Consider the following 71,317-nt stretch of genomic DNA (forward strand, 5'->3'; position numbering starts at 1 on the left):
AACAGAAGTCAAACAAAAACATGTTTATTTAAAGCACTGACAACATAGCTGGGGCACAGTTTGGAGGCAAAGCTTGCCCTGCATTCCCACTTGACATGCACTTAGACATCACTTTCAGGTACCTGGAGAAGGCTTTCCTTTCTTTAGTTTCCTTTGACAATACAATATTTGACTGCCCGTAAAGCTGAAATTACCTACAGGCACAAGCAGCTACAAGCAGAAGGCATTTAGTGCCTTCCCAAAATGCTGCAGCCTCAGCCCTCCCTGATAGCCCTGCATAACACAGTCAGCCCCCATCAGCTCTGTCACCTGCCCAGAGCACTGCGTGCTGCTGCCAGTTGAAACCATTTTCATCTCTGCTACATAAGAAATACTTGGGATTGAAACAAACTTCCGAAACCACAATGGTTTATCCTCAGTACAACTAGCAGGACTGTATTCCAAATGGTCACCTAGAGGGAACAACCAGTGGACAGATCTGCTCCTCACCAGGCAGCAAAAACACCAAAATGCAAACACAACCAAACGAGTGCAGAGATGCTCCCGACATCTGGAGCATCCTGATTCCCAATCCCGAGTTGTGTGTTTGATTATCACTTTCACCAGCTTTCCTTCCACTCCATCCCAGTCAAGCACAAATTTGTCCTTACAAAATAAAACTCGCTTCCAGAAACTCACACTGGATATTTTTAATGTGTTTTTGATACAAACTGCAGTTGCACCAGAAGGATTCATGTGCTGGATACATCATTCATTCCTTCTTTTCCTTCGAATGTTTTCCTCAGTTAGTAGCAAACATACATTTTAAATTCAGAACATTCATGACACACACCAAGGGCTTGAGATGAAGTATACCAAAAAGCTTGAGATGAAGTATGGCCCATCATTATATGCCTGGAAAAAGAAGTCAGCCATTCCCCAAGGCCCATTTTGTTCTCACTTACATGAGCAATCAGAAGAACTAACATTTAGATGAGGTAGTTACACAGGCAGTTCCTCACCAGCATAAATTAATGCGTACATAAAATTTAAGACAAGGTCTGAATGCTTAAGATACTCATATTCAAGGTTTCAGCTACCTGAAGGAGAAAAAAAGAAAGAACAACTGATAACAGAAAGAAAGTCACCTAATTCATAAGCTGGTCAAAGCTCCAAAGTGCACTGGAGTCACAGAATCTCACTGCTGAAGCCTGGCAAATAACAAGATTAAAAAAAAGACTGAATAAAACTGAATGATTTTTTGTTTTAAATATGATTTCTTCAAAATAGTTAATGTAATTCTACATCCTCTAAGTTCTTTGCTCAAAACAGAGCATGAAACATTCAGATTCAAAGAGTGTTTATGCTGAGATTTAATACATTAGAGTAAGGTGAGAAAATGTCAGGGACTCTAATGGAAAGATGCACAGGTATGTATTAAAAGATTAAATTTCTACATTGGGTTCACTTTGTTCCCTGAGGGCAGGAGGAGACTGCTAACAGAAAAGACCACTTGGTGTCTTAGGAAAATCCTGAACTATCAGACATATCAGCCAAGCTGAGAAAACTTTTCAACAGAGTTGGAATTTTAAGAGCCTGAGGACAACAAGCCTTGCCCGAGTCTTCCTGAAATGCAGTTGTCTTTTAAACTGCAAAGAAGCCTTTCTGAAGAAGGGCTTCAGTGTGAATGAAGCCAAAGCTGGAAAATGAGGGGACTGCCCCAGCCATTTATTAATGTCAAATATGCTGTCTCATGAATCAGGGCAGTTTGTCTGGTTTGGAAGCCTTACAGAAAGCCCAGTGCACCTGGCTTGTTGAGCTCAGCACCATGCTTTAGCCTGCTCCAAGAGGATAGCTGCATTCTGTGTTTTGAATAGTTCGTCCCGCAAACAATTTTTTTTTTTTTAAAGGCTTTTATTGAGGAGCCATCAGCAAACAGATCATGCAGAATTTGAACAATACACAGAATGGGGGGGAGGGAGGAACCCACACAAGGCACAGCCCCAATTATTTGTCACTTCGTAAGATCTACCCAGCACAAGTGTCACACTTGCTCTTCAAGAGAATGGCTTTGAAAGCATCCTGATTTGAAAAAAGCTAAGTGTGTGTGGGAGATACACACATATACACACACACAAAACACACCCAGAGTTTTCTTTGGCAACCATCATCACAGTGGCATTTCAGGAATAGGACAGATAGCAAAGGAAGAAATAAAAACACTGGTGCAGACTGCATTCTCAGCCAGTTATGAGCAAGAGTCTGGGTCCAGCCCTGACCATTCAGTGTAGAACAGAATGGAAAAGCCATTTTAGGCAGCTATGTTAATAAATTTCCAGAAAACTAGTTTTAAAAATAAGGATTTATTTCTTTCCCAGCATCAGTTCCAAAGGGTAGGGGCTGTTTAGTTTCCTTACAAACTTCACAGCCTGTTTCTGCCCATGCCTTCCCTCCCTCTCCAGTTGCAGTAAGATGTAATTTCTGTTCCCTCATTCTCTGTGCCCTTATCATGACAATTTACACCAGCTGAGGGCTGAGATGTCCAAAATTCAATCCCACTGAACACAGGGGGAGTTTGGCATCAACGTGAACAGCACTGCTCTTTAATCCATTGTATATACCAGCAGTAAGGACAGTCATCCAGCACAGCAAGGAAGGCATCAAGCCTAAAACAGAAACTCTACCCTAAGGTACAGCATTGGAGAAAAGCCAAAGGAGAAAGCAACACAGAGCAGGCAGCTCAATCCACTCACTTTGACTGAAGGTTATCTGTGTGCTGCCTACTTCTCTCCTGGGCATAAGCAACAGTGAGCGCTGCAACACAGATAAGGAAGCAGGAGGGGAACACTGAGAGCATGCACAACGAGGCCTGGCCCTGATCCCAGCAAAGCCAGCAGAGGTATAACGGCCACAGTTGTTACAGTACCACTTCAGTGCTGGTGCTTGGCCTTTGCAATCCACTGCTTCATGTAGTGGACTTCCAAAGCCCGAGCCTCTTGCACAGATTTGGGATCACAAGGGTTGCGGCTACGTAGGTCCAGGTGATGAGCTCCATCTGGGATTACAATTGCCACGAGGGAGTCTGTGATGTTCTGGGTCACTCCACCTGCAGACCATGGATCCAGGCCGCCATTGCTGTAAGGAATTAATGCTTCATTAGGGCACCGCAGCGAGGCTGCACTTCATATCAACGTATCCACATGGACTTTCAACCAGTCGGCAGATGTATGACAGAAACAGACTTCATGCCTGCCTCCATGCCCACCTCACAACAGAGGTGCCTTCTCAACAGTTATACAGCTATCAGTAGCTTAGACGAGGCTAGAGGGTCATCATAAACTATTTGCTGGTTCCTACAATAACATGTAGTGCCACAGAGATGGCAGCAGATTCATCTCAGAGGCTTTGCCATGAAAGGTTCATGTCCCCCTGAACCTGCCTCCAACAGCTCTTCCTCTGTGACAGGAAGAATTTAATATAATTTCCTCCTCCTCTCCAAGTCAATGAAAGCATTTCCTTGTGCTGCAAATCTGATTCCAAATAATGGCCCATATAGATCAAGCCAATGGTGGAAATGAAGTAAGTTTTGCATCTTTTATTCCTAGCTTTGGATTTCAGAGGTTGTAGGGATTACTGGGTTATTTTCCTTTACTGCATTGTTCTTCCCATAAGTGGTCCATTTCAATGCATAAAGAAAGCAATTTCTATATGCTTATGAAACTATGTGACTTTAGATTGGTTCCTCAGTTAACACACTGGATCCGCCCACAAGAAGAAACATTAGAAGTTGGCTTCTGTATTTCAGTGAAAGTTTCTAGAAATATCTAAGAAATGAGAACACGTTGGGACAGAGATGCATGCTAGAAAAAGAAAAAAACACATGGCAACACCAGAAATCACAGACAATAACAGGTGAAAAAGTGTAGAAATAACAGTAAAAAAAAGTGTGATGGAATCTATGATTTCATTTGTTTCTCCACTGGAGAGGAAAAAAAGAAAAAGAAATATCTTCAATCTCCACAGCTCTTGATTTTCAGTGTTTTTAAATATGATTGCAAGTGAAAGAAATGTTTTACACCTGGAAGAGAAAAAGCACACAAAGCTGCCCAATAAGCAAAAAGCATTTGATTTAAAAGGTCATCTGAATCAGCAGAGCACCTTGGCAACAGGGGGATGAGTTGCTGAGAGACTCAAGATGTACATGGACTTGGATCTTTTGCTTCCAGTCACATGGAAACTAAGCATGCCACAAGGAAATAACAATCCCTGGCTTTTCTGGGAGCTGCTGGCTGCATCCTCTGCAGCTCCTGCCAAACGACAGCAGCAGAAGCACTGACGCAGTTTGAGAAGTGAGAGCTCCCCAGGAGAGAGGAGACAGAGGGCTCACCATTAAGTCATCCCAAGGCTCACAGTCTTACAGAAGAAGGTAACTGAGTACCAACAGAAATGGATTATTTCTATGCTAAAGCTAAGCATGCACATGAATAATCATTGCCCAGCTCACAGAACAGAAGTTTGCAGGTGCAAGCAGAAGTAAAAAAAAAGTCAGCAATTCCCTTCCTGCAGTGGTCAGGCAAGTAGGGCTTCAAAGCAAGCAATCTCAATGTACAGTATCAGCACTAGTCCTGATTTTAATTCACCATACTTCCCTGACAGCATAAATAGGGTCCTGCCTATCTCACAAGAAGTTTCCTTCCCTACCACATCTTCAGAGCCTCTTCAGTCCTTGAGCTATACCCAGAACAAGAGCGACTTTTGCATAATCTCAGAATAACTGTTTGTGCATGCTTTTCTAATATGTACATCCTCACAGTTGCCCTGTCTGTTTTCTGAACTTCTCACCTTCCTCTTCAGCCTGGCATTGTTTTGCCTTTAATTCTTTTATTCCTTTTTTTTTTTCCCCTTCCAGTGATGCCTTCTTCTGCAGATAGCTCCAGTATTTCTCAAGATAGAACCTTCACTGTCAGCCTCCCCTTCCCATACAGACCTGGACAGATGGGTACCTCAGCTCAGAAGCTGAAACACCCAGATATGATCCACCCAGCTTAATTAGGTAATTCTTAGAAGGTGCCTGAGTGCTACAATATAACGTGGATCTGCAGAGTGATGTGCTGCTTATAGGGGGAGTACACCAGCCAAATCCCAGCATGGCTGGGTGAATCCACCCCGTGGTGGTTCTGTTCAGATGCAGCATTCTTCCCTTCCTGGGCAAAACTGTTGTAGTTCCTCAACACTAATGCAGTGCTTCTAAACCCACAGGGAGCCACATCCCCCAGCAGACACAGGGATATTTTCTGTAAAGTGCTCCAGTGCTTGAGAATAAAGAGCTCTTATATAAAATGTACAGTGTTGACAACGTGTTTGTTTGCAGAGAGGCAACCCAGCTTGACACACAAAGCTTTGTGTGCACAGCACTACTTCACTCGTTTGGTTGCTTTCAAGCTTTTCTCATTTCAATCTCCTTCAGTAGGCATAAATTCTGAAACACTTGTTTAGATTTGTTTGCTCATTTATCATTTACAAAGCCAGTTTCTACTCTACAGATCTTGTAGAGTGAAACACTGGAAATCAGCAACATAACAAGAATTAAGTTAGAGCAACTTTTTTTTTTTTAATTTAAAGTAAAAGTTTTCCAAAAAGGGTGAAATTTCTCACTCTGGAGCACGTATCCTGCTGGGACAGAAACAGCAAGAGACAAATGAAAGGAAATCAACAGGCTTTTGGAGCCAAACAGACTGAATTTAACAGCTGAACTCCCAGTTTAAGACAACTTTTACTTTAAAATAGACAACTGTTTACCAAGTCCAAGACATTAATTCCAACTTTTAAGCGTTGGGTTTTCTTTTTTCCCTGAAAAGATTTACAAAATGTTAACCACGAGATGCCTGCTGTTGGCAGTGAGTACAGAATCACAGCTCCTGAGGGCACAGGTTTCAGCTGGGTTTATTAAATGTCTCTCTACCACCTAAGACCCTAATGAACAGCCAAGTGTTAAGCTGTCCACAACTAGAATCCCTTCACAGCAGAAGTACAGTTAGAGGAACCTTCCCTTTATTGAAAGCTGAGCAGGGTTTAACCTTAGGAATAAGAAAAGACTGAATAGCAAGAAGCATGCACAATTTGTACTATACTGAAACATTTTTTACATTTTCTTCATGTACTAAGTTGTGTTAGACACTTCTGTTATGTTACTTGTATGCCTTACCACAACAGGAACAGCTTTTTGCTTTCAGACCTTGCAAGATTTTGTTGAAACTTGCTTATGTACCATTAAAAGACAGCAGCAACTAGAAGTGAAAGCTCCCTAATATGCTTTTTTTTTTGGAAATCAAAATTAAAGAGGAATGTCACACTAGCAGTCCACAAGCCTACCACCAAGAGTAACAATTCTAGTGATCAAGATCCTGTGTTACAGCTATAACTTGTTTAGACTTTCCTTTTATGTGGAAGAGACAGTACTCTGGCTTCTTAAAAGCTAAACAGATTTACCAGCATGAGAAACCTGGACTTTGGCCACGAGATAAGAAGGAATCCAGAGGGGAAGAAATCTACATTTGACAGAATCCAATTTATTCAGCTGGAATACTGCAGACAGATCACTACCAGACTAAACTGATAGAAGACAACCCAAACAAGGCTCACCTGAAGATGATGTTGCTGTGTGAACTGATGTTTTTCCCTCCATACATAGAAAGAATCCAAGAGGGACGAGGTCTCACTCCCCACAGCTTGAAACATTCATCTGAAAGTGCCTCAAAGTCCCATTTCTGAGGCTCAAACATGTCATGGACACCATCTGTGCACATGGGCATCACCATCTCAGTGCAGACCTGAGAGCAGAGCAACAAGATGTTAATGAGAGACTGCCCAGGAGCTATTTGTGCAGTATATAAATAAAGAGGCTCACACAGAATTTACAGATTACCATCAAGCTCTCACAATACACGTGTCAAGTAAAAGCTTCATCTTTCATGCAAAAACATTTCCTGACCTTAGGAAGAAGTTATAGCCTGGAAGCCAATGTAACTCCCCAATGTGACACTTAATCTAACTCCAAGTCCATTCCTGTTTACCTGTCTTTAGAAGTTTATAGGGTTTGTGATAAAAAATGTGCATAGGAAAGTGTTCAAGTTCTAAGCCAGACAGAAAAAGTGATATAGCTTGGGCTTTTTGTTTTTAGATGTTCTCCAAATATGAATGACATTGCCAAACATTGATGACACTGTCTGTGAAACATTGCTGTAATCCCTTTTATTTTCCCCGTTTTTGAAGAATGAGGTTCTTTTAAAGCAATGTACAAACAAGCAGGGTCTTTACTGGTGCTTACACAACCTCCTCAATTTATATCTGGTCCAATATCTTAACAGTAACATGAATTCCCATCTCCTCTAGCACCCCAAAAACTTACCAAGTTGCAATTTTAAGAGGACAGAACACACACCTGATAGTACCAACCCAACTGGCCCAGATTCTTTGTTGCAGTCTCAGACATGTCAAAGCAGGAGGCTTCTCCTGTATAATTGTAATAGATGTTTATTGCCTGGAAAACATTCTGCAGCAACAATTTGTCAGAGAGACTGGGGTCCTTTAAGAACTTGCAAACTTCCTGCAATGAAGAGAAGAGATAGGAGTCTAAATCTGCAAGAAATACGCAATATCTGATGAGATATCATTTTCTTTTCAAAGTACATTCAAAATACTATTAGAATATTTTTATGTTATTATATACCCTGAAATGTTTGTGCAGTCTATGCTATTACAAAGAACCTGAAACTTTACAATTCCTGATTAAAAAAATTCTTGGCTCTTGATGCAACCTGTGGCAGTCAGTCAAACCAAGAGAGAAGGAGAGTGGAACCAAGTGGAAAAGACTTCAAAAGCCCAGGCTTTAATCACTCCTCCAAGGGATCAGTTCTCAATTACCTGTATAGGCCAAGCTGGTAGAGGCTCTAAGAAGTCAGCTTTATAGGGATAGTCCACCATAGCCAAGTCTATCCATGTTTCACTCAGCCAACTTTTCAACATAAGAGCGTCCTGAAGATTTTTCAATGGGCTGCACAAATGAAATGTCCTGGAAAGCCACTGTAAACCTGCATCTTTAATAGAAAAAGAAAAAAATTACAGTTAAAATGTTTGTGTCGTTATCACATAGGTCAGTTGTGCTGCTACTAAATATTTCACTTAGTGTAGCTGACCTGGTGAAATTATCCCACATACAAGCATGTGGGATAGAAGAGCAGATGAAGACTTATTCAAAATTGCTAAATCAATGGAAAATGCAACCTCAATACTACAGCTTATGGATCTGCCACAGTTCAGGCAGCATTGCCTAAGAAGCAGAGATTGACAGGTTATTTGGTTTTTTTTTTTTTGATAGGAAGCAATTATCTACCAACAAATGAAAAACTTCAATCCAGCAAGCTCAAAATACAATGTATGAAATGGATCTCAATTCTTCTTGTCTTTGCTTTCTTTATTCTATCTGGTCTAGAATTTCTCCAGTTCAGCTTTCCTGATGTGAATTGGCTAATTCATCCTACCAGGTTTTAATTTATTCATTTTTAAGAGAAAAGACTGTCAGCTCATCCGATCTTGGATGTTTGGCTCTGGATTCCAAATCCTGTCATGTGTGAATAAAGCACATGCTTCAACAAAACAAACATTTACAAAAACAATGCTGAACACATCCAAGAATATAGCTTAAAAAAGAAAAAACTGACTACCAGCACCTGTACATCTCCAGGTTAAAGGCACGATGCAAATACACTAATATTAAGTCATAACATAATCCTAAACATAACAGCCATTTGAAGGCTAGTGGTAAAGTCTTACCTGTTGAGGAAAGGTGGTTAATGGCATTCCAGGAATTCCGGATGCTTTCTGAGCAGCCAGTTCCACTCTTCTTGAAATCATTAGTCACTATGGTAAAGTAAGCACCACAAGGAACCAAATCACCAAACTGCCAGATTGGGGCAGAGGCTGCCAGTGCTCTGCAAATGAATACAAAACCAAGACTGCTTGGAGAAATGCATGTATCCTGAATCCCTGCCATGTGATTACCTGCCCTCTGGGCAATACTTCTGCCACAACCACTATTTAAGCAGCATTTATAATTCAACTCAGACACTCACCCCTAGATGAACTAACCCATACTGCTGCAAAATTCCTCTATATCTATAGCAAAGGCTATTGAAAAGTACAAGTCTTGGAAGCTAGTGCAAAGACATCAGTAAATATATCAAGTGGAAATTCTGACAAATAGTGAAGTAAGCTAAGTGTCATCTAGCAACTAATTCTCTCATTAAGCATTTGCAAACTCAACTGAAGACAGCCTTTGCTCAGAATTACTCCCTAGCAGGCAACAGGAACAGAATTACTATTCTTGTATCCTTACAGAGGAAACAAGGCACTGAAGAGATCGAAAACCTGACTCAAGCCACCAGGAGGTATAAAGTCAATGTTCCAAGTTATTTCTTTTTTAAGTAAAAAAAAAAAATAAAAAAAAATCCCCAATAAGAAATCCCTGAAAGTGTAGGTTATCCAGTACCCACTGACCTACAATAATTTTTGAGGCAGACAATACCTTTTCCTAAATTCTAAGTGATTTAGTTTGTCCTCCCAACAGTGAAGCCAGCTTGAATTACAGTAATTCTCCCAGTACTGCAACAGTTATAGCATAGAGGTAACAAATGTCCTGCTCAAACAGAGCAGAGTAGTAAACTCACCCAACTACCACGTGGGGGTATTTCATCCGAAACCAGGCTGCCAGCATTCCCCCATACGAGCCTCCAATGGCTATGACAGGACTGTGACGGGCTCCTGCAATGGTCTCCTTTAAATACTCAATTAGTACTGCAAAGTCTGCCAGAGCTTGTTCTGAGGTCAGGTAATTCAGATGCTTGGAATCCTGAGACAAAGAACACAGGAGCATTTTATACAGCAATATCTGGCAGCAGTCTCTTTTCCCCAGACTACTTCTCTGGGTGAAACACTGGCTGGATGGTCGGGCCCAAAGAGTCATGGTCAGTGGAGTTAAATCCAGTTGGCAGCCGGTCACAAGTGGTCCCCAGGGCTCAGTGCTGGGGCTGCTTCTATTTAACATCTTTATTTATGATCTTGACGAGGGGATTGAGTGCACCCTCAGTAAGTTTGCAGACAACACCAAGTTGGGATGGAGCGTTGACCTGCCAGAGGGGAGAAGGGCACTACAGAGGAATCTGGATAGACTGGATTGATGAACCAAGGTTAACTGTTTCAATAGGGCCAAGTGCCGAGTCCTGCATTTTGGTCACAACCACCCCAGGCAACCTACAGACTTGGGGAGGAGGGGCTGGAAAGCTGCCTGATGGAAAGGGACCTTGGAGTTCTGATGGACAGTCGGCTGAACATGTGCCAGCAGTGTGCCCAGGTGGCCAAGAAGGGCAATGGCATCCTGGCTTGTATCAGGAAAGGTGTGGTGAGCAAGACTAGGAAAGTCATCTTGCCCCTGTATTGGCATTGGTGAGGCCTCACCTCAAGTACTGTGTTCAGTTTTGGGCACCTCAGTACAGAAAGGACATTGAGGTGCTGGAGCAGGTCCAAAGAAGGGCAACAAGGCTTTTGAAGGGCTTAGAGAATATGCTCTACAAGGAGAGATTGAAGGAATTGGGACTGTTTAGTCTGGGGAAAAGGAGGCTGAGGGAAGACCTTATTGCTCTCTTCTAATATCTGAAAATTGCTTACAACGAGAGCAGGGTTGGTCTCTTCTCACTGGTGACAGACAAGGGGAAATGGCCTCAAGTTGTGCCAGAGTAAGTTTAGGTTGGATATCAGGAAAAACTTCTTTACAGAAAGGGTTGTGAAGCACTGGAATAGGCTGCCCAGGGAGGTGGTTGAGTCACCATACCTGGATGAGTTTAAAAACCATTTGGATGTGGTGCTCAGGGACATGATTTAGCAGAGGGTTGTTAGAGTTAGGGTAGTACGGTTAGGTTGTGGTAGGACTCCATGATCTTTAAGGTCTTTTCCAAATTGAGCGATTCTATGATTCTATAGAAACAAATAAGAGGCATTACATTCTGAACAACCCATGTAAAACTTCTGAGTGGCCTCAAACATTCTATGATTCTACGATTCTATGCACATTGAGTTATAAAATTGTGACTGACAAGCTAAGTTTTTGCAGGTGTCCTTTGAGGTGCTATAAAATCTTAGATTTTATTAAAATGTGTAATCAGTAGTTACAAAAAAAGGATAGTTGTTTATTTCTAGCATATCTTACTCAGGCAAGAAGTTGCTGCACCAACAAGAATTACAGTAAGCAGATTTTTGTTTTTATAGAACACATCCAAAGAGAAAGCAAAGACAACACTTACACTGAAAGATTCATTTCCAAAGGGCAAGGATTCTCCATAATATCTATGTTCAGCAAATACTAACATGGCATTAAGTTCTTCAGCCACATCCCACATAAAACCCTGGTTGGAGAAGAAAAAAAAAAGACATTGAAAGTGATTGACTTGCTTAAAGTGACACCTTGCTTAAAAGTCTCTACTTCCAGTCTATTGCACCTTGAATTTGCTTTTTGATGAGGAAGATATCACTATCAAAATACAACCAGAAAGACAGACTGCAATTTGGTTTTAAAGTAACACTGAAGTAGCAAAATACAGAAGGTAGACAACTGCCCAGATAAATATAAATGCACACTGCTTAATGTTTTGCAGCATCTTTGTTTTGTAAGCGTGCTCAGGCAATCCTGCCACAGCTCCTACACAGCACGACACTAATTCCCAAGAAACCAAAAAGCAAAACAGCACGTGTGTTTGAATTAGGACTACAGTACAGAAAAAGAATTCCTTGGCAATGAGCAGTAATATAGATAATTGAAACACACTTATTGGCAAGTGATAAGTAATCACAAGTTGTTATTACTTGGTGACAGCAACATTTTACTATCCACCGGTTATGCAAAGGGACAGACAGATCACCAGCTGTCAGAACAAAGTGCATAGCAGTCCTTGGTTACTTCAGGCCTGCACATGCCAACTCCTGTTGCACCAGTGGATTTTATAGTGAAGTAGCAGAAAAATGCCTACACTCCCTTCTGTGTAAAAGGAAAGTGGTAGAATCACTGTCCCTGGAGGTGTGCAAGAAATGTTCAGACATTGTACTGAGGGATATGGCTTAGTGGGGAAACACAGGTGATAGGTGGACATTTGGACTGGATGATCTCAGAGGACTTTCCCAATTTTAGTGATTCTATTATTTGCATGTCGGGAAGTAATAACTTCCAAGGATTTTGTAAGGGAACAAGCATCTGTTCTTAATTCCTAGGCACCTTCATTTCACTTGATATTTTTCTTAGTTTTCTTAGATGTAAATAAAATAAAGCAAAACACCTCCTTTTACTCAGAAGTATTCTAAGCAGTGGGATTGATGCAGTTTGGTCCACACTCTTTCATCCTTAGCTTCAGGAACCACAGAGCATTTCCTCAAATTTTCTTCACAACCCAAGAAAGTTAAGGCAAGTGCTTCCCTTTGATTTCTGTGGACTTCAAACAGGACCTCAAATCCCCTAAAATCTTTCCTATATTTTTTTCAGCTTACTTTTTCTCCTGAAACTCTTAGAACCACAATTGTAAGTTCTCTTTAAATGATGCTGATGCCATCTTACTTGTTCTTTTTTTTCCAGTAGGTCACTGCTGGAAAGAAGGACTGTAATTTAAAAAAATCAGGGATCTAATTTGTACATACTGTGTTGTTGCAGAACCACGTGATGTCTCCTTCATTGCCTGTATAAAACAGTATTGGCCCATTGTCTTTCTGCCAGTGCTGATCTGCTATCAGATATCTCTGCTGGAACGTAAGATTTTCATCAAACCCAAAGTGATCAATCTGTCAAAACAGTGGATAACAACAATTTCAGAAAGAGAAAATTGATCATGAATCCACAGCACAAGTGCTGACAGTCACTTTGCAGAAGAAAAATAAAGAAAAGAAAGTTTCACTAGGATAAAAGACACTCATTTATATTCTCAGATTCCTAATGTATCAACGTTCTTCTGCCTTGCAAGGAAGCCAACAAAAGTTAAAGGTCTACGCAGTCAAGGAGAAACTTATCTTCAGATATAAAAGCCACATGCTCTTTTAATAGTATCATACCTAACCAGTAAAGTCTAATTTCAGTTTTATTAAGTGAAAATTGGTCATTGCCTGACAGTGCATAAAGTCTTAGAAAAATTCCTGATTTACCTTGTTATTTAAGACTTCCTTCACTCACTCTTTTGGCAAAACAACATATTCTATTGTAATTCTGCTTGAATTTTGATAACTTACCTTAGAATATGTTAACTGTTAGCAGGTCAGTTTTTCAGCCTTCACTCATATTGCTTTGTATGCACTATTCCCCTTCACCAAACATTCATAAAATTGCTTTTATAGTTAGTTCCTGCACGGACAGGATCTTATTCTGGAAGAAAGATACCCACCTAAGCTTTTAATAAACAGGAGAGCTATGCTGTCTAATTTGCATATATTCCCAAATCAACACCACTTTTGGTCATCAGCTGAAGATGATCTCTACTTTCCCAAATTTGACTTCCATCAGCAGAACGCATCATTTCTTCCCTTTCCTATTGCTGCTTGTGGTAGCAGTCTGACATCTGCTGGTTTGAGCACCTCTGCTCAGCCATCTGCCTTTGTATCGACAACTGTCAAACCTCAGATGCTCCCGGAACCACATCTCATTTGGAGAACACCCTCAAATTCAACCTCCTTATGTGTATAAGTACATGGCAATGTTATCATGCACACCCTTAAGGTTTATTCACTGAATTCCAGTATTAACAACATATGCTGAGCTTATTTTACACCAACTCACCTGCTTTTTTTTTGTTTGTTTGCACAGTTACTGTTAAATTTAAGTTCACTTTAAGTTCACAGCCATAATCAAGAGTGATTTGTAGATCAGACAAACAAGATCAGTAAGCAAAAATCTTTGATCCTAAGACCCTGGAGCAATTAAAGAGAGATTAAATAAGGCTGATCTAACAAATTAACAAAGTTTAATGAACTCCAAATACAAGTACTACAAATACAACTAGACGTGAGGAAGAAATTCTTTATTGTGAGGATGGTGAGACACTGGAACAGGTTGCCCAGTGAGGTTGTGGATGCTCCTTCCCTGGAAGCATTCATGGCCAGGCTGGATGGGGCTGTGAGCATGCTTGTCTAGATGGAGGGTCCCTGTCTATGGCAGGGGGTTGGAACTACATGATCTTAAAGGTCCCTTCCAACCCAAACCATTCTACAATTCTAGACAGTTAAAAACCACATCAGAAAAATAGGCTTGATGTACTATCTGCCTTTTATGGGATCATCTCAAACTGAACGTCTCGCCTTAAAGCTTGATTCTCCGTCCTTTCTGCCTGAAGCCGGAGTACAAACTATGATGCTACACAAAACATATTCAGTTCTCCTGACCTGCAAGATTATGAATAAAAATCTTCAGTGGAGGCAGCCTAGTGGAAAAAAAAAAAAAAACAGACAGAAACACACGAGAAAAAACAGCAGATGGAGCTGTTGTGTAGCCACAGCACACCACTGCATTGCTCAGGGCTGCCTGCTCTCATTCAGCCAGTGAGTTTCTTTCCCCATCCTGTATCCTCAAATACAAACATGTCAAACTCTGTGCAAAGAGTACGTGACACACAGGCTAAACACCTAAACTAAGTCAGATTTTATTAGAAAGTTGAACCAGAAAATTTCTTTTCCACTCCTATGCAAAATGAGTAAGCCATTCAAGCTCAGATAGAATAGAACATACAAGGAAAAGTGTAGTCAGCTGTTTTGTTTTCTTTTTCCCCGCAGTACAATACCCTAACTGGTTAACAATAACAGTGGTTAAGGTATATTACCACATGAGGGTTACTTTTAATTTCTGTGACAGCAAAAAGCTGTGCAATTGTCCTTGCTCCAGAAATCACGAGGCTCCTTCAACTGTAGCCTTCTTTTTAATTTTGGATTAATGGATCTCTTTGCTGTTTTGTTGCATCACTATCTTTGACACAGAACCAGATTCTGATAAAAGGATTCAAGTAGAGAAAGGAGGAGTACTGGAAGCAAGAAGTCACAAATAAATTTAAGGCAAGCTTCTGTCACCTGCAGTATGCAGGAGAATACTTTGGAGAGCAACAACTCTGAGGTAAAGAAAGCAAGAAGAGAATTTCATTTCCACACAGGAATGTCTTCAGTAATCTAGTTTAAGTTAAAAAAAAAAAGAAATCATCCTATTTCTTCCCAAAAGAAGAATTTCTTTGACCTGAAAGACTTGCAAAACATTTGGGGAAGATATATGTATAAACACACCACACTGTGAAATGGCTGCAACCTGGAGCCAGCTGCCTCCTGAGTACAGTCTGGCCACAGCTGCTGAGAACTGCACTCACTGAGGCTCATTAAAAACACAGGCAGGCTCACAGGCACGTGGGCCATTCTGTCCCAGAAGGCTTGAGCCAGCAGCTTTGATCTTTCAGCTCAAAAAACTTCCTCCAGCACATCTCATCTGCTCAGGATGAAGAGCCGTCTCCGGCTTGTTCCACCTCTCTGCCATCTGCTTGAAGGATGTGGCACAGTTCTCTGACCTTACCTTGGATGTGCACATGTCCTGTGCTTATGTGGACCACTCAAAGAGGACTTCTAAATAGTTTTTTTTTTTGTTGTTTTATTTTAAATGGACTTCCCAAAACAAGACACCCTGCTACGCAGATTTCCTCCAGGGAAGAAGAAAAAAGGCACAACAGATGTTCATCAGTTATTGCACAGATGTTTGCTTAATATACTCAAAGCCTGTGGTACTGAGTGAAGTGTAACAGCAAAACAGGACACGTGGGCTAAAACCCACTTCCTTCTCAGCAACACCTTAAGGTCATTAATAACTACAGAGAGGGGAGAGCAAAATCAGTGTGACTCGAGTTGGAAGGGAACACAATCAACATCCAGTTCCAACCCCCTGCTGTGGGCTGGGTGCCCCCACCAGCTCAGTCTGCCCAGAGCCCATCCAACCTGACCTTGAGCACCTCCAGGGATGGAGCACCCACAGCTTCTCAGGTAACCTGTGCCAGGGCCTCACTGCCCCCTGAGTAAATTTCTTCCTGACACATAACATAAATCTCCCCTCTTTCATTTTAAAGCCATTCCCCCTTGTCTTATTGCTGTCAGACCATGTAGAAGTGTGGCCAGCAGATTGAGGGAGGTCATCCTTCCTCTCTACTCTGCCCTGGCGAGGCCACATTTAGAATAGTGTGTCCAGTTCATGGCTCTCCAGTTCAAAAAAAGACAAGGGTCTCCTAGGAGGAGTCCATCAGAGGGCCTGGATCATCTCTCATATGAGTGAAGGCTGAGTAATCTGGGTCTGTTCAGCCTGGGGAAAAGAAGACTCAGGGGAGATCTGACTAATGTCTAAAGGGAGGTGGGAGGCAAATGGATGAGGCCAGGTTCTTGTTGGTAGTGTGTAGTGACAAGACAAGGAGCAATGACCTAGAACTTGAACATAGGAAGATTCACACATACATGCAAACTTCTTTACAGTAAAGGTGACAGAGCCCCCAGACTGGTGTGGAGTCTCCTTCTCTGGAGATATTCAAGACCCATCTGGATGCCTACCTGTATGACCCATTATAGGGAACTGCTTTGGCAAGGGAGTAGCATTTGATCTCCTGAGGTCCCTTCCAATCTCTGCAATTCTCTCATTCCCCCAACTTTTGCTTATAAGCTCCCTTCAAGTAGTAGAAGGCCATGACAAGGTCTCCCTGAAGCCTTCTCTTCTCTAGACTTAACAACCTCAGTTTCACCAACCTCCCATCATAAGAGAGGTGCTCCAGCCCTCCAATCATCTTTGTGGCTCTAAAAAGGCTGAGGCTTTTCCAGAAAGAGATCATAATTCATAGAGTAGCTACGTATCCAACATAGTATGTAGTATCAAACAAAATGTATTTAATGTCACCAGAGGTGGAAAATCTATACCTGATGGTTTTATACTTTTGAAACTCTGGCAAGTGCTCAAGCAAAGCCTTCCTGACATGCCTCATTTCAATTTTCTATGTGATAGCATTATTTCTCCAAATTTAGATGTCTCACCTGAAGCTGAGTCAGTTGTTTTACTGGTGAAAAGCCAGAGGATTAAGGATTAAGTGGTGATGGAGTTGTTTTGAGTGCTCATCCTGTCTGAATTATTTCCTGAGGACAGGAAGATGCAGGATAGGCTGAGGATATCCTCCTGTGTGAACAGCAGGCATCAGCCTCCCTGGGATTTCACCATCGCGTTGCTACGCCAAGCTTTACTCCCAGCAGGCTGGGGGACTCCTGGCCCTACTAGCTTTGTTTCCTCTTTGCTTCCTCCATCTAAATTGGAAGTTCAAGAAGACAGAGACTGCCCTGCCATGTTTGTACAGTTGTATTTAAGGAGGCCCAAAGTTTTGTTGGAAGTGCAGTGATGTGCATTTAAATATTCCAGCTTCTAAAAACCACTGCAATAGAGTACCACTAGAAATACATACACTATCTACCTCTTTAAGGAGACATGGCAACAGATATAAAAACTAAATAAAATATTAACATATTTGTCTTCAACACCATTCTTATTGCTTTACTTCCTCTTATTGTACATGTTTGTGTAATACAACCCTTGAGTTTCATCTCAGTCATGAGATTCATGATCTCAGGTTGCCCCAAGAGACTTAAGAAAAATAAAAAGACAAGATTAGCTTTGCTTTAATTTTTCCATTTTAAAAGTGTAGAATGAGATGTTCTACAAAGTACTCACCAATTGAAATCTGCATTCTTTGCTCACTAGGCTGCTGTTTGTGTAAGGGACACCTGAGACCGAATATCAGCACCAGTCTTGACATACTCGAACAACTGATGCTCTCTGGAAGAGCACAGTGATGCAAACTGCATTCTCTTGCATCAAGCTACACTGACCCACTAACTTCAAAATCCTACAAATAAATCAAATTGGAATTCAGTGACAATCTTGATGTCACTACAATCTCTCATGTTCCCTATAATTCAGAGGTTTTATAGCAGTTTAGGTTTTTGTCATTAGATCTAATTTTACCTGTTACATGTAATAAAGCACATGGATGTAATACACAAACTTTTTGTCTATAGATTCCAACTTATTTTATTTAGAAAAACAGCAATTTTCCTTTACTCAGCGAGGCCAGATTTGAGTTGGGAGGTTCAAAATCCTTGTAATGGAAGGATCTCCCCAATTGTGACTTTGTCCTTGTGAACACACACTGCCCTTTGACTCCAATCATGTTTTGTGTAATTTGCTGAAGGTCTTTTTGCCCTGCAGGAACCATGTCATCTGCTCTAGGGAGGCTGAAACTGCTTAAGGAAGTCTGGTTTTGGCACTCATTTATCACTGTGGTAATTAAAAAGCAGTGATGAGGAAAGCCTCAGACAGGAATTCTACCCCTGCCCAGTGACACACAGTTTGGACAAAGCACTTAGATGAAAAAAGACCAAGAAACACTTAAACAGCTACAGGATATGCTGTAGGAAAGCACCAGGCTGCTCAGGTCAGCCCTCGTTAGAAATAAACAGTTTCCAAACATGGTATGGATGAAAAGTTATTTTTATTTCAGGAATCAAAGCAACTATCAAGATCACAAACAAACCAATTCCTACTTCCATAAACTGTTAGCAGCATCCTACCACAGCTGATACCTCAGGTCCTCCTGACCTGAAAGAACTTCACAAACCATTCAGGCTTCAACTGAATGCTGCAGAACCTTCCAGCAATCACAGGATGTTATCCAGCTGGCAGGACAACCCAAGAGGTTTCACACCCTCACCATATTTTTGGTCCCAGACTCCAGGATGGGGAAGCTGCAGCAGAAGGGAGGCAATGTGTGGGCAAGGCAGCTGATGAAAACCACTGCAATCAGCTTTCCTGCCCACTCTCCTTAACCCTGCTCTCAGCTCAAAGCAGCAGAGAACTTGTGTTGCTGAGAGTTCATCAGCTACACAAATTTAGAACAAATAGGCAATCCACTCATCAGAAGCATCATCGATGCTTCTAGTCAAGGCATTATTATCCTGCCCAAATTCTTCAACAGGACAGGGTATGGAGTAAGGAGTACAGATGAACAGGTCTGTGCTCTATCACCCAAAACATAAAGCTGACATGCACCGAAATGCACAGTGCCAGCAGAGTCACTCTTGTGAAAGGTCTCTCAGATCCATCACACACAGAGACCTCCTGTAACTTTTTCCATCCACCTTCCAGACCAAATTACAAATCTCTTACATCATTAACATTAGGAGGAAAAATAAAATGTACATATCCTTTTGAGATGTCACAGATTAATCAGTATAAAACTTATGTTCCAGTTCTGCTCAGTTGATCTCTACCCCTCTCCAAAAAGCTGCTAAAAACCTGCCACTTTCTTAGAGGTTCAACTCAAGCTGCATCAGTCTTATTTCCCGTATTTTCAAAGCCATAAGGAAACAGCTATTACTCTCCCAGCTGCAGCTCAATCACTGCTGTTTTCTTGTCTACAGCAAATCCCACACTACTCAGGGGATCCATGGAAAAATTCAACTGAGGTGCACGTAAGCAGGAAAACTACCGTTATCCATCCAGCTCCTCTAATTAGACAAAGTACTGAAAAAAACCGGAGCTGCTGCCGTTCGCTGAATTAAAAGGCTCTGAATAGCTCCATCTGAGACCAACCAAGTGCTAGGGACTTTACAATTGCTACTGTGGATCATTTCTTTAATAACTACCAATTCTGTTGAGCATCTATGAGCAAGGGGAGGAAGAAACATTTTGGAAAACAAAGCATGAAGACTGAAGCTTGTCATAGAGCACTTCTGCAATAGCAACAGTATCAGACAGCAATTGCTCCTCTGAAAAGCTTGCAACACATTGAAGCACTGCAGAGCAACTGGATATGTGGGTCCCAGACACTGGGAGATGGAAAGACGAGGAGATCAGCTCAGATTTGGGGAATTAACACCTTCTGGTCTCTGCAGGTGAAAAGGCATTCTACCAATTGCTTTACTTTAAAAAGAGAACATCCAGGTCTGCTGTCCCAACTTCTGTTCCAGAAGTTCTTCAGTGGCTGAGAGGCACACTCACACACGGATACACAATGGGTCTTGATATCGGTGCAGTTATCTCCTAGAATCAAGCTGGAACAAGTTTTTCTTCTCATGACAAAGCCATTATTTTCCTTTCTAAATAGAGACTCTTAGATTTTAATTCATAGAGTTATAGAATGGCCTGGGTTGAAAAGGATGACAACGATCATCCGGTTCCAACCTCCTGCTATGTGCAGGTTGCCAACCACCAGACCAGGCTGCCCAGAGCCACATCCAGCCTGGCCTTGAATGCCTCCAGGGATGGAGCATCCACAGCCTCCTTGGGCAACCTGTTCCAGTGTGTCACCACCCTTTGTGTGAAAAACTTTCTCCTAGTATCTAAGCTAAACCTCCTCGTCTCTGTTTAAAACCATTCCCCCTTGTCCTATCACTATCCACCCTCATAAACAGCCGCTCCCCCTCCTTTTTATACACTCTCTTCAAATATTGGAAGGCCTCAATGAGGTCTCCTGGAGCCTTCTCTTTTCCAAGCCAAACAATCCCAGTTCCCTCAACCTCTCTTCATAGGAGAATTCAAGAACACTTCTCTATTTACATTTTTTCCCCCCCTCTTCCTACTTTAAACCAGGCAAGAGCATGGTTACAAACTGCCCTGTTTGGCACAGACAGAACCACTCCTCAGACATCTGCAAAAAACTAACTGCCATTAATTTGTAGGACAGGAGCCACTGCTTAGGAGCTACAGTAACTCCACATTTCACCCCTGGTGTGACTTGAAGGACTGAAAACTCTACATTTGTAGGTGGCCAGGCATTTGTCATTAATTTTCAGATCAGCCTGTCGTTTTTAACAGCTTTGTGGAAGAACTCATTTTCAGGAAGTCAGGCAGCAAGGAAAAACAAGCTGCTGGTTTGAGGCATAAATCAGAAGTTGTACTAGTGCTAGTTTTGCTTTCACCCACTTCCTTTAGTTCAGTCTGGCCTCAGTCCAAGTCCTAAGGAAGGCAGGGGGCTGAATACCCATCACTTTCTGTTCCTGTTGTCTTAAAGGGAAATTGCTGCATGGAAACTCCCGGCTACAACTACCTCTTCTGCAGACTTGGTCCCTTTGTGCATACTTTTAGAAAGTTGTCAGGTCCTCCTCTTGCTTCATAATGCAAGATTTACTCCCCTTGGAAGCAGAATAAGTTTACCAGAGATGAAAGGAGATGCACCAAGTGTGTCCTTATCAACAAGGAGAGGCAGAAGCTACAGCAGGAATCACACAGCAGCTCCCTGCACACTTGCATCCCACACATCCAGGCCTTTCAATGAACAGCCCTTGTCCAGAGATTCTTCCTAGGCCTTCCTCCACAAACACCTTCCCAGAAGGGCTGAACCAAGCCCAGAGGTCAGAGGCACTGACTAATTAAAGAAAATTAACCCCCTATCACAGAGCCAGGAGGACAGTGTCTACTAACCGTGCTGAAAAGTAACACTTCCCACTCTTCCATCCATGTTTAATTCTGACTTCCTGTGCCTAGGGGACAAAGTAACCTTTAGGAAAACATACAGAAGATCACTGAGTTCAGTTGGGTTTTCCTATTGATTTCCTTCTAAGTTTAGCTGCTTTAGATACAAAGCCTACATATTCCAGAACTTATGGAATAAAAAAAACATAGGTGTTTCTTCAGATATTGAAGACTTAAAGAAACAAACCAGTGCAACAGCTCAGGCGATTGGCATGGTAAGGTAACACAACAAGGAAACTTCAACCACATTAGCAGGATTGCTCTCTGCTAAGACCTCGTGCATACCTGGTTTATGAACTGCTTGCTACTTCAGCCATGTGTAGTTTTCTTTATTCTTTAGTCCCTTAGACCTTCTTTATTAAAAAAAGGAGTGATGGAAATCTTTCAGAGACCCACTACAGCTTTTTAATGGTTAAAGCTTGAGATAAAGATGCTTATTTTCAGAGAGAGGAGCAAGCAATGCTTTTTGTAGCCCTTCGTATGAACTGCTCACTTGACTGAAGAGACTGCAAGTTGTGAGGAAATTAAGTGTTTCCTGCCTAATTTGAGCAGATTATGTCTGCATTGTGACCCCCAGATAAGTAGTGCATAAAAATAAAAATTCACTGACAAGCTCTAACAAGTACTTCCCTGTTTTCCTGTGCATTGAATGACTGCTATTGTTTCTGCTTATAGGCCTGCTTTATAGCTTACAGCTCCTGTTTCTAATCACACTATGAAATCACAGAGTAAGAGCTGCCAAGTACTCCTGTACTGCTTGATGAGTAAAACATACACGCCAAGTAATGCACCTCAAAATACAATCATCAGCATCACTGTTCTGCACGCTGACACAGCCCCTTGGTACCAATTAAAATTATGTTAAAAAATCACTTGTTTTTTCCTTTACCAGAAGTTAAAAGTGCTATTGTATTGTGTTGCCAGACTTGCCTTTTTTTTTTTTAAAACCATTCCCGATGTTTGTTACTATTCTGAGACACCAACCTGAGTCACAAAAGGCTGCCAAATAACTGCTAGTCAGAATTAAGCGTTGATTTCAATCTGCTTGAATATCTTAAGAAAAGTTGTGCTTCACAGTCAAGAGCAGAACAACTCCAGGATTCACCGGCTTCTTCTGAATTGGCATTTCCCATAAAACATAGAATCATAGAATCACAAAGTTGGAAAGGACCTACAAGATCATCCAATTGTCCTCCCATTACCATTGCTATCACAAGCCTCTAAATCATATCTCATAGCTCCTCATCCAGATGCCTCTTGAACACTGTCAGGGACGGCGACTCCACCACCTCCCTGGGCAGCCATTCCAGTGCCTGACCACTCCGAGAGAAAAAGTTCTTATGTCTAACCTAAACCTCCTCTGGTACAACTTTCCTTATTTCCCCATTTCTTCAGGTCCTGTTTGTTGCCTGGGAGAAGAGGCCAAACCCCTCCTCATCACAGTCTCCCTTCAGGAAGTTGTAGAGTGCAATGAGGTCTTCTCTGAACAGGCTGCCCAAGGAGGTTATGGATGCCCCATCCCTGGAGGCATTCAAGGCCAGGCTGGATGTGGCTCTGGGCAGCCTGGTCTGCTGGTTGGAGACCCTGCACATAGCAGGGGGTTGAAACCTTTTTATTTTTCAACCAAGGCTATTCTATGATTCTATACTTTTATTTTCCATTCTTCAAAGCTTCAGCATGTAACACAGGATAGACATTAAAGAAATCTGGTGTAGCCAGAAGAGATCAAATCGCATTACTTCTGAAGCTTGAAGAGCTTCCTTTTACATATACACAATGTGAGCACAGACTTTAACATGCACTTACTAAGCTATGAAATCTAGAAGTGATTCAATGCAACCAAAACCAATCTTCTGGAAATGGCCACAAAACAGATGTGTCTTAGCTTGAAATAATCTGACAGGAGGAACAGATGCAGAAGCTTGCTGAACAGCAGTTTATTTGTACATGCTACGTTGGTTCTTCAGCCAATTCATAGCTGCTTACAGAATAAGTCATGTGCACACAAAGTGGGATTGTGGAGAAAGGCCCATCACCACATTAAGTCTTGCACAGTCATCAATTAGTAAATTGATGGAAGAGGCATCACATACACTCAGAACTCTCAATTCTTGGTGAAGTCAGAAGGGGAACAGCAGAACTGCTGCCTTGAACTTCTGGAGAGCAGGCTTTGAACTATTTAGGAGCCTGGTAGGGAGGGTCCCTTGGGGACCCCTTTATGGGGTCAAGGAAGACCGAATGCTCCTCAAGGAAGTCTTGTCCCCCTGTGCTGCAAGATGAGCCAGAGGGGAAGAAGGCAGGTATGAATGAACACAGAACCTTTCCTGAGGCTCCAGGAAAAACAAAACAAACAAAAAAAGCCTACCTCCTGTGGAAGAAGATGGAAGCAACTCAGGAAGACAACAAAGAAGTACAAAGGATATGCAGGGAGAAGATTAGAAAGGCAAAAGTCCAGCTTGAACTCTATTTGGCCACTGGGGTAAAAGACAACACTACTTTACTACAAATATTAACACTAAGAAGAGGGCCAAGGAGAATCTCCCTGAATGCAGCAGGGAACGTAGCCACTGAGGATAAGGAAAAGGCTGAGGTTTTAAATGCCTCTTCACATCTATCTCTTAAAGTCAGATCAATTACCTTCAGGGTACTCTACTCCTGACCTGAAAGTCTTGGATGGGGTGCAGAATAAACCCCCCAAAATTCAGATGGGAACAGTTAGAGACACCTACTACTCCACCTGGGCTGTCACAAGTCCATGGGCCTGTTGGAATCCACCTAAGGGTGCCAAGGGAGCTGATGGAGATAATTGCCAAGCCACTTTGCACTGTCTATCAACATTCCAGAGCAACTGGAGAGGTTCCAGAGGATTGGAGGCTCGCATCTACAAGAAGGGATGCAAGGAGGATCTGGGGAACTACAGGTGACCTCAGTGCCAAAGGAGGTTACAAAGCACATCACCTTGAGTGAGATCACACCATGTGCAGGACAACCAGGAGAACATGGCCCATCAGCAAGGGTTCACAAAAGGCAGGTCCTACTTAGCCAGCCTGATCTTCTGTGATTGAATGACGGAAAGGATCTTGGCATAGCCCAGCTAGATTTCAGCAAAGCCTTTGACACTGTCGCCCACACTATTCTGGTGGAGAAGCTGGCAGCCTGTGGCTCTTTGCTGGGTAAAGAACAGGATGGAGGGCTGGGTGGCGAGTGGAATTAAAGCCAGCTGGCCAACAGTCCTGAGTGATGTTCTTCAGGAGCCAGTATGGGGCCTGTCCTGTTTAGTATCTCCACTGAGAACTTGGATGAGGGCATTGAGTGCACCCTCAGTAAGTTTGCAGATGACACCAAGCTGGGAGGAAGTACCAATCTGCGTGGCGGTAGGAAGGCAATACAGAGGGATCTGGACAAGCCGGATAGCTGGGCTGAAGTTCAACAAGACCAAGTGCCAGGTCCTGCTCTTTGGCCGCAACAACCCCAGGCAATGCTACAGTTTGGGGCAGAGTGGCTGTAAGACTGTGTGGAAGAAATGGAGCTGGGGGTGATGGTCAACATTCACCTGAACACGAGTCAGTAGCACGCTAAGGTGGCCAAGAAGGAGCACCTTGTATCAGAAAGTGTTGCCAGCAGGAGCAGGGAGGTGATCATCTCTCTGTACTCACTCTGGAGAGGCTGCACCTTGAGTGCTGTGTTCAGTTCTGGGTGCCTCACTACAAGACATAGAGGCCCTGGAGTGTGTCCAGAAAAGGGCAATGCAGATGTGAGGGGCCTGGAGCACAAATCTTACAAGGATCAGGTGAGAGAACTGTGATTATTTAGTCTGGAGAAGAGGAGGCCTAGGGGAGTCCCTGTCACTCTCTACAACTGCCTTAAGGGAGGCTGTGGAAAGATGAGGGTCAGCCTCCTGCATAACCAGGAAATACTGGTGATAGGTGGATGGTTGGACTGGATGATCTTGGATGTCTTTTCCAACCTCTGTGATTCTATGATTCACTCTTTTCAAAAAGGCCAGCTTATCACAGAGAAGCCTTTAAGATTCACTAAATTCAAGTTGTTGTCCACTCAGTACCATCAAAAGTTTTCAGGCTTCAATTTTTATAATGTTGGTAGGTGCATTGAAAACAGGAATTCGGAAGTGCAAGAAAAGTCTCCCCAAAGGTTAGAAAAGCTGCCTGACTCCAAACCCTCCCCATCATGAGATTATCTCTACTTGGAGGAGACAGCTCTCAAACGCTTCAGTGTCTTTCCAGTGGCTCCTCATTGTGGTCACTGCCACAGCTGCCTACAAAAAGGCTATTCAGATTGGCCTTCTACTCACAGCTCCATGCACTTTACATATTTATGTTCATTTAAGAGAGGATTGATTTAATACACCAATACAGTTCGTGAGCAAAATATTAAAGCATAAGTAAGGCTAGTCTTACCAATAGAAGCCACACTAGCCTAACAGAACTAAAGTAAAGGAGATCAGCTTCCCCAGTACAGATAAGGCTGTTGACTAAAGATGAGGATGATGGCAGTTCCTCATCCAATGGCTGCGTATCTATTTGTGGCAGCATGAGGGATCTTTCTATCTGGGTAATGTCACTCATGCATTGGAGTAGTAGAGGCCTTAAAGGCATCAGCTACATACTAAGGGAAAAGTGTCCCCCCCAAGCCAAAATAATTAAGATCATTAGAGACACGGTCCAGGGCACATACAGGCTAAGATCCCAGTCACACTGACAGACACTGCTTGACTTATTTCTGAGTTCTAGACTTTAACCCTGCTATCAAGGGTGCCAGACACTTGGCATGGCAAACAGGAGGAAGTTCAATGCAAGTTAACTATGAATCCATTACTTCCCCATGTTTAAGAAAGCAGACAAATACCAGGCTTAATTCAGGCATCAGCATATGCTGTCACTAAACCTTCAGGCAATGCCAAAGGTCTCTATGCCAAAAAGTTCCACTTAGACTGTGATTCTATATTAAAGTTTTCAGCTTCTGAAACTCTATTCTCTAGAGTGCAACACTAATGAATGATTTACAGTGCTCAATGGGTGACTTTTTAAGCAACAAGATTCAAGCAAGCCACTATCTATACTTCACAAAGTTGTCCTGTGTGGAAGTACTAAATATTTAAATAGCATTCACAAAGTGTTTTTTTAAATACAAATGTGTAAGAAATGTTTCTTTTGTTACAGCATATTTTGCTGTACTGTCAAATTGTTTTTATAATGCACAAGTATAAGTACTTCCAACTGATAATAAACTCATCAACAGGAAAAACAAGAACAAACTTCAGCTACAAAAGCAGCAGCAGCATGGAACAGGGGCGGATGATTCAAGTCCTGAGCAACTTCACTGTAAACAATTAAACATCAACAAGAGGCAGCAAAGTATCATCACCCCTAGTTAATATCATAAACATAGTTACCATAATCATAGTGTTTATATTCCATTACAGAGCCATAATGCAATTATGGATTTCCAGACAGCAGCCTTCTGCTGTTCCCTGTTCTATATGTAGCATAGCTCCTGCATGTTGTGCTACCAATTAAAAAACAAACAAACAAACAGTTTTATATCCCACCCTGCAATTAAGTAGGAACCCTCTTTTGCATAGCAGGTACTCACAGACAGTATGATTCTGTTTGCAGTAAGAAAAAGAAACTTGAAAAAGACTGAAGGAAGTAAGATCTGCCAACATCTTTAAAACAAAGCCTCTGGGATTCTTCCTTCCCTTCTCTCAACATTTATCTACCCCTAAATCCACAGAACTCAAGCACACAGCAGCTCTATCATTTTGCTGTCAGCTACATGGCACCCAACAATAACCAAGTGACACCACAACTGAATAGGGGTGAAGACAGAAGTGCAGCAGCATGGTGACAAGAAGCAGTTCAGATCATTGCACAGAATGGTTATCATCAATATTAGGGCAGCAATAGGTAACAACCAGCATGCTACAGTTATGTGTCATGCTTTAAGTTACAACACTACTACTGGATTGATATCCTGGCCAATACAGACCGCAGGCTGCAGAAGGTATCTGTGGTATCCTATGGGGCAATGAGTTTAAGAAGTATTAAAAGAGGAACCCAAATCACTACCTGAACATCTAAAAAGCATCCAGTAAAGAAGTTCTCAACAGAAATACCACAGGTTATGCAGATAGACCCCTGGAAGAAGGCTATGCATACACCAGAAACAGACTACAGACAAATGAAATCCCAGTGCAAGTTTCCCCACTAATACACTGCCACTAACATGGCTTCCTGCCCACCTCTCAATGCTAACAACAAAGACCTAGTCACTACAGTTATTTCATTTTTATGTTCTTCTTACCTGTTTTCTCTGAAAGCACAGAATAGCTCGGAAGGGACTTCCAAGACCATCTAGTTCCAACCCTCCAGCAGCAGGTAGGGTTGCCATCCACTAAATCAAGCACCAGCTCAGGCTGCCCAGGGCCCCATCCAGCCTGGCCTAGAGCATCCCTGTTATGGGGCATCCACAGCTCCTCTGGGCAGCCTGTGCCTGACCAAACTCTTGGTTAAAGAAAAAAAAAAATCCCCTGACATCTAATCTAAACAACTCTCTTCTAGTTTAAAACTGATTCCCCTTGCCCTACCACTATTCACCCATGTAAAGAGTTGTTCAGCCTTCTATTTATAAGCTCCTCTCAAGTACTGTAAGGCCACAATGAGGTCTCTCCTAAGCCTTCACATCTCCAGGCTGAAGAAACCTCCATTATGAAGTCACCTCCTATAAATTTAATAAGAGATGTTTTATTCATCTAACTCTGTGCTTTGAACACCCACAGCTCCCCTGCTTAGTCCAGGGCATGAGATTCAAAGAGAGGCTACAATCTTGCCCCCAGACAAAGCCAGACACTACTACAAGGCATCCTTTCCTCTCATCATGCATCCCAGTTAATAAGAACCATTACCCACCATACAAGATGAGGCAGAAGATCAAGATGCAGACATTCCCTGACACGTCAGAAGGAGCTGCTTTGGGGAAGGAATAAAAACAAACTGGCTTCAAGTGGAAGCACACTAACAGTTGTAGGGCCCCAGGTTGGATAGGGCTCTGGGCAGCCTGATCCAGCAGGTGGCAATACAGCCCTCAGCAGAGGATTAGGACAAGATGGCCTTTAAGGTCCCTTGCCTCCTAAGTCACCTTATGGTCATGGATTCCTCTGTATTGGACACGTGCTACAGATTTTGCCAACAAACTGAGAACCGTCTGACAGCAAAACAAAACTCAGAGCAACAACAGAAGTCTCTTCCATATTTACAACGAATAAAAGTCACTCATTAAATACGGAAGCGTTATCAGGGTACAGATGACCACTCAGGACGTACTACGGAGCTTTGGACACGGGTACAAAGATGCCCACAGTAGCAATCCCTCAGGCACAGCCTGTCCCGTCAGGATTCCCCTCAGCGGGCTCTGCCCACAGTCCGGCTCTCCTTACGACCCGCAGCCCGGCGGGCTCCTACCTGCTGCGTGAGGTACCGCGTGACGTACGGGCCGGACAGCGGCGCGATCCCCCGGCGGCGGCGAGGAGCAAGGAGCGCGCCGAGTGACCCGAGAGAAAAGAGGAGCAGGAGGAGCCGCAGACACAGCATCTGTACCATCGCCAGGCTGAACAGGAGCTAACCACCGGCCCGCGGCTTTATAGACGGCCCACCCCTCGCCCGCCCCCCGGCCGGCAGCTGAGGGGAGGCGCCTCCCCTGAGCCCCGCACGGGGCACTCTGAGCGGCGGCCCCGAAGGGGAGGGGTTATGCTCTCGCACGTGGTGGGCGGGCACTAAACGAGTAGAGCTTCCGATGGGTTACCGGTTGCAGTTAATTCGCGCGCTCTCTCGTGGTTGGTTGGCTGAGGCGGCAGGTGTGACATGAGAAGTTTGGGCACGTTGAGAAGATAGCGATTGGCTGCTTGGCGCACGTGATCCGCCCTCCGAACTGCATGCCCGCTCCCATTTGCGGATAAGTTCCTCGCTCGTGAAGCGGGACGGCCCTGCGATTGGATGAGCGCCGCATCGCCCCGCCCCTAGCAACGGCCCTTAGCAACCAGCCACTTCCGTCTTCCGGGTTCTTCTCCGAGTCAGGGCAGCTCGGAGTTGCGCTGTGTGAGGCTGCAGTACGGGCACAGCGCTTGCATTCCGGCCTCTGCTTTCCGTGCCTCCCTGAGGGCTGCCGGGGACGCGGCGCAGCCCTCGTTCCAGTGACACAGCCCTAAGGTAAACATGGCAGCGTAAGGTCCGTAGGCGTGTGTTTGTTCCTGCACGACCAGAGGGCAGCAGGCGCTGCTGGATGCGAGGCAGGTGGAGGTGTTGGCTGTGTGGGTTTGAAGGGATCCCCTCATGTAACCCGTGGGGAGACGTAAGTGCTGCACTCCATCTCAGGGTGTAAGAAGCAAAGGAAGCTCAACTGTGTTCGACACTTGAGTCTTCTTCTACGTATGCCACGTTGTCCTGAACGTATCTGGAGTTGCATCACAGCCGGTATCATAAAGAGCATCATTAAAGCAAGAGCTGAACAGCATTTCTTTTATAGGGTTTATGGTCTTTATGTGGCTTTTGTTTGTTTGTTTTTTAATGTCTGATGATTTAGCTGGAGCTGAGTATTAAATTTCCTGAATGTTTGCTTCTTATTATGTATCTTCACCTCTTTTGAAGGGTTAATGCTGGTGATACATGTCTGAATGGGGCTGCTGTTCACAGAGATCCTTGTTTCCTGAGGGTTGCCTTTCAAAGCGTCGGGAAAACCCAGCTAAAAGCAGTCTGTATTAACATCTCAGAACATGAGAACTCAATGAGCCGTTTTGGCTTCCCTGTTTCAGGTGATCCAGTGAGCACATGAGTAATGCAAGACGACTCTTGGCTGCCTCTGTAATTTCCGTCCAGAACTCTTGCTTCACCTACCCTGCTTGTCAAAACTGCTTGTCCAGGCTGATCCTGGACTCCAGGAGGTATGTCCTGTATCTCATATGCCCTGAACAGTCAGAGAGGCCTGGGAGGCCTCAGGTCTGAAAAATACGTTACCAATAATTGAGCAATCAAAGAAATCAATGATAAGTAGCATAAATATCTGAAATTAACACTACGTGGGTTTCTTTGTATTCCTGCTGCAGTTTGGAGACGGTTATGCATCAGGACTTCCATTGTGTTAAGTGCCATGCAATACTGAAAGGCAGTGTAGGAGAATGAATGATGTGTGTTAATAGCTTCCAACTGCATCCTCTGTAGCTCAGTTCTTCTGTGCTGTTCCTAAGTTAGAAGGCATTACCTGAAAGCCTCTGTAAGTCAAATCTTACTTTTTATTTTTTGTTGTTCTGTTTGTTCAATGCATTGTCCAGTCCTCTAAGACACTTCTGCTTATTGTGTGTCCAGAAACATGCAAGCTTTCATTTTTTTCCCTACTGTTATGTCAAATTAATGATGTATAGAGGAAGAATAAATCAGTGAATATCAGCACAAAATGAAAGAAGCTGGCTGTGCAAAGTAAGAATATCGATTGATTCACATGCTAAAGGTGAACATGCAACTGAGCTGTTTCCTTGTAATTTATTTAAATCTAGGTTTTATGCTAAAGCTATAGAAAGAAGAATTCCAGAAGAGGTCAAAAGAGAGACAGATGCTAAGGAATTCATAGTGACTCCCCCAGAGGTCATTCTGAGCACACTATATCTCTGAATTGACATCAGGCTAACATTTAATCCATAAAAGAAGCTATAGGCATTCTGTAGTAACACAGGCCCCTTAATGAGCTAATGGCAATATTCATAGAATCACAGAATGGCCAGGGTTGGAAGGGACCTCAAGGATCATGAAGCTCCAACCCCCCTGCCACATGCAGGGCCTACCAACCTCCACGTTTAATACCAGACCAGGCTGCCCAGGGCCCCATCCAATCTGGCCCTGAACACCTCCAGGGACGGGGCATCCACCGCCTCTCTGGGCAGCTGTTCCAGCACCTCACCACTCACATAGTAAAGAACTTCCCCCTAACATCCAACCTAAATCTTCCCTCCCTCAACTTAAAAAAGTTTCCCCTTGTGCTGCTGTATCTACCCTTTCAAAGAGTTGATTCCCCTCCTGTTTGTAGGCTCCCTTTAGGTACTGAATTAGGTATTGAATTTAGGTATTAAATATTAATGCCTCAAAGGATAAAGACTGAGAAAAAAAAATCCTAAAATTTGTAATGGAATATTTGACCCATTATTTCAGTAGTACTTACAACTGCAGATAAGTTCTTATCTCAGCAGTGACTAACAGAAGTTCATGTATTCAGTCTTCTTTTATTCTTTTCCTCTCTTCTGGTAGGTTTAACTGTCTTAAATGTGACTGCACGGGTGAAGCTGAAGAAGCAGGCTACAGATACAGATTGTCCCTAAAGGTTGCTGACACAAATGATTTGTTTGACATTACTGTGTTTGGAAGTTGCTTAGATCCATTCTTTGGCATCACTGCAGGAAATCTGCAGAGGTAAGGAATTAATTGCTTTTAGCTATATAGCTGCTGCTTTTTCTTCAGCCGAAAAGCATTTAAGATGAGCATGGATGATGGGGAGGTGAGTAAGAAGAAGCTGCTGAAGTGCTCCCTGCCAGCATTTCCCAGGTACCAGTCACCCCATGAAAGTGCTGCAAGCTTGATGTTTTGAGATGGATTACTTCTACGTAAAAGATCCTCTACTGATCTACTGAAGACAACTTAAGTTTCACAGTTTGATTGGTTGGGCTTCTTGCTTGGGTGCTCCTAAATTTGATAAGATGGAATTGTCTTCATCAAAAGTAAATTGCCTTTTCCAGGGAGATAAACATAATTTTTCCTCAAGTTTTCAGAGGAAAACTCTTATGGTAAACATAGAGCCTTAGGGTTGTTTTTGTTGTTTGTTTCTTGTTGATTTGGTGTACAGTTTGGATTAAGAAAAAGGTGTAAAGCTGGTTGTATTAGAGAAAAAAACAGATATTCCTTATGCAATGAAGGACTTCTGAGAAAAGCTGTTTGTCCTTAGAGCCTGACCACCCACATTATCAAGACTTTCTGTTATGTGAAACTTGCAGTAAGATACTCAGATACATTCACTGCTTGTTTCTGTATGTTGTTTCCCACTGACTTTTGTTATCATTTGGTCATGGATGAATACTTTTTAATTCTGATATTAATATAATTAATATTCCTATGGTTGCCATTCCACGCTAGATTGCTGCACTACCATGAACACCAAAACTATTTGCATATCTTAATATAGATGCTGCCATCTCTGTAAATGTGTAGGCAGAAAGGATGTGTAAGAAATAGCAGCATATATGACAGCGCTGTAATATATAAATCATAGAATCACCAAGGTTGGAAAAGACCTCCAAGATCATCAGTCCAACCATCCACTTGTCACCATATTTCCCCACTAAACCATGCCCCTCAGTACAGTTCTGCTGATACAAAAATTGGAGACACACGAGGAGCACTCAAAAGTTGTACGTGTAATAAACTATTAAAGTAGTTTTACTTTATTTCATTGCAATAGATGAAATGAACTGAACAATTTTTAGGCTCACAATTGCCTGTTTCATTCTATTTAGTTGATGCTAACACAGTAGCTACCTACAGACCTACCTGTACTACAGCTGAACTGCTATGTAATGCTTCCTCTGGTGCTTTTACTTCTGTGTGTTTTTACTCAAGGTGTATTGAAGACTTTAATCAGCTGTCAGGAGAAACAAACAAGGCTGCATCTCCAGGAGTGTTAGTTCAAGCAGTTGAAACCTGTTTCATTGGAAAAAGATTTATATTTGGAGTGAAGGTAATTTTTAATCTACGTTATTCTCTTGTATTGAGTTTTTCATTAGCTTGTATCCAGCTAGAGCCATAAACAAGACATCTTCTTGGAATGTTGTTATTCTGAGAAAATGTGGGGCCTGGGTATGGGAATTACTCTGCAACTCCAGCTCCTGTGCGTGTCAGTAATAGCTTGCAATCAGGATACTAAAAAAAAAAAAGCAAAACAAAACGTGCAGTTCAAGCATAAAACATTTCTTTGTAAGCACTGCCTCACCTTTTCCATGCTGCATTGTCTCCTGGTTTCTGAAATGTAGGGAAATGCACACAGCTCCTCGCAGCATTTTAACATTTCTGGATTTAAGAGTCTTTAAAAATGCTGATAAAATACAGTTGCTCAGTGTATGCATCTATAGTTTGTCCATGTGTTTAACAGACTTGAAAATATTAGTTCTTAGTAATATTTGCATGGGAACTGTATTTTAAGTTCACTTCAAGTGGTGCTCTTAAGAGTTGTTCATATTATAAATCCTATCTGGCACAAGTGTTTTTCATCTCCAATAGATACAAGCCTGAGCTGAGATTCTCCTCATGGCATGCATATGCAGTGGAAGTTTGAAGACCTCATGGCTTAAATTTCTTACTAGAGCCATTCACTGTCTCTCTGCTTGATGCCTTTAAAGATATAAGAAATAATTCTGCATATCAGTAACCTTGTTGCTACTCATCTGCACACATGGCCTGAACACCTATGCTAAGACCATTTGTTCAGCCTTTGGCTATAACATTTCTGTATCATGTTCAGTTGTGCATGTAATTGCACTCTCCCAGATAAAAAATCAGAAACAATATAACATACTGCTTTTGTTTTCATTTATTTAACTTCTAAGGCAAGTTTTACTTTTAAGCTTTACAACTAGAAGGGTGTTGTCCTTGGCTAACAGCCTTCAGCCTCGATCTTTGCACCCTGCAGTCAGGGAGTAGGAGGATGGCTGAATTTGAAGACAGCTTTTGTCTTCTCTGGCATTGCCAGGCTTTGAGGAAGAGGTAGAAGGTGGTTTATCCTCTTCTCAAAACATTGGATAATTTTCTCTGATTTAAGTGTCATTTTCCACCTGCAGTATCTTTGGGAAGTGGAGCAGGTGATATAAGCAATTGCATCTTTGAAATACTCTGCTCCAAATAAACCTGAGGGAAAAAAAGGTTGTCATTTTTTTCCATTTAATGGAATCACAGAATCACCGAGCTTGGAAAAGACCTCCAAGATCATCTGGTCCAACCATCCACCTACCACCAGTATTTTTCCCACTAAACCATGTCCCTTAGTACAACATCTAAATGTTTCTTGAATACAAGAGGCTGAGGTAGCACATAGAGAATACCACACTGGCTTTGATAGCCGAGCTGCCAACTCGTGTACTTGGTACCAGAATGTTTTGCTTCAAGTTCTGTGCAGTGCCTCCTAGATGAAAGAAGAGCACTGGCGTTAGGCAGCTGGTCACTTGCACAGAACTGCTCTGGAGGAAGCCCTGGGGCACCCACTGCCCTACCAGGAGGAGGAAAATTTCTGTGAAGTCCTTCCTTAGAATTCATGGTCATTTTTCTAGCTCCAGAACTATGCATAATTGCAACAAGGAAAGTACCTCATACTGTGATGCCCTTTATAGCCTTTGCCAGTACTTATTTCCCAGGGAGTTATGCTTTATGTGACAGACTGTTTTGTCTTCCCTTCCCTGCATTTCTGACTAAAAAGGGAGGCCTACATTTAATCCTGACTTAGAAGACATGCCTTAATTATTTTTTCTGTCTTAAAACAAAGCACTATACTATTTTATTTTTTTTTTCTTTCCTTCCTCAGGGTTATGGAAGTGAAGATGGAACATGTTCTGCTGCCAGCAGCATCTTGCAAAACTGTTCCAGAATTAATAGAGGTACAAAAACCTTATAGCTTGCCAGATCTTCCTGCCAAATGCTGCTGTTACTGGCTTTACTGTCATCAGCTACTTCCGTCGGCTCCTGCAGTCTGTGAAATTCAGGAACAATAATAACAGCTCATACTTACCTGATGCATCTTCAGCTGCGGTAGATGAATCTGTCAGTGAACTCAGCAGCTTGTCTGTTTTGAGCAGAAACTCCTGTTTTGTTCAATCTAGTGGTAGAGAAAGTTTCTTACGGTCCTGGCAGCAATCCTTCAGCCTGACTTCATCTGTTGCTTGGGTAACAGCAGAAGATTTTCCCTCTCTGGAAGTGGGAAAGCTGGTGAGTGAACAGCATGAAGAAGAGGGGAGGCCTATGTCTGTAGAATCATGCAGTGTAAGCTTTAACAATCAAACTCTTTTGGATTCACGGTTTTGCAGCTCTTCACTGAAGGAAGGGAATAAAGAAGAGGAAAACAAATTAAGTTCACAGCCTAGTCAAGCTGACAGAATCTCTGCCACTGATAAATTAGAGAGAATTTCTTCTTCAAAGACTGAGTGTTCACTTCAAAACAGTTCCTGGTTGTTAGAAAATCCCTTGGACTTTGGATCAAAAGTTATTTACCCAAAGACTAATAGTGAAAATTATTCTTGCCAAGAAAAATCCCCAAAGTTGCTTTTTTACAGGAGACATACCTCAGCTACTAATCATGGAAATCTAACTGGAGCATCTCAGACAGACTCAATGCTTTGGGATGAGCTCCCATTCTCAGAAAGCCTAAATGAATTTTTAGCCAGAATAGAATATAAGAGTTTTGTGACATCACCTAATCTTGATGCAGGTAAATGTGGCCTTCTTGAAAGCAGCAAGTTGAGTATAAATCATAACAAATCTCATCCCAGGCAAACCCCAATAGCTGGTGCCTTACCTGAAGTATCAGGGAGGTTCTTGCCATCAGCAGAGAAAGACAGTTGGCAGAGTATATCATTTGCTTGTCTAAAGGCCAGTCCAAATCCTCTGAGTGATGAGGTGTTGCAGCATAACTCTTTCAGTAGTGTTTTATCTTCACCTGACAAGGAATGTGGAGTGTCTTGCTTTATACCTCACTCTCATCTACTTACTCCATCACAGTCCCTGCAAGTAACATCTGAGACTTCTGCTTCCAAAAGAAGCAGACAGTCCAAAGAAGCAAATGCTAAAGTTTCAAAGTCAGCCTGTTCTTTTATCAGCCCACATTGTTCTGCTGAACATGAAGAAACTTGTTTACAGAGGAGCAAGAGAGCTACCTGTGTGCATTCTGTACATGACAGCTGTTTATCTGGTAGTGAAAATAAAGAAAATTCTTCTTGCACACCAAACCAAAAAAAGATCTTATGTTCACAGGGGCATGGGACTCTGGTCCAGCAAATCCCAGTGATATAAGAAGGATACGTGAAAGGAAAATAAAACCATTGAGAGAGCTACATGAAAATGCTTTCAAAAGTATAAATAAGAGAGAGGTGATATGGAATGGGAGCTGCCCTGAAGAAAGCTACAATGCTTCTGCTGATCTCTTTGATGTGAATGCAGGTGAGGGAGCAAAAGCTGCAGAATCCTTAAATAAGTCGTGTAACTCTTTGATACAGGAAGATCCTTCATCAGAAAAGGTCACAACTCCCAAATTGGTGCTTTTTCCTGGAGATGTTTCCTGTAACAGTTCAAAACAGACATCCTCCCTACATAGAACCCCTCTTGCTTTTCGTAAGCACAGTACCCCAGTAACGTGCTCCTTTTATGATTCAGACTGCAATGCATTTAGTGCTCAAGACTTTGTTCCTTATTCAGAGTCAACTCCTGTGGCAAAACCTCTTCAAAAACTGTGGCCTGCTGGGGAGCACAGCCCTTCTGTCACTGTATTCACCCCTGAAAATCCCACTAAAATCCATTCCAAACGCAAGCGATCTAGATCTTCCTTTCAGAACACTCTGTTACAGCAGCTTACTGGCAGGCTAGTGAAACGTGAAAGACTGAGCAGCAGTGAAGACGTAGAAGGTAGGAGCTCTGTTCCACAGCAGTTCTGTAACAGCCAGTCACCTGCCAATTTTGAGGAGTGCATCCCTCCATCTCAAAAGAGATTTAAACCAACTGCATCTTTAAGCATAAAACCAGTTAGCTGGGACTCACAATTGACCTCTGAGCATGCTGACAGGAACCCTATTTCTGGAAGTAAAGAGAACAGTGAAAAAGACGTGTGCTTCAGGAGTGAGAGATTCAACTCTGTGAGTGCAGCCACGGTTCTAACAACTCCTGTGTCTGCAGGTATTGCCAAGGCTTTGTTTTTAAATGACACAGTCCTGGAAAGCTGTTCTTCTTCAGAAGGAAAGAATCTCAGCTCATGTGCAAATTATTCAAGGGTTTCAATGGAAGGGGCAACAGGCTGGTCTCCTGAGTTGTTCTTCCAAGCACAGAGCCCTATTTTCCATAAGTCAAAACAGTAAAATTGGATATTCTATGCTGTGTTATTGTGTTTTGGGAAGACTCAGTTGGATGAAAGAACTATTTAAAAACAATTGTATCATTTATATGCTTCTTGGCACATGTCTTCCTAAGATTAATTATATTTATTTGCAGAGCTTTGCACCAAGTAGATGAGGAAAAGAGAATTCTGCAATTACTTTATTTTGTTGTAAATTAACTCTGAACAATGCAATAAAGATATGTAAATGTGTGAGCATTTATAAATGTGTCTCATTTTTTTCAAATTCAAGTGTAGGTGAGGTGTTTTTCGGCATCCACTCTTCCTCAAAAGAGTGAGGAAATGTAGCCTGTCTGGAAATGGCAAATGAATTTATATTTTATGCAGAAGAAATAAAGGGCAAGAAAGCATTACTCCTATCACTCAGCACAGGGAAGGCACCACTGAAAGAGTTTTTAAGAGATTGGTATCCTAAGCAATAAACTATATGCTTAAAACTACAGCCTCCTGCATGATATGAGCATATGATATATCTCTGGCTCTTTAAATGCTTGCTTGTGATGAACTGGACAAACACCCACTTTACCACGGGGGTTTGATCTTAGTGGAGTGATATGCCGGATCTGATGCATCTAGCACTAAACCACTGCCAGAACTTCTGCTTTGTGTACTGACAGTGCCTTGGCATGAAATGTTTCACCCAGCATGACTTTGTTTCTTCAGTGGTAAATATATCTCCATATTACAGTAAGCAGTAGCTTTGGTACAAGCTGATATGATTTAATTTGGGGGGGTGGGGGAGAAGTGAAATAAAGCATGTTTAACTCTGAAGGCAATAAAACTGAAAAAATACCCACCAAGTCCACAGTTGATTCCCTAAGATTAGAAAGCCATAAATCAAGACTAGATTTTCAGATAGAACTGTCTCTAAGATACCACTGAAATGAATGCAGAGCTGTCAGAGCCTTCTGTTTTATGCAGGAGGGCTGCACACCAGTGAAGCCAAAAAGTCCCACTGTGTGTCAGACCCTGGGCAGAAGTGCTCTGGAGGAAGGATCTATACGCATGAAGATAGAGCATTTTTTCCCCTGTGCAGGTTGTTCTCTTGTTGGAAGCCTTTGTATTCTTCCTGCGTTTCCAGTTCCTACCTAGAGGCTTGCAGCAACTTTTCTCTCTCCAAATACCTTTTCCTGTTTTATTGCTTCCTTGCGAAACACGGAGCAGATGGCCCAGCACTCGTGCTGGCCATTTACTAAGGAAAGACCTTCAAAGTCAGTGGAAGAGGCAATAAAAGACACGTGGTGGCTTCAAGCTTCACAGCTCATTTCTCAGTGCAAGTGTGAGCAGAAGGGAGACATCTGATCCTCAGAAGGAGTCTGAGTACAAACCTTGTATGTTGACCAAAAGGCTGAAGGTTTAAAGTGGAAGGTGTGCTCAGTGGGGGTTCTCTCCACCCAAGAAAGGCCAATTATGAGGGAAGGCCAGCTGTGGGCATGAAAAGAGCAAGGTGAGGGCTGAAGAACTAGCATTATAAACCAACCAAAACACTAGGACAAAGAACATAAGCCAGCTCAAACGTGGCCTCCATCCATGCAAACCCAGGAGTTGGACCAGCAGCCCGTTTGCAATGACTCCAGGTATGGACGCTCCCTCTGCCGAACACCACCCTCTAGTGACTGCGATGGGCATTTCTTTGGTGTTTCCAACGCCGCTGTGAACGCTCTGATTGTAAACAGATTCCTTTCTGCTGCTCTAGTGCAAAGGGACATCGCTCCCATGGATGACAGCTGGACCTCTGCCCTTGCTGTGAGTGCTGCAGGGCGCTGAACTCGAGCAGAATCCTCAGCGGTTGTAGATCTGAATTAAATCACGTCCTAAAGGGAATCACTTTGTCTCGTATCTATGTTAAAAGCAACTTGGCAGATCAAAGCTAACAAAAATCAATCAAATCAGACATTTTAAACACCAGCTGGAAAGGATTAAACATTTATTTACATACAGATACAGATGTCAGCGATTTCTAAGTATAAAAAGGACATTACAAATAAACATGAAGCATCATACATTCATCATCATAGTCATCCAAAATACATTCCTTTCACAACCCCACTGTACCACACTTGACAACAGGAACTTGGAAATAAATGGACAGGTCCAATGCTTCTGACAGGCCACTATTCCCAGTTTGGCAACCTCTAACACCTCCCCTCCCCAAAGGCAGTGCTGTCCCAGCGACCCGACATCAAGGGCCCAACTGAGAGCAGCTCATTCTCTCTACTGAAATGGTTGTGCTTGATCAGCAAGAAGTGAGGCCACTCCTGATCCTTCATCCTTCTGGCCACATGTTCAGGGCGTTTGAGCAATCAGGGTTCTTGCTAGAATTCTGTACATTGTGCTAAATTCACAATTGTTGGGGGAAAAGACAGCGGGTCTTTGCAAGACAGCCAAATGTGTGGGAAAAGCTCCAGCCCAGGAAATTCCTTTAATGCTGTGATTTCACTGGCATGGAAGCTGCAAACAAAATGCAGCTTTTAAGGCTTCAGCAGGCTTCTAAACTACAATTCAAGCTGCAGATGATGGTATAAAATGTACTTTGTCCACGGTGTAAAAAGAATTACGTGCTCCAGGATTGATTTGGTAGTAATCAACACTGAGAGCAATTCAGTTTTTCTTTTGTGGAAGTGAAAACACCTTGATAAGTTCGCTAAGAATTATCATAGCTTTTCAGGAAAGGAAAAACGTTTTAGACTTTAAAAGCCAAACGTGAGGCAGAGTACAGAGAACTTGTCAGTTCGGTTACATGACAAAGGGAAACAAGCCAGGAAACAGAAAATTAAAATGCCTACTCAACATATTAATGGATTCAAAGCAGATCTGGGTGAGTCCTTCTGTACAGATCAAAGGCAGCTGGGGAAAAAACCCTCATAATCCGCAAATTCACAGAAGAGCCGAATGTGTGCAGCAGAACAGAGTGAAGTGGGAATAAAAGCGGAGCAGAAAGAGGCCCGTCCTGCACTGACAGCTGAGTGACTGCAGCTGCTCCCATCCCAGCAGGCTGAGTTATTTGTTTTTCTTTTGTAAACAGCTGTGGGGAATGAAAGGGATGTGACATAGCTGTGGCGCATCTCATTATGCTGAAAACTGCACATTTCAAACTATTTCTCTAGAATCCATAGACTCAAAGCCAGCACAGCAACAAGCACCAGATCTCCTCCCTGCTTTCATTAGGTGGCCTTTTCTCCCCCAGAACGTTGGCTTAAGGAGCTGTTTTTCCCTCCAGCGCTACGTTTACATTCATGTGACACCAGAGACCTTGATCACATCCTCTGAAAGAGTACTTATAGAGAAATGGAACATCTTGAGATGAGAGGGCCCCACATGGATCATGAAGCCCAACTGCTGGCTCCGTGCAGGACCACCCAATATCCAAACCCAATGTCTGAGAGCACTGTTCAATGTTCCCTGAGCTCCGGCAGCTCAGGGCTGTGCCCACTGCCCTGGGCAGGCTGTTCCATGCCCACCACCCTCTGGTGCAGACCCTTTCCCTCACCCCCAGCTGCCCCTGTCACAGCTCCGTGCCGTTCCCTCGGCCCTGTCGCTGTCACACAGAGCAGAACTCAGCGCTGCCCCCCGCTCCCTGTGAGGAGCTGCAGCCGCCATCAGGCCTCCCCTCAGCCTGCTCTGCTCTGGGCTGAGCACACCACGGACCTCAGCTGCTCCTCACACACTATGCCCTCAGACCGTAGCACTTTGTGGATGTTTAATGTCCTTATGTTGTGATGCAGTGCTGGTGAGGCCACACAGCACAGAGGGGACAGTCACAAACACTAGGGAACAGCCAAGAAAGCAAGCAAGCAGAAGTGAAGCAGGCCAGGCTCCAGGAGATGCTCTGCAGAACAACACTGCGGTGTGCTCACAAACACACACATCCTCGGGAACGTTCCCCCAAGATGAGTGGTGGAAAAAGCAGTGGCATGGGCGGCACCTGCTGCCTCTGCCTGGGACTCAGTTATTTAATTATAGCACTAATCAGAGCTAAAATTATCTTCTGAACTTGCTGGGAAAGGAGAATGGCTTCAAAGGACACGATCACATCCAGGAAGTGCTAATAGCTTGATATTAATGTGAAAACAACCCGAGTACAGCACAGCCAGCTTTTGTTTATCCATAGCCAGGAGAGCTGAGCTTTTAACCCTTGCTATACTCCTAAACCCAGAATAATCCATTACTGACATTTCATTGAATCACAGAATAGTTTGAGTTGGAAAAGACCCTTAAAAGCCATCTAGTCCAACTCCCCTGCAACAAACATGGACACCCACAGCTTGTTCTGGGTGCTTATTTCCAGCTAAATTTCCAGCACAATTTAGTCATTGTCATCTCATTTTCAGCTATATCTGTGTTATACTTCCCCAGTTACCTCCTCCATACTTGGAAGGGCATGATAAGATCTGGATCCATGACTCCCAATTTGGAGTAAAAAACTCAGCACCTTTAACTCTGCATACTTTTTACTCCTGGTTTAAGTTACAGCTCATTCACAAGAGGGGAAAGGGTGTGATCGCATCCCTGGGTGATGACAGCCGGCCGTCCATCTCAGCTAGATATAGCATGCCTGGCAGCAGGAGGCTTTGGGTCCTTTCAGCTTGTGCGCGAGGTAAGTCAGAGCAAAGCAGCAGGCCCTGCTGTCTGTTTTCTCAGCCAAGATAAATCCTAAAAGGAGGCAGATGGGAGATCTGTAACCTTTATGGGACATTTAGCTACTATTCAAGTGGGTGATTGTATTTCAAAGACTGGTTCCCTTTGGGCTGCTTTCCTTAGGATGCTCTGGTCACTTGTGGGAAGCCAAGCGAGTGGCTCCCCACTGCTCACTGCTATCAGAAAACAGCTCTGTCCTTCAAAATGTCAATCTTTTCTTTGTGAACAGCAACTAGAACAATTACTACTCACATCAACAAGAGGACATATTTGGTACAAGGAAAGAGAGGATGGCTTCAGAGCCAATTTCTGACATTACATTTTTCACTGGCTTTTCACTTTGATAGTGTTAGAAGAAGGGGGAATGGCATTAAACCAAAAAGGAACATTTAGATTAGATGTCAGGGAGAAATTCTTTACTCACAGGGCAGTGAGGCCCTGGCACAGGCTGCCCAGAGAAGCTGTGGGTGCCTCATCCCTGGAGGTGCCCAAGAACAGTTTGGAGGGTGGGTGGCAATGTGCCCACAGCCCAGAGTTGGAACTGGATGGGTCCCTTCCAAACTAAGCCATTCTATGATACTAGAAGTGAGTGTTTTCTTTGGCTCCAATGTGTTTTCTGGCAAGCCCTTACCAATACCAATGAGTTTCCATGTGTGCTCACCAGCAATGCAAACACTTTTACACTCAAAAAGGTCTTCCAGTTGATAGACACTGAGGGAGCACTGGGTACAAAGGTATTGGGTTCTTGGATACTGAAAGCAATAAGGCAGAAGAATCTCAGGTAAGAGTCAAATTCAAAGCATCCCTTATTAAAATCCAGAGCAATCAAAATCTAAGTCACAACTGCATTTTTGAAGAGGACTGAACTGAGGAAATCCCAAGAGGAGGACCATCTCTTCACCTCACGTTTTGAGCTCTACACAGCTCTTTCCCAGCATGCCCCACATCCAGGAGAGGTTTTCTCTATGTCAGCATCTCCTGTCCTGTCAGGCCACGATGGCACCCCCAAAAGACTGTGCATTCCATATGTTTGCTCAGCCTATTTTAATAGCTAGAGAATTTCACCTGTTTCCCAAGTGAATTCAGTCTCCAACTACAGAAATTACATCAGCTCAACGTCTCAGCATGACTTATAGACAGTTCTTCATGCTGGAAAGACAGGACAAGTGGAAAAGCAGCTGAACAAACAGCAGTCCTTTGGGATAAGGAACAATGCAAAACCCAGTGGGTTTGACTATAACTAATTGCAGCCCTTGCCAGCAAAAGCTGGGGAAAGCATGTCGTCCCACTTGTGTACACCCACAATGCTTCTGCATCACTAATTTCGACTTTCCCTCTTTTCAAATCACTGTCTGCTGTGTCAACCTCTGCCTGCGGCTATTATTATCGATGCTGAAGGAATTCAATAGCCATTAGCCACTAAATGTAGACTAGCAGGAGCCCACTGTTACTGATACAGCTATTTCCAAAAAGACAAACAGCTCCAGCAGGCTTGCAGATTGTAAAGGTTGTTTCACACATTCTACAGCAAAGAACAAAGCATCTTGTCTGACAACTCGTTACATGTGGTTTTCACTAAGTAATGATCACAAAGCCATTTAGCATTCAGCACAAACACATATCCCACTGCAGCTCAAGCGACTTACCTGTGCATCAAAGTGAGATGTGAGGTAGGAAGAGGCACCCAATAATTTCATTTTGTCCACCAAAACACTTTTTCCAGAAGGGCAGCTAGGACATTGGTTGCTTTTTCCCAGCACTCGCTCTCTCGTGGGGAACTTGAAGAAGAACAGAGGAGAATCATGGCTTCTCCCAGCACATTACAGTAAATGCCTAAAGGAAAATACTGGTGGAAGTACCTCACAAAGAGTGAGCAGAAGCACAGAACACTCAGTGGTTTATCCAACATCATCCTGATGGAATCAACTGCTGAATGTGATAACAGAGCTTAGACCATCTAGTTTTCAGGAGATGCTTTTAGAAATCTCTCCAAACAGGTTTGCTAAAGAGCAAAAAAAAACCTATTGGCCACTCAACACTGGCTTCTGATTGGAGCTATTCAATGTGCTAAAACATTTAAAGAAAAGGTTTAATTAGGGGACTACTATAAATACCCATTTTTCACCCAGAACTAAGAAGATTACACCATGAGTGTGAGAGTATCACCTTGAAAAAGCATCAAAACCTAGCAGCTATGCCAAAAGCAATGCCATGCTCTCTTGATAGTGGAAAACATTTCCAGTCAAATTTGGCCCATCACATCGATTCTGTATGGGTTTTGGACACTCAACCCAGGAAGCATCACAAAGCTTTCGCTGTCAGCTCTCTCAAAAACCCAGTCATCCAGCTAGGTGCTGGTCAGAGTTGGAGAGATGATTGTCAGATAACTGGGATTTGTATTCTTAGATTTCCTTTAATTTTTCAGCTCTCTAATCAATCTGCTACAACATATGTTGTCATTAGCAGTTGAAAAAGCTCCTCTTCTGATTGCAGAGCCTTCAGTGGAGGACCAGATTTGAAGATAAGTCCTCAGTGCTAGGTGGAAAGATGGGTTTTATGTCCCAGAGGGATATTAGAAGGTAGAGAAAAATTACTCCTGCAGAGGAGCTGCTGCAATAAAACATCACCTCTTGAACCGGTACTGTGTTTGTTAACTGCAGAAAAAAAAAAAACATGTTTCAAGCTACAGCTTTGGCTTATTACCTTGTAAAATCAAACATACCACCCTTGCTTCCATTCAATTTCTTAACAGTCTATATAGAATTAACTTTGAAAGGAATCACTTCAGATTTGTCCCTGGAGAAGTCAGACGCAACACTGGTCCTACCCCCAGCACTACACATCTCTGGAAGAGCACATTGCTGTCTGGAGCTGGAGGTCTTGCACAAAGATTTGCTAGCAGTAAGAACCAATGCTTGGAGGTAGGTAGCTAGCCTCCAAAATAGCCACCTACAAGTTAGGAAAGGACTGGAAAAGAGACTTTGCTTTCTGGAAACTTCCAAGAGAATTCTCAAGAAAATAACGTTAGCAGCTTCTGCTATTTGATTCATTCAGTCATGATGATGTGTTAGAGTACAACTTCCAGAAATGATGCAAGGAGCATTTGAAAATGCACTGATACTGATATTCAACAAGATTTACCTGCCCAGCTTTGATGGTTTTGGGAGCCAGGCTGAGGAACCCACCAGTGTTTCAGTGGGTAGACTCCTTCCTCCTCAATTCACTTGACCAAAGAGCCTTGCCCTTCTCAATTATATGCTATTAAGCCCAACATCTGGAGAGTAAAAGCTTTTAGAAATTAAATGTAATATTGAATTTTAACTCGAGTGTTACCTTACCTGTAACACCCTGAGTCTTGCTATAAACAGAAGCAGCTGTTGGATGTTGGGTGGTCTGAACAAGCTCAAATCAGGCTATATTTGGCAATCTGGGGAATGCTCAAGAAAGACAATGCTCTTGTAAGCTGTACCACACAACTCAGAAGAGCAGCAGCCATGAAGTCCAACAACTTTCTAAATCCTCTGGATTACATCATGAGCAGAGACCACAAAGGACCGGTGCAGGCCAGCGTATCAGTCATATTTCCCCAACATCTAATGACTGCAGCAGCACTTTGCAAATTCTTACCTCAATAATAAGCAAGATTTGTACCACAATTTCTACTTCTTCATTTTTAGCACTAATCACAAAAGAAGAAAGTGACGTAAAATTAGCAAGAAAATATTTTAAATGGCCATATGATACAACTATCCCCTCTCTTTCAAATACATATATCACCATTACTGATCAAAGGCACACCATGATACAACCCAAAGAAATCTTTTCAGGAAAATGTGAAAAAGCATTTTAAAATGCTACTTCTCTTTTTTTTATTATTATTATTTTCAAGAGAAACTTACTGGCAGCTTTTACGTCAATACAAAAGCTCTGTTATAGTCTTCAGTAAATGCCAAATGATATTAAGGTGATTAACTTTAAATTACAGCATATCACAGCCATGTAATTGTCCGGAGAGATATACCTGGATCAGCTAAACTGAACTCAAACTTCTAAAAATCATCTTCCATGTGCACATTCATTATATTCCGATTTTGCTTTAAAGTCAGTGTGTAAATTTGCAGCATTCGCATATGGCACTCGAGGTGTAACACAGATTCCGTAACGCTTCCACTTCAGGGGCTCTGCAGATAGAAACTGCCTAAATAGTTACACATACGCTGGAGTCTGAGATTAAGAGCACTAAACATCAAGTAAATTAAACGGCTCTACAGCCCTGAATGTGAAAGCTACTCTAGGAGAGAGGAGAGGTCAAGACGATACCTTCCAGAGCTTCTCAAAGAACAGTTCCATAAGGTGATCGCCAGATGGGTCAGACACAGAACGATGCCACTTGTAACCTGCTGCTATTCCATTCAGCATTAAAAAAAAAAAGAAAATCTCTACAAAAATCGTACGCCTGCCTTTCCAGCAGGAGCTTTATCTACAAGCTTTATTTTTAACCCAGACATATTGCAGGCTGCCACTTGAACTGTGCTCTCTTTGAACCCTTCTGCACAATTAGCACACGCAAAACATTTTGGTCATGTATGGTGCACTTCTTCTGTTCCACCAGTAATATCTCCCAAGGCATTTTTCACTTTTGGACACTACTAATTAGAGGAGGGACATTTTCTTAGTTATGTGTTTATTATATTTCCAGGAAGTCTTTTCATCCTGCAGTGGGTATCAAAGAAGCACAGTCGTTTCTCGCTATGTTCAGGCCTAGAAAAAGAGGTAATGAGATTTTAATGAACAGTGCTTATTAGTGTTCTTTTCTTAATCAGTCTAGGTTACACATTCAGAGGACAGCAATGTAGTAAAACTACATTTGGTCTATGGAATATTTGCTGAACTGCTAGCACCAAAGGGAGCAACTGAGCTGTATCCATGCCTTCTCAAACTGTTGTTTGGAAATGTTGAGATATATAACATTTTTTTTTTTTTTAATTATTCCATGTTCATGAAAGTGCCTGTAGATGAGAGACATAACACTATTTCGAACACCTTCCTCCACAAAGACGCTATATACACGTCCCAAGAATTCACTCAGCTGGCAGCCCAGATGATTGCCAGCGTAGTCCTGGGTCAGTTGTTTTTTTTTCTTCTTTTAAAAAGGAACAAACACATTGTTCTGTAAGAGAGATTTTGACCTCTTCCAAATCTTCCTCAGGAGAGGTTGCTCTAATCTCCCCCCAGAAGGAAACGCGATAGCTCATTTTCTGCATCACATGAAGCTCTTGTGCAACTCTCCTTTCTCCTAACCCACTCCACAGACTGCAAGAAAAATTAAATGTGAACCACGTTATATTCTGCTACGTTGCCATGCAGCTGGAGCTGTCAGCCTGCCATGCTTCTAGGTCTGCGACCCGACTGCGAGGAAGTCAGATGGGTCAAGGCGGAATTCCCTCTGAGGAGACAAATCCCAGTGAAAAATCTTCAGGGCCCATGGCGGATGGGGGAATCACATGCCAGCTCTTTAATTAAAATTACAGCAAGTCAAATAGCTGATACTTTTCCCCTCTCCTGGTAAGGGGGATGAGACATTGTTCACCAAGGTGTTCTGCCGTGCCTCTCTAATCAGCCGGCAGGCTAAGTCCAGGAAGTAGTTTTTCCACATTATCCGATTCTTTTGCTGAGGTTTCCAGATAGTACATGTCCTGTGCCTCGGAGAATTCCGCTGCTCTCTGCTGGGAGACTTCCCTCTTATCAGCTAAATCAATCTTATTACCTGCATTGGTAGAAGATTGTAGAGAGGAAATTAATTTGACTTTCAAAACAAAATAAACAAAAGTTTGGGATAAGGAAAAGTTTGGTGCTGTACCTATTTCCTTTCAGTATCTAACAAGGGTCTGTAAGAAAGAATGGGACAGGCTCTGTAGCAGCGTCTGTTGTGATAGGACAAGGGGAAATGGTTTCAAACTTAAAGAGGGGAGATTTATACTGGATATAAGAAAAAAGATTTTACAATAAGATTGGTGAGGCACTGCCACAGGTTGCCCTGAGAGGTGGTGGATGCCCCATCCGTGGAGACACTCAAGGTCAGGCTGGACGGGGCTCTGAACACTGATGGAGCTGTGGTGTCCCTGTTCATTGCAGGCAAGTTGGACTAGATGGACCTTTCAGGGTCCCTTCCAACTCAAACAATTCAATAATTCCATATGCATGGACAGTGCTTTTGATTTGAAACTCGCAGTGCTCTCCCTTTCAAATAATTGGTTCCCCAACTCACGGTCTGGGTTCATTCGATATCAGCTCACCTAATGGAACATGCTCTGTGAACATCCAAGTCAGTCAGCTTTAATTTAGCACCAGTGCATTTGTTTGCTGCTATCAACTGACATTAAAGGACTTCCGTTTTAATATCTATTGAAAATTCTCCTGTTCTGGCTCTGAGGAGCACTTAAACTGTCAATTACAGCATGTGAGACAGTAAGTGTGATATTCCTCATGTCATTACAAGCTTTAAGGGAGTCTGGTGCAGAAAGTGCTCTCCTAGTTTAATTAAATATACCTGTGAGCAGTCTGGCTTGGAGCATGGATGGGCTTGAGGGGCTCACAGAGTGAGGCAGGGCAAGGAACCAGCCTCTTCCTCCAGAGCTCATTTTATCAAGGGATTGATTAACGTCTCCAACAAAGATCTGATATGATTATAGCTTGTTACTGACCACTTCACTTCAAACACAATTCTTGGGCCATAAATTAATCTTACAAGGAAGATAACAAAACACAGGATAGCAGGGGGCCATGTCCAGTTACTCTGCAGGTTCAGGAGGAAACGTCTCCCAGCCTTGTCCTGGAGCTGGCGTGAGCACCCATGGGAGAAGGCTGCACTTCCACTGACAAGCCACCTCCCACTGCTCTCCTTCCATCTAACATCCCTCTTCTTTTCTGACCAAAGAAGTCTTGGACCCACTCTATACACTGAAGTTACAAGTTCTAAACAAATTATCACTCAAAGCAGTTCATGGGTGTTACCATCTTCAAAGTGGGTGCTATGGCACTCATCATTTATATTTCATACAGCAGATACAGATAATTAACTTAATGCTCCCTAAAAATTAATGTATACATTTGCTAGTCATTAATTATTTCTGTTCCATTTGTACATGAGCCATACTCTTCTTATGGAGTGTAATGAGTTCCTTGCATGGAAGCTCCTTAAATCCCAAGGCTCACTTGCAATACTACCAGGGAATGTAAAATTCAGAAAATCTTTAAAGACATATTGAACGTATTTTATAATGCTCTAGATCTTTCTTGTAAACAACAAACTACTAAGGAAATAATAACATTGCAGTACGAAACTTTCTGGCTTTCCCCAAGTTACATTTCTATTTCTCTGTATATATTCTTGGACCTTTAAAAGTCAAGTCCTGGACTATCAGGTATATAAAAGCGGAGCGTGGAGAAGCATGGATAAGCAAAATAATCTTCACCTTGCTTGTAGCAGACAGATGGCCTGAGGTCTGTTTCAGCTTGAGCTGAAGCTGCTATAGATTAACATGACATTCAGTATTTATTTTTAGGTTCCCTAAAATCCATGCAAAAATACCCATTTTTCCATCTCTGCTTCATCCATGAATGCTAAGATTGCTACTGCATCCTGAGCTGGTTCCCACATTTGAGCCAAGACTCTGCTGTCCACAGCTATGGGGAGTATCAGCCTGCACACATCCCCAGCTTGAGCAGATCCTCAATTACACAGAGAGACCTGGCCTGGCAGTCTCAAGGGATAAGTTCCCATTCTTAGCTCTGTAGAGCTACACAACCAATGCTTCAGTGCTTTATGGGACCAATCCATGGGAATTATCCACCTCTGCATGAAGTAGCATTAGACTTGAGACAGGACATCCAAAGAAGGGCAACAAAGATGGTGAAGGATCTGGAGCACAAGTCTTACTGGGAGTGGCCGAGGGAACTGAGATTGTTCAGTCTGGAGAAGGGGAGACCCAGGGGAGACCTGAAAGGAGGCTGTGGCAAGGTAGGGGTTGGCCTCTTGTCCCAGGTAATAGTGACAGGACGAGAAGGAATGGCCTTAAGTTGCCCCAGGGGAAGTTCTGATAGGACATTAGGAAAAGTTTCTTCTCAGAAAGTGATAACTCATTGGCACAGGCTGCCCAGGGAGGTAGGTGAGCCACCTAGAGTTGTTCAAGAGCCATGGAGGTGTGGCACTGAGGGACATGGTTAGTGGGCATGGTGGGGATGGGTTGACAGCTGAACTAGATGATCTTTTTGAGGTCTTTTCCAACCTTAATGATTCTATGATTCTATGCTTTGACAAACAGCTGTAGAGTCCTGAACAACTCCATCAGCACCTTGGGGTCATCCGCAGGAGGACTGACCCAAACAAACCCACTGTGGGTACAGCTCTGCATGGCAACAAGACCCGCCGCATCACTTCAAGCATCACCACATCAAGCAGACGCCACTTCTTCGTCACCAAGCACCCCAGGTGACAGCTCACCCCCCTTCAGGCCACTTACCCACTAGCACAGTGATGACCTTGTTGCTGGCGTACTGCTCGATTTCCCGCAGCCACTCAGGCAGGCAGCGGAAGGACTCCTCGCAGGTGATGTCGTAGGTCAGTATCAAGGCGTTGGCGCTGCGGTAGTAGCTCTGTGTTATGGAACGGAATCGCTCTTGTCCTGCCGTGTCCCAGATCTGCAGCTTTTGGCATAACGAGAGGGAGAGGAGAAAAAACATCATTTAAAGGTGGTTTCTTTTTTGTTTTGTTTTGTTTTTTTGTTAGCAGCGCTGTTTTGACCTAAACGCCTTCAGGGTACAGCCACTGCTGAGAAAGTGCTTTGCTCTTCTCTCCTTTGGCTTCCCATCCCCCAGCCCTTTTTTTTTGTTTCCATTTCTGCCTTTGCAGATTGAAATGCAAGGCACAAAGTCAGCTGGCGTTGCTGCCGACTTCCCCACAGCGCTCACAGGGCTTTCATGGGGACAGAGCTGCTGGCCTATGCGATGCAGGCAGAAAGTCTCCTCCTGCTCTGCGACAGGAAAGCCTCTCCTCGAGCTTTGAGAGTCAGTGATTTGTCCCGAGATCATGCACTGGAGGGTGGAAACCACCAGCTCAGATTTGGAGGCTCATCCAGGGACTCCAACACATTTCCTTCAGAGGTCCCACTCCACTGTTGGCTGCCTCCCTTCCCAACGTGATCAATGTGATCCCTAACTACAGCTCAGAGGTCATGAGTTGAACCGCTGCTTGGCAAGCCCTCCAGGTCCTGAAAAACAACATTCATTTCCCTGTATGAATCGAACTCAGACCATTTTCATAACTTGAGCCTCTGACAGCTTTTGGTTTGGCACCAAAACCACAACTTTTCAAAAAGGCAGCAAAGAAAAGCATTCAAAATGAACACATATCTGCATAAAAGCACATTGCTCTGCTTCAGTTTCTACTTTTTAAGCAACCCTCTTCAGAATTAAATATGTGAAAGGCTGATTTCCAGCCAGAATCCTGTGTACTTTGGGAAGAAAAAGTTAAAAGTAGTTGAGATTTTTTCCATATATTCAGCAGCCCACAACAGAGGAAGCCTTATTCTAGCCCAGTTCCGAAGTCAAACTATGTCAGCTACTCATCACAAATACATTAGCTTGAAACAAGAGCTTTCAGATGTGGGGTATGATTTTGAAAAAGTACATTTTTGCAGAGAAAGGAATTTGTTGCTGGCTTACAGCTCCTTGCAGCCTTGTGCTTAATCTCTTGGCATAGCCAACGAGTTCCCTTCAAAACAAACCAGCCTCCTAACTCCACAAATGGAAAAAATACTGCCAACTTTGTTGCAGTTCTTGTCCAGTTATTTCCCAGGAAAAATACCTACAGATTGGCCTAGTGGTTACCCTTAGTAGATAAATGCTTTGCACTCGTTGTGAAGGTCTGTGAGCAGATAAAGGCTTGACCATATTGCTTTATTGTAACACTGGAAATCAAAAGTGGCAGAAGGTTTGTTGTTGGCCCAGGGCTGACTCCACCTGCAGAAAAGTTACCTGGACGTTCATTTCCTGAGAGGCAGCTGATGCTTCCCTCTGCCCCAGCATTTTGCATGTACACTGAGCTTTCTGCACATAGGGAAGTGCAGTAAGATCACAGGGGCACGCAGCAGAGCCTTGTGTCTGTAGTGGTGAGGATGCTACTGGTGCTGTAATTACTATCACAGCTGTGTAGCCTCTCAGAGCACACACTGCATGTGTATTTAGTTCTGTCAGAAATGATCAGATAAATGAAAAATCCCTAAACTGTAGAGTGTTGTCTTGGGTATCTACCAGCGACCCTTAGCAGCCTCTCATATGAAACGTCCTACATATGACTCAGGCTAGCCAGTCCTTCTCCACTGACTTTACAATGCAATTTTAAAAGCTAAAGAATATTTTTCCCAGAAATTTATTTGTAAGTCTGAAATCCTTCTTGGTGCACGGCTCTGGATCTCAGTGGTTTTGCAGGAGATACTGATTGGCACAGAGGCACTCATGGCTAGGGCACAGCTCCATGAGCTCACAGAAGTGCCTTACTGCATTGAGATGTCACTTTTTCCACTCCATGCTGTGAGTCATCCCTGCTTTTCCCACTCATTAAATGTTGATTCCTACTAGTACTGCTTACTCAGAAAACCTCATCTACAAGTTCACCTCCCTGCCTGCACTAATGCAAGAGGCAAACAGGAATCCTTCTGCCTTTCACCAAGACTCAACGTTGGTGACTTCCACTAACTTCAGTCATTCAAAACCTGGACCTCAGACAGAAGCAAAGCTGTTGGGGCTCCATCTGCACCCCGCAGGACACACAGATGGCAGCAGAGAGGCAATCAGGAAGGGATGGTGCCTGCAGCAGATGGGAAAGCCTTCCTCCAACACTGCCTTTCTCCCTCCATTGACCAGGAGAGTCTCAAGACAGCTGGATTATGGCAGGTAGGTAAGGTAAAAATGAACTCAATTTCATTTCTTGTAACCTACTCTGGAGAGCCTGCTTAAGCAGGGGTTGGACTAGATGATATCCTCCACCTGCTCAGGCTGGAAGGTCTCTTGGTCAAGGACCATCACTTGCCATAAGTTTGTACAGCTACTCAAGCAGCAAAGTGCTTTTAAAACTGACTTCCACCTGACTTTCTACTAAAAAAAAAACCAACACCAAAACACTGCACTAAAACACAGGTGAAAAAATTTGCAGGACTGAAAATTTGCCTAAGTCCACTGTTTCCATCCCACCACTTCCACAAGCTTGAAGATAGGTCTCATTCTCACATCCAGCCACTATGACACTGCTGCCACTCTCCCACACGCTCACCATTAGATAAGATGAAGGCAGCAAGGGAAAAAAAATGGTGTTCTTCACCTCAATACTCATGGACAGGCATTTGACACAGGAAAAATAATTCCAGGAGCAGCTCAGGGACTCCGGCCACCTTGTGATTCTGTGATTCTGTGACATAGGAGGTTCATACTCTTTTCACAGGTCTTGAACACCACAATAGCTCTGGTGAAATCTCAAATGACTTAAGAGGCCCCAGTCAGCATCTTTGGGTATTGGAACTGAACCAGAGCTTCCAGTAAAGAATTAGCTTAGATCCCAGTGTGTTTTCACACAGCTCCTTGCCAAATGATACCCTGGCTAGTTTCTGAAGGTAGCAGAGGACAAGGTGATGATTTGGTTGCAAACACCCCATTTTGGAGAGAAAAAGAGCTCACTTCAACCTGCTGAGCAAAGCACCAGTTCTGCGATCTCATCACTCCTCTTAGGTCTATAACCCAACAGAAGTGGGAGACAAGCTTTGTAAGATCTCCCCTTTCCATGTTCTTCCTTACAGTATGTTCACTGTTAAGATCCAGCAGGAGGGCTGAAGCAAGAAAGCCAAACTATCGTGCCACCATATGAGTTTATAATGAAAGCCATCATGTTCCTACCTTTACTTTTTCACCATTTATCTCCACTGTTTTAATCATAAAGTCAACCCCAATCGTGGCTCCTTGGCCTGGTGGGAAAAGCCCCTGAAAGAAAAGTTTTGTTAAACAAGTTCTTTAGCAAGGCAAGACTCCCTCTGGGTGTCCCCATCCCTGCTCCTCCCTTGCCCGGTTCCCCGGACACTTATTTCTATCATTTAAATAGAACACCCTTGAAGGAGCTGCACTGAGAGGTGTGACTGCTTTCTCTGCTGCTCCAGGTAGTGGGACTGGGTCCGGAGAGCTCTGCACGCTGACCCATCCCCACTCCACCCACTGGGAGATGCCACAAAATTTACTGCCACCTCTTATGGGAAATTAAACAAAAAATGACATTTCCCCAGCTTTGAATTTTGGGTGGTCCTGTGTGAAGCCAGGAGTTGCAATCCCTTGTGGGTCCCTTTCAACTTGAGGTATTCTATTACTCTATAAAGCACAAAGAGAAAAGGAGAGGGGAAAATACCTTCTGCCTCTTCTGAATGCACAGAAGCAAGGGAAATGCTCTCTGATCCAATTTTTCATTGCCTTGAAAGAAATGGGAACCTGAAGAGAAGTGACCAGGGCACCCTCAGCAGCTCCTGAGCAGCTGGATCCTGCTCCCGGAGCACAGCCTGCAGCTGGAAGTTCTCAGCTTCCAGAAGGGAGGAGTACAGCCAACCAAACAGAACTTAGCAGAGCTTTTTGATTTCTGGTGTCCCAGCCTGCAAAGCTGTGTTGGTTTTGGGGCACAGCCATCCTCTACAGCAGCAGCAACACTGCCAAGGTGCAAGGAATAGCAGCAGCAGATTTTGCCATTAACCCTTCCGATCTGAGCAGCTTCACTGCCATCAGCTAGTACAGGCAATCAGAGAGCATGTTTAACATTATTAGTTTTAAAACAAATTAAAAAAAAGCAAACATAACTTGCATTTTATAGCACATCATGCAAAATCTGAGCCCAAATTACAGATGTCTGGCTCCTTCCCTGCTCTTCTGTCACAAAAAAAGCAAAGGCAGTTCTCAAAGCTTTGCATTTGACTCACTGTCAGCAATCAGGCAGATATTGTCTCACCAGCCTCCACTGTTACTAAAAGGTTTTGGGGAGCTGCTATATGTAAAGCCACAAACATAAGGAGCATAGATTTTTGCCACAAGGTCTCATTTTGCTGCCAGCACCATTTCACACTGCTTCAATTCATTCAGTGCCCCCATTAACTCTTCAGGTGTAAACCCTAAAGGGGATCTGATGTTAACAGAAGACCCTGGGCTGATAGCCCAGGAACCAAATTAATTAATCTCCTACTGATGAACAATGCTAGGGACAGCTCTGTGCAGCAGCAGTTTGGCCTACCCTAGAGGGATGAGAATGAGAAAGTCCATAGAGAGAGCACCAGAGGGTCCTTATAGCTAGAGTGCTCGTGCTGGTACCTCACTATGGGTAACACAAGGCCACGAGCATGGACAACAAACTCCCCCCGTGGGGATGCAGTGTTGGTGGGCACATCCACTCTCCCACCCAACAGGTGCCCAACCTTACCTGGGTGAAGCGTCGCACCAAGCAGGTCTTCCCCACACCGGCGTTGCCAATTAAAACAATTTTGAAGAGGAAATCATAATCTTCCATACTCATTTAAGCAGCTGCAAGAGAGGGAGAGTGACAAGCATGAAGCAAAGCAGTGGCTGAAGTGGTGTCCTCACATCGGCTGTGCAGCTCTGCTGCGGGACAGCTCTGAGTTTTGACTCCTTCCCACCAGGGAAATGCTCTTCCGTTCCCATTGGACTTTATTCCTCCAACTATCACAACAAAAGTCTCTCCAGCACGTGCAGACTCCCCAGATAAGGGACACAAGCCTGTCCTATGCTGGTGGCACTGCACAGGCAGAGTCCACACAGCTCCAGCAACGTCACCAACTGCATGGTGTCAGCCTGCTTCTGGCTTTTGTGCCATCCTGTGAGTCATCAGAGCTGCCTTCAGCCTAGGGCACGTGGAGCTGGGATGGGGGGGCACTGGGAAATTGTATAAAAATAAAGCCAAAGCAAAACTTTGTGAGAACAGCTTGGCATAAATGTCAAATGGGAAGACAAGATAGAAGAGGTGAAGGGGAACATAGCACGCCCACAAGAATCCCTGTGCAACCCCTTGCCAGGATGCTCACACTGACATTTTGGCAATGCCACAGGACGAGGGTGGGGCTGCCTACATGGAGAAGATCTACAGGGTTTCCTTTGGTTGCTGAAAGCATGGAAAAGACCAAGTAAAGATGCAGAGCTTGCTGCAGACAAGCAAGCAATGCTAGACCCACAGCTCCTCTCCAGTTCACCCAAGGGCGCTGCTGGTGCCACAGCCAGAAAAGAGGGTTTTCAAGAAAATGCAGGTATTGCAGTTGGTGGCAAAAACCTGTCCTCAAGACCAGTAACCCTTGTCCTCAGTGGTAATGGCATAGAAGACTTTGGTAAAGAGACAGATCCACAGCTGTCAGTTGGGTATCTGAGTGTGGTACCCAATCTACTAGTACATAGAGGTTATGGATGAGGAGATGGAACCAAAGATGGGAAGCACAGGGGATGGAGGATGGTGAGAAAAAAGAAGGAAAAAAGGAGTATTAGAGAATTGTTGTCCTCTGTCAAGCCCCGTATGGCTTACAAGGTTGAGTCAGCCTGACAGAGCACAGCAAAATAGTCCTCTGTGGATGACCTGATGGACCCAAAGGCTGGCAAGGTGAAAGACCAATTCATCTGCATGGTGTTAGTGAGACCCTTGGCTTCTTCAGGAGCCTAAAAAAAGGCTAACCACACCAATTAGTGACTAATGATCTGCATCACACCGGCTGACAGTCAGGAGGGGCAGCTGAGTCACTGCATGGCCACGTCACAACTGAGCTGGAGTGCAAGCACACAGCTGGAGCAGCCCTGAGGATGCTCGGATCTCACCTTGCTCCAACACCCAGCAGTGGGACCTCAAAAAGCAGCCTTCCAAATGTGCTTGTTTGTTTCCAGGGGCTGTTGTCTCATATAAGAGTTTCGTGCTTCCATGCGTGGCTTTCCCTGGATAATGCAGTGTTAAGAATGTGTTGATGCTCCTCTTATAATCAAGGCTAAATGCTAATACATGGCTTCCAGCTTTCAGACCAGCCAGCACAAAGAAAAATGTGATCATCTACTAAAAGCTATTTCAAGACTACTGAGACTTACTCAGCACTAGATAATTATCCCTGGGATTCTTCAAATCCCAGAGGGCATTGCTACCCTGGAGCAATTTCATTTATATTACTTGTACCCCAAACAACCCAACATTCAAATTTATCTTCTCAGGAACCTTAAAAATAAACTTCCTCTGCAGATCTTTGGGCTCAGAAAGTCTAAGTGGCTCAGACATACCCTAGAGTTATGTCTGAATCCCCTTCGTTAGGCTCCAAGACTAATCATATGGGATAATGACCCCCAAACTGGAGCTGGAAGAGAAGCCAGGGACGTAAAACAAACAGTGTGACAAAGAGATTAAATGCCAGAACTAAAGAAGGAGCAGTGGACGTGGGAGAATTGTGGGGGAGAAAAAAAGCAAAGGACGAAGAAGAAATTCAGAGGGCAGTTGGGGTGCCCTATGCCCCCCATCTACAAGAACTGCTGTTCCTACGTGCACACACTGAGCTATCACGCTGTCAGCACTGAACACGAAAACACTGCAGCAGTTTCCCTTACGAAATCCCCTCCTTTGCAACCGCGGCCTTTGGGCCGAGTGACCTTTCCTGCTGACTCAATCGCACACAACACTCCCTCTCCCCAGGGAAGGTCTGCCTCAACCTCTGCCCTCTCTCCACTCTCGGCAATACATCACACATTACTTTTTTGTTTTTCTTTTTTAAAGCATAGAATTCTTTTTCTTTCTTTTTTTCCCTATTTTTGTTGCTGTTGTTCTTTTCTGCAGGCACAGGGCTAAGCCTTGTACCACTGTTGTGCTTTAGGGCGCTGGGGTCGCAGCTGAAGAGCAGGGTGGGGTGTTCATCCACACCTCAACCAGCCTTCTCCACCCAGTGCATCTGTTTAAATCACCACTGTGATCACAAACCGAGCCAGAAACATGCCCTGCTGTGGTGTGAAGCAGGAGGAGAGCTCAAGGCTGGCACACAGTTACAGTGGGTTGGGTGAGCACCAGCAGAGGTGGCCCTGCAGTGGCACCACAGCCTGCAGACGGCAGGGCACGTTCCAGGCTCAGATGATTTCCCCAGGCAAGACAACACTCTGGTATTTTGCAAGGTTTAACCCTAATTCAACCAGAAGGCTGTACAGATCCACCCATAATGAAGCACAGGCGCTTTCAGTCCTTCCTCCCGCTGGGCAAGCTCACACATGCAAGCTCTAGCTCCAATAACAACCACAGAATCAATAAGGCTGGAGAAGACCCCTGAGATCATCCAGTCCAACCACTGTCCCACCCCTGCCATGACCACACGCCATATCCCTCAATGCCACATCTACCCTCTTCTTGAAAACTTCTGGGCACCGAGACTCCACCACCTCACTGAGCAGCCTGTGCCAGTGCCTCACCAGTCTGAGAATGAACTTTTCATGATATCCAACCTCAACAGCCAAAAGGAGGACATGTAGAAGCTGTGGGCTGCCTACGCCATGCAGGGAGAACCAGTGTGATCCAATAGTCCTTATCCCTTCATCCAGGGTCACAGTTACAGAAACCTTTCTGTAATCACGGTCAGCAGGACCTGGCCCTCTGCTTTACCCTGCCATGGGCTTTTCATTGCTTCTAAATGTGAAACTGCAAAGCTGATGGAGGAGATAAATTCCTATCTGCTTCTGTTCATAAGGCAAGGAGTTTCTCTGCAGCAAATACATGCTTTAGGGAATACTGTTTCCACACATTTTAATTATTCCTCAATGTGATGTCCTCTTCCTGAATTTGCTCTGTTCACCTATTATTTTGCCTGGTCCACTTCCGTTTACTTCACAATGTTCACCACCGCCCTCTTTACCATCTGAACTAATTATCTTCTTTTTGCCACAATTTTTCACTTATTACCTTGCATGGGCACAGAGGGCTGCTCCCCATCTCTGACTGGCTTTGAACATAGAATCACCGAAGCTGGAAAAGACCTCCAAGGTCATCCAGTCCAACAATCCACCTATCACCAATATTTCCCCACTAAACCGTGTCCCTTACAACATCTGAATGTTTACTGATCATCTCCAGAGACGGTGACTCCTGACCACTCTTTCAGACAAGAATTTTTTCCTAACCTCCAACCTGAATCTCCCTTGGCACAACTTGAAACTTGCCAAGCTTAATCTCTCTGAGTATCAAGTAAGTGGCAGAAACCATCCAGAAGGTATTAGTGGCTTTGAAGTGATTGGTTTCTCCTTCACATGGAGGCAACTTCTAGCCTGCATGTCCCTCACCAGCTTTTACACTAGCAAGTCTTTGTAGTCCCTGCCCAAAACACGCAAGTATGAATGAGGTTTTTAGATGATGAAACATCTGGTGCTTTTCTCTTGACTCCTTTGCTTGAGGATAACTCTTCATCTCTAAACCTGACAAGGGTAGATTCTATGATGATGGTTTTGCCCGAGTTGTTTTGGCCCACGAGAAGCATAAGACTTCAAAGGAACAAGACTAACTCAGCTGACCTCAGGGTGTGCCAACCTCTGCACACCAGATCACCAGATAAGGCATCCTCAGGGAACACGAGCAGCCCTCATCCAAAGTCAAAAATCTCTTATGTCTAAAAGAGTGCTTCAACGCCTTTGTTTTAGAAGAACAAAACAGAAATAATCTTCTTGTTTCTACCTTCCTGCAGTATCCCGGTCCCTCCTGAGTCGCAGAGGCTTTTGAGCCCATCATGCTTACCTCTCATGGATTATCAATTCCCACAGCCTCAGGAGGGCACATTCTGCTTACCAGCCACGGTCAGGGACTACTGGCCCTGAATCAGAGCAGGCTTAGACCCATGCGTAGTCATTCATGACTATCTACAGCCAGTCCAATCCACACTGCAGAGTCTTCTCCGCGTTAAGGGATAAAAACTGAAATTAGGCACTAAAGGAAGCCAGGAACCCCAATAATATGAATTCCAGTCCTATCTACTTTTCAAGCCCACAGTATACATTTACTACCTACTTCAATTAGATGCAGAGGAGGATCTGCAGCCCCTTCCACTGCTATAGCTACCCAGTAGGGCAGGGTGTATTTGGATGTATTTATACAACTCAAAGAACAAAGATTTTCTGCTCTTAATCATCCAACAGCTACAAACAAATTTACCTAAATTACTGAAGTTCAAACAGCAGCTATTATGTATACAGAAATCACATGGAACACACACGCCATACAAGCAAGGAAATTCACAACTAAGGCCAAGATTTCAAGCAGAAAATTATCCCTTGCGGGCCAGAAAATTGCAGGGGACTCATCTCTGGACATGCTGCTGCATTACATAAGGCAGGATAAAATATTTCCATTTCCAGAGCACCTGCCAGCTCAAGCAGGTTCCTGTGCCTGCCAAGGACGAGCCCAGCTCACGTCTCTCCGAGAAGCAGAAGCCCGAATCTCCTCCTGTGCCCTTGCCCACCTTCCTTGCTCCCTCTCTCCACAAGGCTAAACTTTCTTTCCATCCAAACAGAAAGAATTAAGAGAGATTTCATTCCCATTAAAGCTGAAATTAGCTGTATCATAGCCCTGCTCTGCGCTGGTGGCAGCAAAGCCACTTCCAGTTGGGATCCACACACTCATTTAGGTGGACTCTTCAAAAAGATCAGTCCCTCATTTGCAGGGATAAGGTTCAGAGTGCAGAAATCCCATACCCTGGTGATTTCCCAGTTAAAACACAGATGTATATACTCCATGCACAAGTTAGCTACTACATCCAGCACACAAGGCATGTTAGGCTTGCCATGCACTTGCCACCACTGACAAATTCAGACTCAGTAAGTCCATCTGATGCTCCCAGGAGGCATTAAGCTGCCACACACATGTGCAGGACTGCCCTGCACACTGCAGCCCCACCAGCACTGCATACAAGGTTTCCAACTGGAAAAAGAGCACTGTGAAAACCTCAACCCTACCCAAGAATTTTATTTGGAGAGATTTCTGTCCCTCATGCCTTTGGTTCAGGTTATTTCTTCTTACAGAAACCAAGTGAAATAAGTGGCAGGTACAAACTCTTGTGACTTACAGAGATATTTCTGTAAATAAAAATGCTAAAGCTGAGGGGTTTTGCATCAGTGACTGCACAGAGCACACAGCTCTCCCCCTTTCCTCTATTGCCATGAGGGAAAACTTGCAGCTCACCGAGCTATTTCAATTAGGTCACACATTCTTCGGCCTCAAGAAGTATATGTAACACCCCAACCAGTGACTCATGCCTGACCAGGTAAATCCAGTACCAATATCATTTCTTAGAAGAGTCTACAGCAGGAGCTCTGCTTCACTGGGCAGTTGCTTAGGAGAGCAAGATGCTCAGAGGTGATGCCTATGCTCACAACACCAGAAGGCCCAGCTTCGGCATGGCCCACAGGCAGATACCAGCTTTACCCACTTTCACAGACAACAAACTGTAGACTGCCCTCTCCATCTGCCCTTTCCTCTTAATGCTGTAGGTTGCAAGTCTCACATTTAGGAGCAATTTTTGGATTTTCATGCACTCTTGTTGTTCTTTGACGACAAAAAAGTCTTTGTGTAGATGACATCCAGTGCAGTGCCTTCTATTTGAGATTGCCCTGACCCAAGTGCAACACCTTCTACTTGGCCTTGCTGAACATCATTAGGTTATTATTAGCCATCACTCAATCATAGAAGGCCACCAGATTGGTCAGGCACAATCTGCCTTTGGTGAAGCCATGCTGGCTGTCTCAGATGCCCTGCTCATCCTTCACATGCCTTAACATCTTCTGGGGTGCTTTGCTGGCACCAGCATCAAAAGCAGGATTAACGTACCTCACCAATCAATTTTTGTTGAATCGTTGAAGGATGGGCAGTGTTTGGGTTAGACACATCACTGAAGGTCTCAGTCTCACCAAAGGCTCTTCAGGAGACATCAGACAAAACTGTTCCTGTGGTCCAGATTCCCCACTTAAATTTCTCATCTTCTGGAAAGTTAATTTGTCATTTAATTTTTTTCTATCACCTCCACTTGATAGCACTTTTAATGCCCTTTGGCACTGGGAATGGCCACAGAAATGCAAGATCCCACACACAAATAAGTTATTTTCCATCAAATATAATTGAGGACCAAGCTGTTAATCAGTGATGATGCTCCAGGTTGTGGATGCTCCATCCCTGAAGGCATTCAAGGCCAGGCTGGATGTGGATCTGGGCAGCCTGGTCTGGTGGCTGGCAACCCTGCACATAGCAGGGAGGTTGAAATTAGATGATCATTGTGGTCCTTTTCAACCCAGGCCATTCTATCATTCTATGATTCTATGAACTAATGTAATTTCTGCATTACTTAGGAAAAATCACACACATACCACTTGAAAAATTAAATTAAAAAAAAATAATTTCTTTAGGACTGAAAAAAATGCTGATGTGCACATCAGTCACTCCAAAGACCAAGTTGCAAACTACACCGCAACGGATTTTTGCATGGAAGAGGTTAAAGAATCAGCCAGCAAAGCAGACAGGCTGACTTCCAAAGGTGGAAAAATTGCATTGCCAAAAATCCAGCCAAAAATGCTGTTTTATCCACTCAAAAACAGCAACCTTTTCCCAAATGCAGAAAAAAAAAGAGATTTTTTAAAAACCACAGCTAAGAATTCACTGGATTGCACTTTGCATGGAAAAGCCAGGAAAGCTTTGTGTGTTCAGCTCTCTGCAGCAGGGAACAAAGCCGTCCTTTAGAGCTGCATTTTGGGCAGCTGCCATTCCACCACAGGTGAAGCAAAGGGAGAAGGAGCAACACCAGCTTTGGTACCCCATCCGTGCAGTTCCCAAGGGAAGCAGTCTCTGGTGTGCTAATGCCAAAGGAGGAATGATTCCATTTTGATGCAGAAGAAAGGTATGTGGGTATGCAAAGAACATCCCCAGCATTCATTCATGGGGTTGGCATAGGTTTGAATGGTGTCACAGTCATATGTGGATATATCTTGGCACTGGGTGACAGTGTTCTGATAAAACATGTGCTGGATTAAACTGTTTGACACCAGCATTTTTGATAAGAGAAAAGCTATCGTAAGGAAAGATTTGGATATTTACCAGAACATCATGACTGAAATGAGGTTACACATGCAAAAGCAGCGTGTTTAACGTTAATCAATAACGTGAGTGCCACAACTGCACTGTGAAATATGATGCTTTCCTGCTCAACTTGCTGTAGAGGACCTGCTTTTAGCAGGGGTTGGACTCTACAATCTCCAGAGGTCCCTTCCAATTCCTATGATTCTGTGGCATTAGATAGTTTGGGTTATAAAAGCACATCCAAGAAAACTTTTTTGAGTTTTAAAGACCATGACATATCTTACTGCTGTTTATCACTGGGTTTTGTTTGTGGTAGAGACTGTAGCATGTATTTTTTTTTTTAATTGCCAGTCCTTGGGCAACCTCTCCCAGCTGTCACGATCACCCACATTGAGGAGCAGGCTGATAGCTACCTGGCGCATAGATGTTCATTTCAGGGTGACAACAGGACCTTGATCTTTGCGGAGGATGAGCTCCACCAACCTCTATCAATGGGGATGAAACAACAATTCAGCAGCACTCTGAAGGCAAGATGTAGCATCACTAAAAAGCTTTGGTAACAAAAGCAGAAATTTGGGCTCGTGGTAGGTGAATGGAAGAAGACCTTTGACTATTTGTAGCAATCAAAAAGCTAACTCCTATAATGAGATGGAAGTTTGCCGCTTGTTCAGAACAGACAGCAGGATCCACAAAAAGCTTAAGTTTGGGCTCCTGGATTAGTGGCTTGGGAAAGATACATTGGGCTTATAAATAACATTTCCAAAATACAACAGTAAGTGATCATGTTGTTAATATTCAGACACCTACACCTCCTGAGGAGCAGACAGTATCTTGCCACTCATTTGTGCTAGGTTCAGCCTGCATACTGCATCACCCGGTCCCCAAAGAGGAGATGCTCTCTCTCCCACTACAGCTAAAGCAGCAAGACTCAAAGCCTAGACTGCAAAAGCCAGGACACTGCAGCTGTAGGGCAAACCGTATTAAAAATAAATAAACCAGGTTTATTTGGAAAAAATAAACACGTCACGTCCTCATTTGGAGAGAGAACACTTCATTGAGAAGCTTGACCCCTACGTAGCATCTCTCATACATTTTGTCACAGCCCGAAGCGTTGTAACAAAGCTTTCCCAAGGGCTTTGCTACATTTTAATGGACTATTTCCAGAATTTAATACTTTTTGAACACAAAGTGACGGAGGAGCACAATAAAATAAGAGTTCCAGACCCCTGTTAAGATGGCAGAGACAATGCAATAGCATCAGTTCCCAGAAGCAATTCATACTCCTCAGTCATTTCCACTCAGGAAGCATATTTTACCTGTAGAATCACATATGTTCTTGCACACATAAACCTCTGCTCTGTAACAAAAGCACACTGCCAGCACAAGCATTTTCTCCTCAAAAATACTCTCATTTGACAGCAAACCTTCAGCTGAGCTGATGAGGAATACACAGGCAGCTGCACTTCTGCAAAGAAAGGCTCCAGAATATTTCTAACCGCAAGAATCTGCCAGAGCAGCAGATGTTTCATGAAAACAAGTTGTTCAGAAGGGGAAGAAAGGGGAAAAAACAGAGAGCTGGGCGTTGCTTCACGACTGGTTTAAGCCAATCTAAGCCCCGCTGCCTCTGAGGGAAGGCAGCTATTCCCAAGCTCTGCCAGCTGAGACCCAGTCCAGATGGGAAGGATTCTGGGGATGGGAGAGCAGAATGAGGTTTGACTCAGCTCGGCTGTAGGCTGCAGGTGACTTCATGGCCCCAAATGGCAGTGGGAGCCTGGGGACAAAGGACAGGCAGCAGCTCCTGAAGGTAGAAGACCTTCAGGATCACCAGGTGCAAACACCAACCCGACTCACAGAGTCCCATTACTAAACCACCCCTTAGGCCCCATCCACGTCTCTTAAATACCACCAGTGTTGGGACTGCAGCCCATTCCAAAGCTCAACCAAAGCAATGGTTACAAATTACTGTGTCTATTAATCATTTCAGATTTTGGTGCAATGCTCTAATTTTACCTGCAGAAATACAGAGTGGTTTTGTTTTCAGAGGAGCAGCTCATGGCTGAAATGAGGAAACAAAACAGGAGTGATGCCACAAAACCATTCCAACCCTGCAGTTGCTGGCCATGTGTGCACGTCCCAGAATTTCATTTCCACAGGAAAGTACTTTCGTCATCACTAATACCTCCGTAATGGCCATTTCTCATAATGATGGCTCCCAAACAAGGTTTCTATAGGAATGCCATAAATCTCTTCATGATGTAAGGAATGGACTTGATAATCTTGACAGTCTTTTCCAACCTAAATGATGATTTTATATCCATTTTCTGGCCAAATCTTAGCAAACGTGGCCAGCTCTCAATTCAATTAGACTTTCAGATGGTGACAGTACTTTTCACATATCCAAATCCACTGCTAAAGCACATTTATCCATCCATGGTGGCTGGCTGCAATTCGAGAGTCTGCATGGGTTAAAATTGATACTAAAAGAAATCCTCAGAAGCGACAAAACACCAGCCCTTGGTGTAAGCTTTCTGCTTCAGATCTCCCACCTCTGCAGAGACATTATTCAAACAGCTTTTGGGTACACTGTCTGAATAACATCCCCAGCACCAGCATCATTCCCAAGGGGCAGCATTCCAGAGGAAGGGTCCTTCAGATATATTATTTAGAGCTGGAGCAGCAAGTTGTGCCTTGAGGAGAAAAGCAGGCAGAAGCCCACAGCACCAAGCTGCTCGTGTGTGCGCACACTTAAAAGTACAGCACCTGTCACAACAGTCTGGTCTTGATAAATCACATCTTCACCTCTGCTCACCTCTGCTCCCAAGCTCAGCTTCTCCCCATCTCCAGCCACCCAGGTAATAAATTATTGCAGAGATCTGCTGATAGAATTTTGCATTTGCAGAGAACAAGGTGGCATAACTGCAGCTTCTGCAGCACTAATACTCACCCTTTGGATGCTGTCAGCATGTGACAGCCCTATGACAGAGCCCATAATCTCCCAAAGCACAGCACGTGCATTCCCTTTGCTCAATGGTTTATTTCTATCACACGTTAGAAATCACCCTTTCCTGATCTCCTGGCAGCAACACACTGAAGTTTTGACCTCCGTGGGGCTAATGTTAGGAAGCAGAAAAATCATTTCTTTCTGTACTTACAGCAAACAGCAGGCAGCTCTCCATAGCAGTCTGGAAAGTGCCCAGTGACAGAGCCCACACCAACACACTGCCACAGCCATAGAGATGCTGGGTGGCACATCAGCTCTGTGCGTGTGACCATTTATTTCTATTCCTTAGCAACAGAGCAGCCCCAGGGGATGTTTTTAGCGTGCTGTGTTGTTGGTTTTTTTGGTGTTGATTCTCTATTTGGCACCCTGGGGAAATTCCTGAGCAGAAGATAGCAATTTTTAAAAGAGGATAAATGCTGGCACTCAGTGATCCTTATGGGTGCCTTTCCAGCTTGGGACATTCTGTAATTCTGTGAGTCATGGCAGTATCAATATCCCCAGCTCCCTCTGGCTTCCAAGCAAACATGCAATAAAATGCTGCCTAATCTACATGAGAAAAACAAATACCACCTGATGTTTCCCAACTCAGTCAGCAACGTGGCTTTAAGAAAAAAAAAAATTAATCATAGGAAGGATAAAGAAATCACATAGCTCTGCAGTTCCATTGGTTGTCATGGCAAAGAAAATCCCCAACTCTCTGACTTATGTGTTTTGTAGGGAAGGAAACAACAAAAATGCTTTTTTTTCAAGGCTAGAAGGGAATGTTTTCCTACTAACTGCTCATGAACACATGCACTCAGCAAACCCTGCATTGCAAGCAACGCATACATCTTATCAGAGCAGAATTTCTGAGGTAGGTGCTCCTTTGGCTGAACTTCAGCAGCAGGACCCCAAGAGCTGGCTTCTTCCAGCTATGCCTGCTGCTCTCCATCATCCCTTTCACCACCACAGCTTCTTCAACCCATTTTATTCACAGCCCTTCCCCTCCTGTAAGCCTTCCTCTGCACTCTGCTCCAGCCCTTTGTCTGGGAGGAACAACAGGACCCTGAGGGATCATGTTTGCTGGAAGCTGCTGGAAGCGGTGCTCCTCTGTGGACCAGGCTCCTTCCTTCCACATTTCCCAACCCCATCTGCTGGGACTGAAGAAGTTGCACAATGCACACGTGGCTCACTGGAAAGCAGCCTAATGGAAAACACAAAAACACAAGCTCCCCAAAAAGGAACTGGGTACAGAACTGCAGTGTCACACTCAAAAGTCACTGCATATGCAAGAGCCACAGGTGAGCGAAGTGATGGCATCAGTGGGCACCACCTCAAAGCTCTGCTGTGATCAGGGGTGCAAATTAGCTAAAGGCAACAGGGTATCACAACTGGTATCACAGAATCACAGATTGGAAGAGACTTCAAAGATCATCCAGTTCCAACCCTTTGCCACAGGCAGAGTTGCCAAACACTAAATCAGACATTGCTGATTTGTCCAGGGCCCCATCCAACCTAGCCTTGTACAACTAGATTGGATCCTTTATCTTTTGTATATGGGGCAGGAGATTCCTCATCTTCCTCCTCTGCAGGGACAAGCTGTGCTCATAGGGCTGCAACTCAGTATGAACACACCAAAAGGAGGTGTGCACCCACGATGGGATAAGCAGATTCTCACAACTTTTCATCTTAGAAACATGGAATTGCAACACAAAAGCTTCATACATTAACCGTGACTCACCGCACCGAGGTTGCCAGAGCTGTTGGAATTCCAACCACAACCCACAACAAGAGGCTTGGCTCCTCTACCCAGAGAATAAACCAAAAGCACAGAGAACAGGACTTTCGGGGCAGGTTACCCCTCAGTACTGCAGCATCCTTGCTCTGAGATGACTGCTGTCCTCTGGCATTTTAGAGTCCAGAGCATTTCTGAATTACTCCATGAGTAGGTGGATGCTGGGAGAGATGGTGAGGAAGAAAGCAGGGGCCTCCTCAGAAAGAGTGGTGAGGCATTGGCGCAGGCTGCACAGGAAGGTAGTGGAGTCATTGTCCCTGGAGGTGTTAAAGAGATGTGGAGATATGGTACTAAGGGACACGGTCAGTGGGCATGGTGGGGATGGGCTGACGGTTGGACTACATGATCTCAGTGCTCTTTCCAGCCTTAATGGTTCTGTGATTGCAAGCAAGAAGAACTCTCTGAAAGTTGCTGCACTGGAAGGGGCACCAGACAATTTTTTCTTCCTTAAATACGTGGCAGAGCAAATGTCTTTCATCCTGGCTGAGAAACTTTGCCCTGAGGCCACTGCCAGTTAGTTACATTCAAGGCTCAAGATCTTGACACACACTGCTGAAAGAAAAGTGTGTTTTGGTTACAGAAAACCCTGCATTATCAGCTTCTTAAACGCATAAAGACTTTCACATTTTTCTTTAGGATCCAGCTTGTCAGAGGAAATGGCATGAGATGAACAGACTGTGCTTGTGCCTCTGTGTGGGTATGTAACATCTCCCATTTGTTCCTTCCTCGCCGTTCCCTAACTTGATATCAAATTATTTGGACTGACACCATTTGTTCTTTAACAGACGAGCAGATTACCCAATAACAACAATTGTAACTCAAAACTGAACATAAGGCATTCTCATTTAGTAAAACAGTTTTCCCTCTCAGTGTTTCTCAAGGAGACCACTGAGCAAAGCTCTGTGTAAGGGACTTTTGCAGAAACATCACTTTAAGACTGAAGTTTGAAAACAGATTTAGAGTCACTATTTGTTCTTTTTTCCAACTTTTCAGACAGTTTGCAAAGACTTCCACACATGCACTGCAGTGAGCCAACTGAGTGACAACAAGCAAATTCCACCTTTCCAAATTCCTTTGCTTTTCCATCTAGCTTTCCTTCAAGGGACGAGCCCAAACGCCCACTATTTTCAAGACTGGCACCTTCATCACTACCATGCACTGCTGCTCCCTTTTGGCAAAAGCACCTCAATGTTCCTGGAATAGTCACGTAATGGAACAACTGAAATTTAGCCAGCTTGAAGAACTGGATACATGCATGAAAAAAGCAAAAGCAAACAGTAACAAAAGCTTTCAAAATTGGGTTCATGTGGACTGCGGTATTTGCTTAGCTGGAAATACCTGGAATTGTTACAGATTATGGGGAAAATAAATGTTTTAGCTATAAAATCTAGGTTTAAAAGAAAAAAAAAAGTGGTAGAAAGAAACTATAAGGCAATTTTGGCTATAAAAATAGAGAAAACATAAAAAAAAACAGAAGTGTGGAAGGATTGGGTGGACTTAGGATGAGAGGGATTTGCCTTAAGTTGTTCCAAGGGAGGTTCAGATTGGATATTTGGAAAAATTTCTTATAAAGAGCAAAAATGCATTGGCATAGGCTACCCAGGGAGTGGTGGAGTCACCGTCCCTGGAGATGTGGCACTGAGGGACGTGGTTAGTGGGCATGGTGGGGGTGGGTCAACAGTTGGACTAGATGATCTTAGTGGTCTTTTCCAACCTTAATGATTCTATGATAAAGATGCCCTGCAAAGGCTGCTGGAGCACCATGACTCTGGGATAGCAAAACCAGGGTAGGAGAAATGCAGCCAGAAATGGACAGTGGCAAGGACGAGTTGGCAAAAGCCATCCTGAGCTTTGATCCACACATCAGACACCTGCAGGGACAAGAGCAATAGCCTTTGGGTCACCTCTATGGAAAGTCAGAAAATGCATCATTGCTAAAATTACAAAGCAGTGTGTATTCTGGTGAAACTGTACCTCGTATTTGGGGAGCTGAGTTCCCAAAACTGAACACAAACAGGGTTGGAGTGCAAATCTTGGTGCCAACCATAACAAGAGTCACCTACAGGCAAGCCATGCATCAGTTATAAAATACATGCTTTCAACTCACTGACAGGCTTTTGGTTTGCACAAAAGCACGAAACAACCCCAAGCAATCATGAGAATGTAGGCATTAAGCATCAAGTATCCCATTTGTGGTGCAAAACAAGGAGACGGGTTTAAGCGCCATTCTGGCAGAGAAACGTAAGTTGGCTGATGGCAAAAACAAGTGCTCCACATCAGAAAGAGTAAAACAAAAGGCTTTTTGTAGCCTTTGGAGTGAAGAACTTCATTTCCAGCAAAGAAATCCAAGATTTCACTGCGTGCTCACTAATCTGCTGCATTGGTTGCTGCTGCTCTGCAGTGGCCCCACGCGCAGCACAGGGCGGAAGCCAGCAGCCCTGGGAGCTCACTGAAATCGCTCCAAGTTTCTTCTCTTGGCAACCTACAGCCTCTCTTCTCCCTCCACAAAACTGGGTTAGCGCAGAGAGAGGCTTCCCGGGTAACTTGCTGAAGTTGCAGATGATGAAGGTCACAGAAAGCACGGTTTGTTGGTATATTTCTTGAGAAGTCAGTGCAGACGCTGCCTGCTCTCTGGAGCAGCTCTGTGTCACCTTGTGTTTGTTCGAAGTCAGCAAAGCAGAGCTCAAACATGGTTACAAACATCATCCTCATCACCCTTAGGACAGATCTACATCTTCACTGTGATGAACGTGCAGGAAGCCAAACCCAACAACATAACACGGCACTGAGGTTAAATTATTCATTCATTGTGTTTTTACAACAACCAGCAAGTCAAAAACATCAGAGTAATTTGAATGCCAGCATGGTTATTTCAGAAAACAAGAGCAGTGTTACAACTACTACAATGTGGCTTCACTGCCTGTCCCACTCCTCAGGCTGTCCGTGCTTTCAGTGCTTGCTGCTGGGTTGTATCACAGAGTG

General features: G+C 43.7%; 4 protein-coding genes across 4 annotated transcripts; 2 read left to right on the forward strand and 2 right to left on the reverse strand.

Annotated features, from left to right (window-relative positions):
• Positions 1-944: 944 nt before the first annotated feature.
• Positions 945-29,307, reverse strand: PRCP (prolylcarboxypeptidase). Its single transcript, XM_003203536.4, has 9 exons — positions 29,065-29,307; positions 12,715-12,855; positions 11,334-11,435; positions 9,705-9,886; positions 8,812-8,969; positions 7,903-8,075; positions 7,421-7,585; positions 6,622-6,809; positions 945-3,114 (listed from the first exon to the last, which is right to left on the reverse strand). The coding sequence occupies exons 1-9, from the start codon at positions 29,200-29,202 to the stop codon at positions 2,910-2,912; spliced, it is 1,452 nt and encodes a 483-aa protein (XP_003203584.1). The 5' UTR covers positions 29,203-29,307; the 3' UTR covers positions 945-2,909.
• A 323-nt stretch (positions 29,308-29,630) lies between these two features.
• Positions 29,631-35,431, forward strand: DDIAS (DNA damage induced apoptosis suppressor). Its single transcript, XM_019612344.2, has 5 exons — positions 29,631-29,808; positions 30,411-30,539; positions 31,894-32,055; positions 33,256-33,373; positions 35,207-35,431. The coding sequence occupies exons 2-5, from the start codon at positions 30,427-30,429 to the stop codon at positions 35,294-35,296; spliced, it is 483 nt and encodes a 160-aa protein (XP_019467889.1). The 5' UTR covers positions 29,631-29,808; positions 30,411-30,426; the 3' UTR covers positions 35,297-35,431.
• A 1,070-nt stretch (positions 35,432-36,501) lies between these two features.
• LOC109365508 lies at positions 36,502-39,389 on the forward strand. Its single transcript, XM_019612343.2, has one exon. The coding sequence runs from the start codon at positions 36,639-36,641 to the stop codon at positions 37,740-37,742; it is 1,104 nt and encodes a 367-aa protein (XP_019467888.1). The 5' UTR covers positions 36,502-36,638; the 3' UTR covers positions 37,743-39,389.
• A 301-nt stretch (positions 39,390-39,690) lies between these two features.
• Positions 39,691-56,245, reverse strand: RAB30 (RAB30, member RAS oncogene family). Its single transcript, XM_003203537.4, is given in 5 exon segments — positions 39,691-48,059; positions 48,061-48,185; positions 50,941-51,124; positions 54,365-54,448; positions 55,917-56,245. Coding segments are annotated over 5 exon segments (612 nt in total). The 5' UTR covers positions 56,010-56,245; the 3' UTR covers positions 39,691-47,933.
• Positions 56,246-71,317: the final 15,072 nt, after the last annotated feature.

This window comes from Meleagris gallopavo, chromosome 1 (genome assembly GCF_000146605.3).
Source record: "Meleagris gallopavo isolate NT-WF06-2002-E0010 breed Aviagen turkey brand Nicholas breeding stock chromosome 1, Turkey_5.1, whole genome shotgun sequence".
Classification (NCBI taxonomy): Eukaryota; Metazoa; Chordata; class Aves; order Galliformes; family Phasianidae; genus Meleagris; species Meleagris gallopavo.

Coding starts and splice junctions, on each gene's coding strand:
- PRCP (XM_003203536.4), bottom strand. CDS start 29,202: ATGGTACAGATGCTGTGTCTGCGGCTCCTCCTGCTCCTCTTTTCTCTC. Junction 12,856..29,064: donor CGCGGTACCTCACGCAGCAG/GTAGGAGCCCGC, acceptor CTGTTTTGACAG/ATTGATCACTTTGGGTTTGA. Junction 8,076..8,811: donor TAACCACCTTTCCTCAACAG/GTAAGACTTTAC, acceptor TTTCTATTAAAG/ATGCAGGTTTACAGTGGCTT.
- DDIAS (XM_019612344.2), top strand. CDS start 30,427: ATGAGTAATGCAAGACGACTCTTGGCTGCCTCTGTAATTTCCGTCCAG. Junction 30,540..31,893: donor CTGATCCTGGACTCCAGGAG/GTATGTCCTGTA, acceptor CTCTTCTGGTAG/GTTTAACTGTCTTAAATGTG. Junction 32,056..33,255: donor ACTGCAGGAAATCTGCAGAG/GTAAGGAATTAA, acceptor TTTTTACTCAAG/GTGTATTGAAGACTTTAATC.
- LOC109365508 (XM_019612343.2), top strand. CDS start 36,639: ATGTTCACAGGGGCATGGGACTCTGGTCCAGCAAATCCCAGTGATATA.